Consider the following 72089-nt stretch of genomic DNA (forward strand, 5'->3'; position numbering starts at 1 on the left):
AGATTTTCGATACCACACACGCAAATAGGAATAAATTTAACGGCGAAGTCCAAATATTTATTATTATTATTATTATTATTATTATTTTTCCAGAAATCTTCGAAAATATCAAAATCCTCTTCAGGACGACGTTTAGAATGATTTCAAACACTGGTACATACCTTTGGTGATGAAGAAATGAGAGGAGTTTTAACCTGACATTGTTGACGAAGAAAATACAGTCACCGCTGGCATCCAGACCTCGTTGTGAAGTATCCAGACGAAACAATAAAACCAAAACAAAATCAGAAGGAATGGCAGGAGGTCTCCAATTAGTTCATCTGGGGCAAATCCCCGTTATCGGGGAGATTACGGTGGTTTCCAGCTACTCCACGACTCCATGACGCCGGACACAAAACCACACGAGCACGCTATCATGGCTGACTCCAGCGAACTGCCTCTCGCGTCGGCAAGCAAGCGAGGAGGAGGCCAGTTTTGCCTGGTAGTTAGGCCTGCGCATGCGCGGCCAAACAGAGCTAGGAGATACTGCGCGCGGCCTACATTAGTTTAAAACGGTATGTCGAGCAGTCCATTGACACAGATATTCTAGGGCTCACAGGCCAGTTCAAAATGTTTATAAGGGGGAGGCTCACATAATTTAATATTGTCTCAAGTATGACTCCAGTGTATGGGACCCTCACCAGGACTACTTGAAACAAGAACAGGAAGACATTGAAAGTAAAGCAGCAAGATTTGTTCTGGGTGATTTCCAATAAAAGAGCAGTGTTACTAAAATGTTGCCAACATTGGGCTGGGAAAACTTGGGTGTATGGAGATGAGATGCTTGACTATGAGGTATGTATTTGAAATAGTATAAAATTTATTTTTCATCCACATATTCAAAACAATCAATCGTAAAATCAAGGTTTAATCCTCATCAAAATATAAATGGTACGGTACATGTTTCGCCCCTTTTAAATGGCATCATCAGCCACCTCTGGAACTTATATTAATTCCTTTAAAATAAGAAATAACACAAGAACGTAATATATGATTAAATATTACACCAAAAACTGCATTGCGTTGAAATGTATTTCCTCATTATAAGTCATAAAATATTTTAACTTGGAGCATTACTCATCACTGTCATTTAGTACTATTTAGTTTAATTATGTCATATCTTACATTTGACTATGGCCTTGGCCTTCAATATGTTAATTCTTCTCCCAGGGGTGGTTTCTCCATAAGGTTGCAGGTTTGCGCTACCCCCATTAATTTTTTATGTTTATTTTAGGTAAAGTTTTATAATTTGGATTACTCAACTACTGTATTTTCATTCAACAAGACTAACCTTTCAAGAGCTTGAAAGAGCAAATACTGACTACAGGAGACTACAAGATGTTCACTGCAGAAGCCGCAAAGTTTGCAGCAGAGAGTCAACCTGAGGTAGGATGAAACCTGGGCTGCCAGAGGGGTGTGCGGGGCTGATCAAGGGGTGCACGGGTAATGAGACAAAGTCTCTCAGTGCATTGGCACTGCCGGTGGCTCCAGTTAGCCTACGCAGTGGCCTCCACGGTATGCACTAGCCAGCGTATTGGTAGGTGTGGTAGGTACCAACTAATGAGCCCACCCTAGCACACGAGGGCGAAACGCTGGCAACCAAGAATGAGTTAGCTGGAAAATTTATAATGTCCAATAACGGACCATTTATATTAGAGGAAAAGGTAGGCATGGCTTCTTATATATTGCTTAAATGGAGGTTTATCAACCTGGCTCCTCCAACCACGGCCGACTTGATGCGTCGCTCTAGCTAGCTCCTTGCAGCGCAGTGAGGGATTCAGTCGGCCGTGCTCCTACGAAACCAACTACCTAGTAGCAAAGTCGCTAGAGACCGTTGGCGCTCAATGTGAGAGTCTGTTATAGAACAGGAATGTCACCTAGCGACATTGGATGGAAGTTCATCTGTTGGATGAATAACTAATGGCTTTAAATTTGAAAATAAAAACTGCCATTTCTTTCAGTATAGTTGTGTAGTTGTCAGCTTTTTTATGTGCGTACAAGCTTATTGATTTCACGGTGTAAACATTCGTGTCAGCTGTGTGTTTTTATTATTGTGTGTTTTTATCAGTTAGTGGTATTTTGCCAGATAATGAATTCAGTGCAGTCTTTAATGTCTGGGTCGTTTCCGCAACGGACTGCCAGAGAAAAATCTGAGGTGAAACGAATGGGTAGGCCACCACGACGTTTAATTTCGAAACCAGATACAATACCGGAATCAGGCTACCTCAAAGTGTTTCATTTCAATAGGTAAAAGAGTCTTTAAATGAAAGAAAGTAATTCCTGAATATAGAAATGTAAAATGTTTGTTTTATTTTTAATAATAAAATGTATTGTTGATGAATCTGGATTTGAAAATTAGCCCGTAATCATATTATATCTATGGTAAAAATTGTGCACCACTGAACTTTTAAACTACCAGCTGCCACTGGTATCTGATCTAGTTCCTTACATAATGCCTACATGGTTCAGTTTCGAGGTGATGACATGGCTGATGATACTGTTTAAAAGGGGTGAAATGTACCATTTCATATTTTGAAGAGGATTAAATCTTGATTTTATGATTGATTGTATAGAATAGCTGGAAGAAAAATAAATTTTATACTATTTTATATAAATTACTTTCAATATGGATTTCACAATTACCGGTATTCTTATAACTTGTAATATGAGGTATGTCTCGAGATGTCAGTGGTGAGTTGGTGTGGAATTACATAACTAGAATACCGTAATAAGTTTGAGTGAAGCTTTTAATTTTAGGAAAGATCATAATATGAAGGTAAAGTTGGAATTCAAGGGCACAGATTAAGGCAAACATTCATTTATAGGACAGGGAGTAAGAGATTGGAATGAATTACAGTATCAAGGAAGATGATTGATAAATTTCCAATCTCTTTGAATATACTTAAGAAAAATAATTATAAATAAGTTTAAAAAATGTGAGGTAAAATATTGAAAGGAAATTAACCTAAATGCTGGTCATTCATTCATTCATTCATTCATTCATTGGATTTAGACACTGAGAAGATGATGTGATATCAATATTCCAATAGCCCATACTGGACTATCAGAGGAGGCAATCTTATCATAAACAGACTAGTCCAATTGCATAATTATTGAGGGAATGTAGCAGACCACTGTGAAAAGTTGATATCCGCATGCTGTACCGTTACTAATTATTTAGTTGCTTATTTGGTTACTTATGGGGACGAAATTAATTACAGCTAAAACTATACAATACCCACCTTAGTGCCAAGAACATTATATCAAAAGTTCATCCATGAGCAACTAGTGTAGTTTGTTTCTGCTTTGATTTGCACTGAATTGATGCTTTTGATACTCATATATACGGTATATGGACTGGCTGTTTCCTGTTAACATCTTAAGTGTTTAGTATGGAGATTATATTCGTATGATGAAAGAGTGCTATAATGGTTGTAAATGTTCAAGAAAGATTCGGTTTCGAAGTGGAAGGTTTGCAGTTTGATACTGATATATAATACTTTGGTTATTGAGACGTATCTCCAAACTTTGTGCAGTTTTATTCCGATTATTACATTCTTTCTATTAGCTTTATTAAGGTATTGTAGTTTCTTGAATTCTTCAATGTGAACTTAATCCATGATCAAAACTGCCTCTCGATTAATTTGGAGATATTTTCAGCTCCCATATTAAATTTTCTATGTTTCAAGAAGGAGTTCAGTATCGTACCACATCAGAAATAGAGCTGTGAACATATTCTTGTACTGGAAATCAACATTGGATATTTTATAAATGTTACTCAAAAACTAAGAAGCTGAAGCTGCCATTATTTGTGTAGGCCTACATACAAAATAAGTAGCCGAAGCCATATATTCGACTTTTAACAGTTGCATTAATTTTACCCACAAGATAGTGGAAAACAAGAACATTTAAACTAATCTAGTCTATTGAAAGAATTATCGTTGACATATTAGGTACATAAGAAATAATCATTTTTAAAAATTGCCGTGTGCATCGAAAGGTGTTTCAGTAAACATTATTCCAATTGCCTCTCTTCAAGCCAGTCGGCTTTCAAGCATTCGTTGATGGAATCCCTTGGACTAACGAACTACCAGTATTTGAAAAGTTACTTCATAGTTGCAGTCACAAATATAGTTAGGAATTCACATTTTATTTTAATTGAAAACTATTATTCCTATGATGGTATGGTAATTCTAGCAGTGTATATCTGGGGAAATTTAACTAATATATATGTGTAGTATTGGGCGAATGTATGTAAGTTAATGTAGCCTAACTTAAGAAATTAACAATGTAAGAATGTGTGGTGTTCCAATAGGTGAAATTATTAGTAGACTTATTCTTACGGAACGAGTTGGCCGTGCGCTTAGTTTCGCGGAGCTGTGAGCTTTTATTCGAGAGATAACAATCAACCAACCAGTCATCAATTATCTGCATATAGGCTTGGCACTCAGGTGGCAGATTTCCAATCAGTTGTTTACGTAGTTTTTCTTAGATGTTTTTAAAAAACTTTGAAATTTGTTGACATTTCCCTTGATAATTTATTCCTATCCCTTATTCCTCATCTTATAAAGGAATATTTACCTCAATTTGTCCTCTTGAATTTCAGCTTGGTCTTCATATTATATTCTTTCCTACTTTTAATAGGTCCACTCAAGCTCATTCTTCTACTTATGTAATTCCAGACCACCTCTCCACTGACTGCTCAAAATATACTGCATAGTTGAGCATCTTGTTACCTTACTCCCAGCCCAAAGTTTGCAACAATTTTGTAACACTACTTCTTTGTTAGAAATTACCCTGAATAAATTGTGCTGCCTTCCTTTGGATCTTTTCCAGTTCTTGTATCAGGCTGTCTTGGTGTGGGTTGCATACACTGGAACCATGCTCTAACTGGTGTCATAGGTCAGACTTATATGCCTTCTCCTTTACATTCTTACTACAACCCCTAAATACTCTCATAACTAGGGCTTGGATTCGAGCATATTAGAATGTTTTTACCTGAATAGTACGCATTGAAAGAAGTCTTTCGGTGGTATATTCATCCCTCTGGGACCAACAGAATTTAAATTTGTCCAGCATATAAATGCATAAAACTGCGGTTTTCAGAATAGAAGCATATAAATGCATATTCTTGTGGTTTTCTTCTAAATAGTTATTTTGTTTTTTTCTTGGAATTTCCCCTCCCTCGAATTCAGACCCTGAACATCGTTAAGGTTCGAAGAGAGAAATATATATTGAAAAGCCTATCTGGTGCAAATAATAGAACCGCAGCTTTTTAACCTTTAGTGAGGTCATTCACACACCCTAATTGGCCTCTACTGGATTAGAGTCTGAGTTGTCAGATAAGATTTGGAAGCCCCAATGTGAGGTACTTGGTGGTGTGCCCTTTTTTGGAACCAGTATTGTTTAGGTGGCTTTTCCCATGAAGTGGTGGAAGATCCTACCCGGTCAAGTGAATTTTCTGCATTCTACTCTCAGTTCTCAGTTCGTAATTGTATCCATACATACATATCGAGTTCCTGTGATTTCTAAGTACATGATGCCTAAAGTTAAGGAATCTCTGAGTGTTTTACTCCGACGATTTGCAGAGGAAGACCCTGACTCGTTTTCTACTGACGGACAATTCTTTTCTGCAAAATGTGCGAAAAAGTGGTAAGTTCTTATTGACATTTTCACATCTACATTCTTAAAGATATTACTGGTCAAACAGTTGAAAATTTCAAGTAAGCCGTATGTGCAGCATATGATGCCTACCTACTAGGTAAGTAGAGAGAAATCTAAGAATTTGGATTGTAGACCTGTTAGATCCTCAGATTTTACATTTCCAAGGTGGAAATTGACATTTGAATTTGCTGGTTTTTCATTGGATCATTGAGAGAGTGCTCGTATTTCTACTGCAATATTTGAAAATAATTTCATAGTCCACAATGCTTTATTTTTGTTCATTCATTTTCTCACTTATGCGTATCTACCTATCTATTTTCAGATCAAGATTTTGAAGGGTTTTCAATTTTCCCAACATAAAGCCACAAGTGGGCACTCAGCAAAAGTCAGAGAATTTAAAAAAGAAAATCAAAGAAACAAGCGCTGATACGACCTTCGTTCAATCATCAACAGCACTTGGACGAGTTCTCTTCCAGTGTTTGTAGGGCGTTCTTAAGCGCCAATATACCCGTCTACAAGGTCGAACATGCTGAGATTAGAGCTGTTTTCAAGGACTTTGCAGGAAGAGAGTTGCCTCGTGAGTCGATGCTATGTAAAAATTACATTTCCTCAGAGAATGAAAAGGTACGAATTTATGCATGATTGCCGTATTCCGCATTCTTGTTTAAACAATTTAAAAGTAATTTTAACATGGATCTGGCTCTGTCGTAATGAAGGTAATCTCTGTATAATACCTTCATTCCGTGAAGAATATTCATTCTGGTACTTTGTTCACCAGGTTTTACTCACAATCAGAGATGACATCGGGAGCCACCCAATTTGGTTATCTATCGACGAGACCACAGACAGTTGTGGAAGATACATGGCCAGCGTTATTGTTGGAAAACTCACTCCCAGTGAACCGGGGAAGGGCCACCTAATTCTGCGCAGGGAGCTAGATGTGACAAACCATGGTACCATTGTGCGAACAGTGCAAGCAGCTCTATATAAGTATATTTTTGTTAATTTTATTTTCAAGCATTTTGCCAAAGAAGAATAGGTGCAGTCTGGCTATAATTTCAATGCATTCTACATATGCTCAGTGAAGACTCTGGTAGTTCTGATAGTTAAATATCTCTTACAGTCGTATGACATGTCAGAATCCCACTTACTGAATGTTTCACACTTTCTTTTATGCATTCCTGTTTCAGGCTTGCTGTGGCCAACATTTTCAGATGAGGAGGTAAACAAAGTACTTGCATTGGTGACTGACGCTGCTCCCTACATAATTAAGACTGGGAAGAGCCTCAAGCTTCTCTACCTGAAGATGTTACATGTTACTTGTCTTGCCCATGCATTGCACAGAGTTGCTGAGGAGCTGCGCAAAAATCGTCCAGCATCGTCAGTGTCATTCCTTCGGTGTAGAAAGTTTTCATCAAGGCTCCTTCTCACGTCCTTGCCTTCAAGACGATGCATCCAGAGCTCCTCTTACCTCCCGAGCCCATACTGACGCGATAAGGAACTTGGATCTTGGCTGCCTTTCATTACGCCGAAAAACATAGGGCGATTGAAGAGGTAAGACTATTTGAAATGTTTAAAATCTTCTCATTTTCAATGTTTTCTCTATCATTCTTTTCACACCTTGTATGTTTACTCTATCATACGGCACATAATTTTGTAATTTTCTCAGTTATTCTCCTCGGCTAATGTTTTTCAATTATATTTTTTCCAGGTGATCAATACGTGTGGTGAGGTGGACAGCAAGTACATCGCAAAAGCTAAGGCTGCTTTAAAATGAAGGGCTTGATGCCATCCTTGACTTTCATAAAAGCCTACATGAGCGTCATTCCTGAGGCCATACTAAAGTTGAAATCGTGAGGGATGGTGTTGGTTGAAGTGGTGACTACAATACAAGGAATCATTCAAGAAGCTGACTCATGGCCTGGAGAGACTGGGAACCCTATGAAACAAAAGTTGGAGTCCGTGCTGGTTCGATATCCCCGTTGGAGTGCAGCATTGGATTTGGAGATGATGCTGCACGGCGAGTGTGCACCATCAGACGATTTTCCAAACTACTCAGCACAAGAAGCAGCATCATTCAAGTATTTATCTCTCGTGTCAGTTGACGTCGAAGGATCATTCTCATCATTGAAACTTTTGTTGATTGATTTAAGAAAATCATTCGAAACTGAAAACATACAAAAATTCTTGTGTAGACCAATGCAGATCTACTTCATTGACCCGCCTAATTCTGAACATTTTGTAAGTGAACTTTTAAACTGTAATTTTTATAAGAAAACTTCTCATATATATACTTAAAACTTGAATCCAAGTATATCGCAGTGTATCATACATACAATTAGAAAATAAAGCTCGTATATAAAGATATGTCATTGGTTTCTTGTTTCACTTTCCTTTCTATAGTTTTTAATGGTCTTCTCTGAGCATATTCTGCATATTTAAATGCATATAATGGTTTTTTTGAGCATATCTATGGAGCATATAACACATGGTTTTCAAGCATACCTGGAGATTTTATCGAGCATATCAATCCGAGCCCTACTCATAGCCATGTGAAGAGATTTGTAACCTTTCTTAACAACTTTGTTATTGTGATTAACCCAACAAAGATCATTCCTGATATTAATACCAGGTTCTTAGATTGTTCCCCATGAATTTCTATCACTCCATCAATGCAATAATTAAAACTGAGAGGACTTTTCATCTTGGTGAAACTTGCAACTTGACTTTTCATACCATTGTCTGCTGTCCATCTCACTACATTGTTTAAGTTCCCCTGCTGCTGCTCACAATCCTGCAAAAACTAATAGCATTAACAACTATAATAGTACTATAATAATATTTATTTTTCTTTCAGTGGAAAGTCAGTGGAAGTAAATCACTACTCCAGCTCATATAAATACCTCATTGCTGTGTGAAATGGAGGAGAAAGTAGAGATCAAGGAGGAACCAGTCTGGCTTGAAGGACCATCGAGTACATCATTTGTAAATATCATTCTGGATTATTTAGTAGTAATTGGAATGTAATTCTTGATTGACAGCTCTATTTTAAAGAAATTGTATAACATAAACCCTCCCACATTTTAAAAGGTACCTCTGGAATTCTTTCATCTGTGTGGTAGTCTGGTTAGGCCCCTCCTTTTTGTAGCATATTGCTGTCAGTGATCATGAGATCAGCTGGGATGTGATTCATTTATATTTGAAATGATGGGTAGTTCTTGACATTGGAATATTGAGTGCAATTTTTGCCTTGCACTCTCCATTCACGGTACTCTTCTTCACCCATTGCATTGATATCTAGTGGCCCGAGCAAACTTGCTTCCCACTCTCCTCCCTCGTCGTCACATAAAGACCTGTCTGTGTTGATGTGATGCGTAAAGCAACTTGTAAAATAATGAGATCTGGCTGACAATGGCTGACAATGTGGGGGATGTGGACGAATTCTACAACACCCCCAGAGGAACTCTAGGGTCCTAATGACCCCTGGGGGCTAGTGTTAATGACAGGGAGAGGTTGAAGTGTGGGTACCTCCATGTCAATGTACTGCCACACAGCCCCATAATGTAATGACTGCTGGAAGACACACCTGTCAACACTGATCATCAGCTCAGGTTTGAATCCTGGCAATTTGAGGGTTTTTTTACCTGAAACTGAGGGGTGGTTTGACATCTATTCAGTACTATGGACTTTATCTTCTTCATTTGGTAAAAATGACAAGGAAATTGCTGATTATTGAAATTTTTTGTCAACTGATTGACTAGGTTTGATGATCAATGTTGATAGGTGTGTCTTCCAGCAGTCATTACATTATGGGGTTGGGTGGTGGTACATGGACATTTTCAGTGAGATTTTTGCAAGTTTTAGTGTTTTTTGCATTTCTCTGCTTTTTCTCTTTTTAGTTTTGTCTTTTCTATTGATATTAATAACCAATTTTTTTACTTATTGACAGTGAAATTTTTTACTTATATGTGAAAGATGTACAGCCAGCTCCAAAGGGTGGGATACATTCACCTTATTCTGCACCATTTTGTTAAGTTTCTGTGACTTGAAGATCCTGGAAAACGTACCCAGAACATCCAGAAATTGTGGGAATTGCCAAAAATCAATGTTAGGTAGAGAGCAATGGGGGGGGATAATGGTTAATTATACTCATCTACCAGAGCAAACTATGGCTTGCAGCACTTGTCATGAGCCCTAACTGTATTCCTGAATGGAGGAGTTGGAGTATCGTGCAATGTCAGTGTTCTTACAACAATAATTCCTGGTGGTGCTAATTACAGGATGTCTTTAATAAATACCCCCAGTCAGCAATGCCTGGTGACCTAAGAGGTTATGTAAACACCTCTAGTCATCCTCATTACTGCATCCAATCCAGTGGTCTGAGATTTACTCTTCCAGGTGGTAACATAAGAACATGAAATTACCAGAATTAACTTTTATTGTGGACATCAATACATCAAGTTATTGTATTTGTGTCAAGGTACTCTAAAGATGCATACACCTTTGCTTTAGAGCCTGAACAAATACTTCATTCCAGTGGATTTCCATTTTTATTCCCTGTTAAGAATGAGGAATTTACATGACATATATCTGGAAAGTGTGACCATTCAGTGTCCCATTGAAATAAAAAAGCTACGTTATATTTGAAAACCAGATAATGGCATAATCATTCACCTGTACTGCTTCCAACATTACATAACTACAGTAGTATCACCTGACCTGATTTTCCATCTGTAAATACTGAACAGCTGTATTGGTATTCTGTAGCAACAGAAGAGATCCTGCAATTACCATTTTGTACGTTATTGAACTCATCACATGATCTGCAGGACTTAATGTGTTAGTTGAGGAGATGATTCTGTAGTTTAATGGTGTTATGGAATGCCATGATGTTGGTATGATAAACAGATGTAAGGAACAGTTGTTAGGTAGAGAAGAAATGGCTAGGACAGGGTAAGATGATATGGAAAGCTGCATGGACTGATGTGCAGAGCACATTAGTAATGATAATACTGGAAAATAACCTTGTAGCTTTGTTTTTGTGATTTGTCCTAGTAAACATTGGTTTTCTTAGTGCCTGGAAACTATTATCATGGTACAGTCCTTAAACTGTAACTGTTAGCATTCATCTGTGGGACAGTTGCATACTTCGAGCATAGACCAGTATCTCTCTTTCACATATATTTTATTGCTCCTTTTGGTGCTGTAAAGTGCAGGACTGAGATGATCATTGGTAGGGTCGTAATATCAAAGCACCACCTCACTGACAAATGACATAAGATATCTTATATTGGGCCTTTTCATATTCATTGTTGCATGTAAGTTGTTGATTATTAACATTTGTATAAACTGAACATAAAAAACATATTAGCAATTTTGATAAATAACAGATTATTTCTTTTGCTATTTGTTTTACGTCACACCGACACAGATAGGTCTTATGGCGACGAATAATAATAACATTATTGAACTACTTTGGAGCCTTGCGTTTGTGCTATATGGTTACTTCAAAGGATGCTACAGTTTTATTCAAATTCTTGCTCTGAAGTGCAGATTATATAATTACACTAGCCAAGTTCAATAATGAACAAAACTTCTACAATGTTCAGCTCTTTAACCCTTAATTGACATTATAAATACACATGGGACACCTGCAAACCTCTAGCAGAAATCTGCGGTTTGCTGATATCCTACTGGCTTTCTCCACAGGTGCATTATGATGCAAATTATGTGTTTGGGAGCTGAACATTGTAGTTATTTATTTGATCATTGAACTCAGGTTGTTTAAGTAAAGGATCTTGACATCAGAGCAAGAATTTGTGTTAAGTTATTTTACAAAAGGGGAATGCCTAGGACTGAGCAAGTGGCTGCATGTAGCAGTCAGTTTGCATTCAGGAGATAGTGGATTCAAACTCCACTGTTGGCAGCCGTGAAGAAATTTTTCTGTTTTTCCCATTTTTACACCAGGCAAATTGTAATAACTGCCTGGGTTATAAGGAGATGCTGACACTCTGGCTGTCTGTTAAGCAATAACTGACTGCCAGCAATTAAGAGTCTAAGTAAATATATCTCTTTCCTGTCTTTCACTGCCACTATTTGGGTTCAGTTTTCCAAATTCATCCTCCCTTGAATTTCACACAGTTCACTCATTTTGGATATTCATCATATACGTAGACACTTTACTTAATTCTTATTTTATCCTTGTTTAGGACTAATTTCGCCTTATTTTTCTTTCTTCATCTTGATCCCGATGCTTTGCTTTCTATATTTTTCTTTATTTTATTTTTATTTTATTTCTCATGATTTCTCTCTGATTAGTACAATGTCCTTGTTTTTCAGCAAAGAGATTGAAAAACCATGAAGCAAAAGCTCTGACACGAATATCTTCTGGCAATACAACTGATTTTTTTTTATGTTTACACCTGTCTTGTTATTGATACATATACTTCTTTTTCTGACCTGACAATAGCTCTTCTCTCTGTAGTTATCATTGGCTTCATGTGAATAAAATTGTACTCCTAACCAAATAGTATCACTGCAACAATATTTAATCAAATGGGCTATTTGTTCACTGCAGTCATTCGATGATTATTAGATCATACTAAATCAGAGACTCATGGCACAGCCTGATGATGTCAGCATGACCTATGTCATAGTACTCTACATTTCCGCTAAGCAGATTTGAGAAGGTGACACTCACTTACCAAACGTAACTGGTTGAGTTGTAAGATGTCTCCTGAAAACACAAAAGCACAAGATTGAAACCTAAATTACATGTAGGCATTACAGTAGTACAATGCTGAGCCAAACTGTATAGAACTAGTTATCTACAGTGCGTCTCTACCTTGAAATATTGTATAGACTTAATGTAGAATTTGCTTCTCACTTTCATCTTATGTCCTGCAATTAGCTTCGTCCTGTTCTACCCCCATGATGTTGCCCATTTCCCGATAATTCAAATTCTAATCTAATAAAATTATTGCAGGGTTTTATAGAAAATTAACTATATGTCCTTTTTTCATACAGGATAATGTGTTATCTTAACATATTAGAAAAAGCACCTTTCTTTTCTTAACTAGCTTGTGATAAATGCTTGTGCCATATTTCAGCTCTGTGCCTTTGTGGGGAGTTCCTAAATTTTTGTTTCAGGTAGTGGCCCCAAATTTACCCCATTGTCACAATACATTGGAACAAAACAACTCTACTTTTCCTAATTAGCTTTTAAGGAAGACCTGTGCCTAATGAGGAGTGTGAGAATTAATGTTATTGTAATTAGGAGAGTAATCCATATTTCACAACGTTAATCACAACATATTGGAATAGAACACCTTCACTTTTCATGGAAAAGTATGGCCCTAGATCTAAGGTAAGCTACTGGGGTCAGTCTTATCTGCCTTGACAGTTTCATTTGCACTCTGCAGATGGCATCCAAGAACACATTTCTGATGCAGATAGCTATCGCTGAAACCTATGACAAAAACAAAGAAAAATTGACCACCTTAGCACTGGTTTGAAAAAAAAAATGCACAAATATTGGTGATGCATGTTTTTTTGAATTTTGATATTTATACTGAAATGACCCCCACTTATTGCTAACTCTACGAAAGAATCTTGGTAGTGATCCTTGAAATGAATTAGAGTATATAGTACCGGTACATAATATTTACTAAAATTTTGACTTTTAGATGTGACCTTCCAACAGTTACAAATGTATAACTTCTATAATACTTGGCATAACTTAATGAAATCAGGCAACATATATCATAATAGATGCAAGAGCTGAGAAGAAAATCAGAGGTCTAGTAGCACAATTTTAAATTCTGAGTGACATTTCATGAATTTTTATGTAGTCTTAAGCTTTTGACTGGTACTGTAGTGGATTAACCCTATTTGACCCTCTTAATCAGAAAATGTCTAAGTGAAGGATCCTTTCTTTCCTTAAATAGCTTATAGGAAACAAATGTGCCATGTATCAGCCTTTTACCATTTGTGGAAAATGTGATTTAGATATTATGTTTTAGGTACTTCAGTGATACCAGTCTCAGCATGTTTATCACAAAACATTTGAATTTTAACATATCTACTCTTCTTGATAAACTTTCAGGGTATGCCTGTGCAAAATTATATCACTAGCATTGCGAGAAGTGTCCTGTTTAGTGATAATGTATTTGGGGTAGTTACTGCAGTTTCACCACTTTCAATGTAAAACACCAGAAGAAAATACTAATTAATTTATAAGAAACACTTGTGGAAAATTTCAGCTCTCTGCTAATGTGGGAGCTGTACAATTTTGTGAGATTGTGTTTAGAGCAGTTGTGCCTATTTTACTCCATTTGTCACAAAATGTTGGAATAAGACATCTTTGGTATATGATTCAGAAGGCTAAGGAGGCTGGTATGTAACTGCACTGTCTGACTAGGAGTGGAAAGCAACTGAAAACTCCCTCAATCCTCATTTCCTTTATACACCTCCTTAGCGACCCCTCACCCTCCGTGGTTGCTGATGGTAGATCTGTTGAGGATCATCCCTGCCTTCTGGCTGGGGACTTCACATACAACAGGGGATGTGGAAGAGATGTACTTCATGCTGAAGTGTACTTGCCGGTACTCTACATAAAAAATCACACAAATATATTTTGAAGTTCTGAAATTTTCAGAATTTTTTGTTTAGGATGAATAGGCCAATTATTTTTGATGTTTCAGGGTATTTTAGGTGGTTTAATTTTTGATATAATTGCTCCACAATACAAAAATATCCCTGAGCATTAGAAGAGACACTTTTTTCCTCGTGAAGAAGTCTGTGCTAACATGATTTAAAGGATCCCCATTTGCAGAAATTTTCTGAAAAGCATGAATGATTCTTTGAAACTGAATTTTGTATATTGATATTAATTTTGTTGGTGACTAGAATGCCAGATGTATCTAAGTAGTGTGCCTAATATATTGACTTTTCCATAGGACAATTGTCAACATGCATCAGAAATTATTCATATGAAAGAAGAAACCAAATCCGAGGTTGCTGAGCCAGAACCAGCAAAGGTGGACACATTTAAGGTAATCTAATAATTTTATAACGTGTTTGTGATAGTGATTGTGAGCAAACTTCTGAGCAGATTTCAATGAGCAAACCCTCATTTTAAAGCACATAACTTGAAGGATCTTGCTATGATGTGGACAGTTTTTTAAACCTAATTTTGCATATTTTCTTCAAGTTGTTAGTGGGAGGTGCTGCAAGGCATTTGACTACTGCTTTCTTCACTTTTAAAGATTGTTCAAAATGTGTCCCGTATATTCCGGTCTCCTCATTTTAATTGTTGTTTGTTTTACCATACTCCTTTGTACAAATTGTACTAATTACATATGATGTAACTGTTTAATATTGGCATGCATTAATATGATGATGCCATTCTTTACAGCACTGTTGACATTGCAGCTAACCATATTGAAAATTTCTTAATATCATAAGTGGAATAATCCTGAATTGAGAACAGACACTCAAACATTAAGTCCACTTCAAACACTCCTTTTCCCAGATAAGATTCAGTAACCTCACAGTGAAATACCACTTTTTAAAATAAAATAATTTCTGTCATGTTAATTTCAATATTATAATGAATTGAGTTGATTTGCTGAGTTTTTAAAATATGAATACTTGGAGGTTAAAGCTCCATGCAGACCATGTGTTGCCTTGGGCTAGTCAAGAACACTCATAGTCAATACTCGGGCAACTAGATCTATGTTGCACTTAAACTAGGCAGAGCGATCCTCCAAATCAGTCACAGTCAATATATATGTCGTGCAGGCTCGTGTTGCAATAATCACTGCTAACTAGCGTGGATTGATCTGCATATTTTTCAAACTACAGTATAGCTCACTATTCTGGATCATTTAATAATTTCTGATAAAACCATATCTTCATTTCAGTGCTGTACTTCTTGTGACAAAGTGTTTCTTATAAGGAATGTTTGGCTTTAGATTGTATTAAAATACTCTCAGATGTTATATTGAAGTATGAAATAATGATGGGAAAGGATATTACACACATACATATATATTGTAGGAACTCAAAAACTTCATTTAATTATGATCAAACTAAAACATTTGTATGCAGCTTGGCTATAATGGTTACTAAGACACTTGGATGAAAATTATTAAACCCACTTTGCTTGTTTCAGACACATGCTTATGTGTTAATAAACATCTTGATAGTCTCCATGGATAATATGCTTGTACCTGGATGAGCACAGGTCGACAGCTCTTTTTCTGGATTACTTCGTCATTTTTAACCCCTTAGCACCGACCTCTATACGTGGTATAGACACATACATGGTTTTGCATTTACGGCTAGAACGCAAGGAGTTTTCGTGTTATGGATATGCAGATTCTTTTGTTTCCAAGAAGACATTTTTCGGGTTTACCAGTGTTGTAAATACGAACTGACAGTCGTTAAAATGAATTTGTTTTTGCAGGCATAAATATTTGTTAAGTAAGTCTGAGCACTAATCTCTGTTTTTTTAAGTCTGTTTGCTTCATTCTTTCCCACAGAATAAAATAAGGGAATGATATTCTGAGATGTTTTCGCGTGATGTTCCTTGCTCTAATTTTACATTAAGAGTGCGGTTTATTTATTATATTCGTCTTTATTTCTCAACTTATAATATTTTCGTAACTCTCCACAAACGCACTGTGTAGGCATGAGTTAGTGCTGTTTTGTGTCATGCGATATGAGAACCAGTTGTTCATGATATATAATTCATTTGAAAGACGATGTCTTGACCTTTTCTCTGAAATATATATCGAGTTGGTTTGTTTTGTCATAAATGTCATTCCCTTAATTTAGTTTTGTCTTGCTGCTTTCGGTCTCGCTGCAGCTTCATCGGTCCGTGTGGCGTGCCGCTCTCAGCCGTGGTTTGACTGACAGTAACGTGCTTGAAATATTGTATAATTCAGATGAAACTTTAGTCGAAAGTAGTAGTGACAGTATTAGCAGCAGTGATAACAAAATAGATGATGTGGCTGTAGCGGATGCAGTGGTGAATCCTGAGAGTGGCGACGAGGAGGAACCAGTACTTGGAAATTTCGTGTGGGAGGCTATGGATAATTATACAGGTCAAAGGGAAGTTTTCAACAGTGAATTCTGATTCCTGAATTCTCTAATAATATTCAGACAAGTCACAGGGACAATCATTGAGCAGTTATCTTATCAGGTTCAGCTGATGGAAGGTTTGTTTACAAAATAGGCTCGCTCAGGTGGGGAACGAAATATTCAAGGCCGACGCGCATCAGATGATATAGTTCCAAGGTTGCAGGAAAGAAGTTTTATCAGGAAATTAGCACCCAATTGTGAGAAATCCAAACCTCAGAGGCGTTGTATCGTATATTCAAAACACGGCGAAAAGAAGACGTCAGTGTACTGCTGCCAGGAGTGCGACTTGGGTCTCTGTCTCGAAGAGTGCTTCGAACTCTATCACATGAAACTAAATTACTAAGGAAATGAGAAACAATTATGTAATATAATTATCTGCATGTACATAGTTCTATCATAAGGAATTCCAAATTTCATGACTATCGGGCTACCCTTATACATGTAGTAACGCTCGAAGTGATTCAGTGTATTTCAGTCGTGCTTAGTTGAAATCTCGTCCGGCCGCGGGATAGGAAGCTCTTGAAATGGCTGCAACGCTGAGGGGTTAACAGGGTCCATCCACAAGATATTTCAACATTTGCCTGTATATCCTCATCTTCAACACTGGAATTCCTTTTTATGTGGCTACTGCAACATCTAGGCCTCTACACCACTTAGTAGTATTTAGAGGACATAACACTTCTTTATTCTCTTTTTGAGCTTCAGGCTTTGATCACTACAGCACAGGAGTTGCCGCATGCTCATGAAGGTGGACCTATGTTTCCCTATCATTTCGAGGAATGGTCCCATGTTACACCTGGGATATGCTACATCTTTTACCCTCTTAAGCTGCTGCTTGTTCAGGTGGTTGTTATCACCATGTACACTCAACTGCACAAAAATTGGCTGGCAAAAAAATATTTAATTTCATATATTCTCGAAATTCTGGGTGTTTGTGAACTGTGGCCAGAGATGACACTTAAAATACTCCCTCATGGGCAGTATGTTCATCTTATACCATACAAGAGGATTTGGAAAGAAAGTCATCTTCTCTGATGATCAAGTTTTGTGTGGATGTGTAGAAATTCTTCTGGTGTGAATGTCAAAGTTGTAATTGTTTCATAGTTCAAAAACTCTTGTGACTAATTCCTGAAATGCCTATATGCAGTCTACTATGAGCACTTTTATCACGTACCGGATATTATTCTTAAGTTGGACATTGAACTCTGAACCTTCTTGGAGCCCCCCTGCTTTTGTGAGCATGTGCTCTGAGTGTATATTGAAGAGGAGTGGGGATGCCATTCATCACTGTCTCACTTCTAGTATTTCTACGGGCATTGACATTTGACCATCCACTCAATTGTCAGCCTTCTGGCCCCAGTAAAGATTGGCTGTCTTTCTCATGTATTGCAATTTTGTAGAGCGCTTTATATATTTTAGCATGAGCACAAAGATGCAAAGCTTTTTTTTAGTTCACAAAGCAAGCATACTCCTTGTGACTGAAGTCTCTGAAATGTTAGAAAGCATTCGGATTGCTAATGGTGCCTGACACTTTCCAAGACCATTGCAGAAAGAATAAAATTGTGTTCTGCTGATGTTCTCACATTTCTTATGGTTTCCACAATGGATAATTTTGAGGAGTATCTTCAGTACATGGCCCATGGGGCTGACAATCCTGGTCTTCACATTCCTTGGCTGTACCACTTTCTGGGTGAGGTATTGTCAGTCTTTAGGCATTATGCCTTTATTGTAGATCTTATAATGCAGTACATGACATATTCTGATGGGATCTGCATCCATAATTTTTATTATTTTTGCTGATTTTTCATAAGGACCAGAGGTTTCACTCTTTCTTATTAGCTTAATTACATGTTTCAGCTCTACTGCGATCTTTGGTCGATCAGCTGCTTCTATTTCTGGTTCTATGGGGCAGTGGCTGTATTTTATTGGTTAAATGGCCTGTGTCTCCCATACCTTCAGTTTGCCTACGGTTTCTGGGGCTAATTCACCTTCATTGTTGATCATGTCTTGAAACATTTGGTAGTATTTTCTAATTATGAATTTCTCTAATATTTTGTTTGTACATTGAGGAAGTTATCACTCTATCCAGCTTCCTTTACTTCTCTTACTTTCCTTCTGATCTGTTTATGTATATATGTCAGGAGATCCACTTGTTTCATATATGAATGTGTTATCATGCAGTTATGATTGTAGTGAAGTTACCTTAGGGAGTTGCTTGAAGTTTTGCTGTTGGGAACTAATTGTGTTTTCTTTCTTGTGTAAGAATGAACACAAAAGCAATGTAATGCTACATCTGCTGTTACAGCTGCTCGTAAAGGGACTATTTGCAGAGGAATTGAACTTTGACAGTTTTAAACACAGTTTTACCATTGTACCTTGGAACCTTGCTTTCTTATTTCAGCATTTGCTATACTAGCCATTGGTATTTTCATGGTTTTTGCGTTATATTAGCGTCAAAGTGTACTACAACTTCTATTAGTAAGGTTTAGATTGATGAATTCAATTGACGATTGTTTTATTGATAAAATGCTTGATGTAAGTTATCTGAATTCAATCCTGTATTAGAACTTGCCCAAAACCACATTAAAATCGATATGAAACAGCAATTGGTTTGTTAAAAAAAATTGCAAATGTTTTCCAAATGCAGGCTTATTCATTAGAATAGTAATTTCTAATTCCAATAGTCTAAACATGCATATTCAGTTTCAATCCCAAAGTTGTAATAGCATCACTTCATAGGCTTGTGGCAAACGTTTCCATTTTCTTACTTCAGATGGCACTACCTGACCTACGTTTACCGTACATGTATTATGGAAACATATTTCAAGCTCCCTGTAGACTAATGATAACCCTTTCACAATGAATTTACATGTGAACAGCCTTTCTGGAATTTAACCAAGTGTGAAAGTACATAAGCTAACCTCTGAAACTCGTTATCCACAGTGCTGTACCTGGAGAAGGAGAAGTATCACATTCATATCTTATTTCAACACTTAGTATTAAAATTATGCAATCATTTACTTCTGTCTTTATTTCTAAGGAGTTAACAACTGCTGTCAGTGCAGTTATTGCAAATATATGTTCTGCCAACATTTGTTTACACCACTCATGCAGCATTATTACTGGATAATACCAATATAAATGGTCCGTTATTGGACATTATAAATTTTCCAGCTAACTCAATCCTGGTTGGCAGCGTTTCGCCCTTGTGTGTAGGCTGGGCTCATCAGTTGGTACCTAGCACACCTACCAAGACGCTGGCTAGTGCATACCATGGAGGCCACTGCGTAGGCTAATTGTAGCCACTAGCAGTGCCAATGCACTACGAGAGACTTTGTCTCGTTATCAAAAATTGATGCCTGCTTGGCCATCAGATGATATAGATGTTGATTCCCATAGGGAATATGAAATTTATCTGTTTCCAAATGAGTAAATTTATAATACCAAGGTGTGCTAGGTACCAACTGATGAGCTCAGCCTAGCACACGAGGGCGAAACGCTGGCAACCAGGAATGAGTGAGCTGGAAAATTTATGATGTCCAATAACGGACCATTCATATTGGTATTATAAATTTACTCATTCGGAAAAAGATAAATTTCATATTCGCTATGGGAATCAACATCGATATCATTATTACTGGATGTCGACAGCACCTTTAAATGTTGGGGAAAGCTCTCTTGTGCATGTAGAAAGGAATCAGTATGGAAGATGATCATTTGCAATTGGTAAAAATGCTGCAGTTGAGTGTATGAATTTGGATAATGGAAAACTAACATGCCGGAATTTGCCCGTAATATTGGCTGAATTAGTAAAAGGGTTCTCACTGCAACCAAAGGATATTGCACACATTAATAGAGGAAATTTCGAAGGGCATATTAATATTGTCATTGCAACAATGTTCTCTTCTACTCTACTACAGTGGCTGCAGTCAGATGTGTATCTGAGTCTCACTTTAGACCTAAGTGCCTGCGCTCTAAATTCCTCTTCTGCCTTCAACAATCCTTAGCAAGTTTATGACGTCTTTTTCATAGGTTTCTTAATGTCCTGTAACAATACTAAACAGAAATAAATACTTGAGAATGTTAAAATTTCCTTTGTTCTAAAGTGGAATATGCTAAATCGAATATAAAACTACATTGTTTTATGGAATAATTTGTGGGGCCTGAAATTTCTTCTGTTAAATGTGGTTTTATGCTAAATCGAGGCCATGCAAAATCAGGGTTATACTGTGTATTACTATCTCTCCTCTTATATATTTGACATTTATCACCATTGAACATATCATAAGTTAAAATTTATTGTAGTCATGTCATACATTTGTCCATTTATGACTATCATTTGTGTTTTAACTTCTTTCTGATATAAAAGTTCTTACCATGAAAATTTCATTGAATTTACATATCGGAACCAAAATGCCCTTTGTTTATAATCATTAATATCCCATAAGTGTGGGATAAATTATTCCTTAATACATCGTAGCATGTTTATTATATTGAGTGTCAATCCCCCTCATTTATTTACCATATAATCCCGATTACCACCAAATCAAACCCCATGGCACTTCAGCCCTTGAAGGGCCTTGGCCTACCAAGCGGCCGCTGCTCAGCCTGAAATCCTGCAGATTACGAGGTGTCGTGTGGTTAGCACAACAAATCCACTCGGCCATTACTCGTGGATTTCTAGACCGGGGCTGCCATCTCACCGTCAGATAGCTTCTCAATTCTAAACACATAGGCTGAGTTGACCTCAAATCAGCCCTCAGGTCTAGGTAAAAATCCCTGACCTGGCCAGGAATCAAACTCGGGGCCTCCGGGTAAGAGGCAGACACGCTACCCCTACACCGCGGGGCCGTCTAATCCTGATTACAACCAAACTTATTTTAGAAAATGTTGCTTGTAAAAATTGGGCATGGGTCTTATTCAAGCCTTTCATTTTGCGGTGCGATACTTCTTGCATCCTAGGGAATCTTACCTTTTTTTGTGTATTTTAGTTTTAAGGGTTGGCACTGGATTGTTCTCTCTTATGTATTTGTTGTGGTAATGGAGGTTTGTTCTGTAATATAAATATGTTTTAAACTTTCCTAGTTTTATATAATGTAAATGTAAGGGTAGTTGATAAGTGTGTACATTGTTAGTGTGTGTGCAAGTGTCTGTGTGAGATAGAAAAAGGACTAAATTAATGAGCGAATTAGCTAATAAGCTTCATATTGTGTGGGCGTGTAACTTAAGCTTAATTTAGGAAATAGTATAATTAGTATAATTAATAATAGGCAACCTTAATATTATTTGTTGTAATGTGGTTAAGTGTAAGAGAGGGCCGTGTGCCCTATCTTCGCCTCATGAAAGAAGCCATAATAAATAAATAGATAAATTTAAAAAAGGTGGCTGTAGTTTATAAGTAAAATTATTTCTAAGTACAGAGCAACACTGAAATCAAACATTGGCACTCTAGTAGTCTCCGTGACTTGGCAACGGAGCTTCTCAGTGCACGCTATCCTAACCCCAGCCACATATTCACTTTTCTTTTACCTCAAGTGCTTGACGGCCTGCAGTCTCATGTTCTTAATGTGCAACTTATCAATCAATCACAACTGATCTGCAGTTAGGGCAGTCGCCCAGGTGGCAGATTCCCTATCTGTTGTTTTCCTAGCTTTTTCTTAAATGAATGCAAAGAAATTGGAAATTTATTGAACATCTTTCTTGGTAAGTTAATCCAATCCCTTACTCCTCTTCCTATAAACGAATATTTGCCCCAGTTTGTCCTCTTGAATTCCAACTTTATCTTCATACTGTGATCTTTCCTACTTTTAAAGACGCCATCCAAACTTATTCGTCTACTGATGTCCTCCCATGCCATCTCTCCATTGACAGCTCGGAACATACCACTTACATGTTACAATCTCATGTTATGGTCTGTATTGAAATGTACTTAAAGTCAAATAATAATACTAGATTATAAATTCCACCTGTTCGATACATAAGAGTTTTCTTTTTTTAATTTAAGAAATATTTCTTAACATATTACATAAAGGGACATGTTTCACCCATAATGAGGGCATCATCAGCCTAAAAATATCATACCTGAAAGGAAGATAGATCAGGATCCTGATTGTTCTTATACCTAAATAAGAGGATACTGTACTCTTATGATAAAGTCTTATAGTCAGTCCTTATTGTAGATATTAGATTAAAATTGGTACCAAGATGTTTGAAACACATCCAAAGAAAGAACTAATCAGCTTCATATTTAATAAAAACCCAAATCAAAACGAATGAAATATGGCTTAAAAATGAAATAAAAAGTTTCTACAGAAAAAATTCAATCTTAAACTTACAACTTTACAAAACACACTTAACTGTGTCCCAATATGTAAACCCTGTAGAATGGAGACAAAGATCTACAATAAGGATTGACTATATGTAATATGTTAAGAACTATTTCTTAAATTTAAATGAAAAACTCTTATGTATTGAACAAGTGGAATTTATAATCTAGTATTATTACTTGAATTTACATTCCACATAATCGAGCAGCTCGTCTCCTTTGTCCCTAGTCCTTCCCAGCCCAAACTTTGCAACATTTTTGTAATGCTACTCCTTTGTTGGAAATCGCCCAGAACAAATCGAGCTGCTTTTCTATGGATTTTTTCCAGTTCCTGAATCAAGTAATCCTGGTGAGCGTCCCATACACTGGAACCATACTCTAGTAGGGCTCTCACTGGAGACAAATATGCTCTCTCCTTTACATCCTTACTACAACCCCTAAATACTCTCATAACCATGTGCAGAGATCTGTACCCTTTATTTACAATCATATTTATGTGATCACCCCAATGAAGATCTTTCCTTATATTAATACTTAGGTATTTACAATGATCCCCAAAGGGAACTTTCACCCCATCAACGCAGTAATTAAAACTGAGAGGACTTTTCCTATTTATGAAACTCACAACCTGACTTTTATCCCCGTTAATCATCATACCATTGCCTACTGTCCATCTCACAACATTATCGAGGTCATTTTGTAGTTGCTCACAATCCTGTAACTTACTTATTACTCTGTACAGAATAACATCATCTGCAAAAAGCCTTATCTCTGATTCCACTTCTTTACACATATCATTGATATTTATAAGAAAATATAAAGGTCCAGTAATACTGCCTTGAGATAATTCCCCTCTTAATTATTACAGGGACAGATAAAGCTTCACCTACTCTAATTCTCTGAGTTCTATTTTCTAGAAATAAAGCCACCCATTCAGTCACTCTTTTGTCAAGTCCAATTGCACTCATTTTTGCCAGTAGTCTGCCATGATCTACCCTATCAAATGCTTTAGACAGATCAATCGCGATACAGTCCAAATGACCTCCTGAATCCAGGATATCTGCTATATCTTGCTGGAATCCTACAAGTTGTGCTTCAGTGGAATAACCTTTCCTAAACCCAAACTACCTTCTGTCAAACCAGGTATTAATTTTGCAAACATGTCTTATATAATCAGAAAGAATGCTTTCCTGAAGCTTACATACAATGCATGTCAAACTGACTGTCCTGTAATTTTCAGCTTTATGTCTATCACCCTTTCCTTTATATACAGGGGCTAGTATAGACACTCTCCATTCATTTGGTAAAGTTCCTTCATGCAAACAATAATCAAACAAATACTTCAGATATGGTACTATATCCCAACCCATTGTCGTTAGTATATCCCTCGAAACCTGATCAATTCCAGCTGCTTTTCTAGTTTTCAACTTTTGTATCTTACTGTAAATGTCATTGCTGTCATAGGTAAATTTTAATACTTCTTTAGTATTAGTCTCCTCCTCTATCTCAACATTATCCTTGTAACCAACAATCTTTACATACTGCTGGCTGAATACTTCTGCCTTTTGAAGATCCTCGCATACACACTCCCCTTGTTCATTAATGATTCCTGGAATGTCCTTCTTGGAACCTGTTTCTGCCTTAAAGTACCTATACATACTCTTTTATTTTTCACTAAAATTAGCGTACCGAGCTCGATAGCTGCAGTCGCTTAAGTGCGGCCAGTATCCAGTATTCGGGAGATAGTAGGTTCGAACCCCACTGTCTGCAGCCCTGAAAATGGTTTGCCGTGGTTTCCCATTTTCACACGAGGCAAATGCTGGGGCTGTACCTTAATTAAGGCCATGGCCGCTTCCTTCCCACTCCTAGCCCTTTCCTGTCCCATCGTCGCCATAAGACCTATCTGTCTCGGTGCGACGTAAAGCAACTAGGAAAAAAAAAATTAGCGTGGCCACCAATGATGTTTGCCATCATGTTATCTTAAGCTGACTTCTTTGCTAGATTCAATTCCTAGTAAGTTCCTTCAATTTCTCCTTACTTCCACAGCCATTTCTAACTCTATTTCTTTCCAACTTGCACCTCCTTCTTAGTCTCTTTACTTCTCTGTTATAATATAGTGGATCTTTACCATTCCTTACCACCTTTAAAGATACAAACCTATTTTCACATTCCTCAACAATTGCTTTAAACCCATCCCAGAGTCTGTTTACATTTTTGTTTACCATGTTCCACTAATCATATTTACTTATTAAAAACTCCCTCATGCCTATTTTATCAGCCATATGATACTGCTTAACAGTCCTAATTTTAATCTCTTCCTTTCTTTCACATTTATTTTTTAATTACTACAAAAACAGCTTCTTGATCACTAATACCATCTATTAGTTTGGTTTCTCTATAGAGCTCATCTGGTTTTACCAGCATCACATACAGAATATTCTTCCCTCTAGTTGGTTCCATAACTTTCTGAATCAGGTGCCCTTTCCATATTAACTTATTTGCCATCTGTTGTTCTGCTTCCTGTCGTTTGCATTACCTTCCCAATTGACATTCGGTAAATTGAGATCACGTTCCGTTCCTTATCATTTCCTGCATAGCTGATTATCTTATCAAAATAATTCTGAATCAGCATCTGCGCTACCCTTTCCTGGTCTGTACATTCCAAAGACATCACGTTGCCTATTATCTGCAGAAATGAGCCGTACCCCTAGAATTTCTTGCTTGTCATCTTTAACTTTTTCATAGCTTACAAATTCTTCTTTCACCAGAATGAATACTCCCCCTCCTACCATTCCTATCCTATCTCTACGATACATACTCCAGTTTCGTGAGAAAATTTCTGCATACTTTATATCATTTCTCAGCCATGATTCAACTCCTATTACAATATCTGGTAAGTATATATCTATTAAATTATTTAATTCATTTCCTTTTTTTTTACAATACTTCTACAGTTGAGCACTAACAGTTTTATGTCATCCCTACTTGATTTCCAGTTCCCTGTTCCCTTAACACCACTCCCTAGGCCACCTTGTATCCCTGAATGTACCTCCCTATAACCCCTCTAAACAAATTTCCTAACTTATATGTACCACTGCGGTTTAAGTGAAGGCCATCTAAGTGCAGATCCCTATCTCCTACCCACCCATTAGGATCTAGAAATTTCAATCCCAGTTTCCCACATACCTACTACATAGTCTCATTTAAATCCTCAATCACCTTCCAGTCAGTATCTCTCCTACACAGTATTCCACTAATAACACTCTCCGCTTCCTTAAACTTCACCCGTGCTGCATTTACCAGATCCCACACATCCCCAACATGTAGGGTTGTGGCACTATATATCAAACACTTAAGGTTATCTCTATGAATTATTGATCAGTATTTTCTTGCAGTGAAGTACAGACCTTTGAAATAGTTATAAAGCCTTAACGGAACATACCCTGATTGCAACTAGCTTGTTCAGACTTTTAAATGTACAATTTGTAGGCTTCAGGTGCCCTTAATTGCAACAGTTGTATTCCTTTATATATCGAACTGTCTGCGTTATATATATCGATAAGTGAGTTCTTATTTATCGAATGTGATATTCATATATCGAACGGTAGGTTTTAATTAGCGAACAGAAATATTTATTATACAGCACTTTACTTTAGACATTATATGATTATAACTACATGAGCAAAATAGAATGATTCTAAAATATAAATCACAAATCCTGAGAAACACCAAAAACAGTTTGTTATCTCTACCCTTCCACAGAGAGCAGAACATGCCTTTAGTCCTCCTTGTTTCTTTTCTTTCTCTTCAATTCTTCCCAGTACTCCTTTGAAGATATCGCATATGTTTTCCTTAATCTAAACTGATGAGGTCTTTCTGGTACTTGAGGAACTTTGTGAAAATCTTTGAAAGAATCCTCGCTACTACTTGAGGTGGGTGAGCAAGCAAGTTCCAAAACAATTTCATGCTCATTCAATATTTTCAGCTTGTGAACTTTTACTCCACTCTTCAAAATGATGGCACCAGGAAGATCTTTCTTGGGAGAAGGTACATACACATCTAAACGTTCATCATTCCACGTGAAATCATCTTTTCCCTGATCACCATTATCTTCTCATGAACTGTCTGTCATCGTTTCATTCTGATTAGTCGATATTGTTTCACTTGTTGCATTGTACTGAGTTGTAACACTTTTCCAATAAGAATACAAATCTGGTTCACCATCATTCTGTTTTTCTACATCATGTCTTAGTTTGTCTTTGAACTTATCAAGAATGTGAGGAGGCAAGAATTCCTCCAGGTCATCAAGCACAAACTTTAACTTCTCATTGGAAGTGGAAAGGGATGATGGGCTGCCTTCGTCACTCTCTTGCTGTTTTGCCTTTCCACTGGGGATTTCAAAATATCTGCAACACATTTTGTGTAATCCACAGCGTTGGGATCTAGTGGATAGAGACCACACTTACGAAAGGCACTTTTCACATTATCTGGCCTAACAGCATTATCCCAAACTTTCTTTTACATGGGTGCAAAATTTACCTTGGTTACTGATGCATCGAGAGTTCGTATTTTCTTGTCTTGAAGAGCTTTTCCCCATGCTCTCTTTAGAGGTGCAAATACCCCCACATCTGCTGGTTGCAGAAGATGGGTGGCGTTAGGGAAAAGGCAGTACAAAATTATTCCATCATCATGACAATAATCACTAACTTGAAGGGATAAGTGACTCCTGTGTCCATCAAGAATTAAAATAACAGGAAGTGTAATTTTCTCTACCTCTAGCCATGACCTAAAGTGTTGAAGGTAGTTCAGAAATGTTCGGTTCTTCATCCAGCCACTTTCAGTTTTCCCGTAGACCCAAGGCTCAGGTTTGATAAGTTGCTGAAGTTGTATGTTGCTGTAGACGATCATTGTTGGGGCACAACGCCCGTCAGCACAGAAATTTCCGAACACTGTTATGCCCTCTTTCTCTTTAGAGGTTGCCATAATTTGAAGCTGTTCCCCTGTGACTCCAAGGTACTTTCATGAAACCTTGTGGAACAGAAAATTTGTCTCATCTGTGTTGAAGATCCTGCTCGGGTCATCCATAATTGATCTTACATCCTCAGATTCCAGGTAGCAGGACAGTCCAGCAAACCAACCACGTAATCTCTCTTCCGAGACAGCAGCCCTGCCCTTGCTAACCTTGCTAATGGTTTCAGCCTTCTTCTGAGACAGGGAAGGATGCCGTCCCATAAAACATTTGAACCAGGTTTTACCAGGTCTTCCATACTTAAACGGTGTGCTCCTTCCTGATGACTGCACAATTTGCTGAACAGTGTCAAGTAAATTCTTTTTCTACAACAGAAATCCTCTCTTAGCCATGCTGATTGCCCATTCACTAATGCCCTCCTCTTCTCGTGGACTCAGGAATGGCTCCCGCCCAAGGGCAGTCTGAATCTTCTGTCATCCAGATAGTTTGTTGTTTAACATTGTTAAAGGGACCTGGTATGTTTTAGATGCCTGCCTTTGCAACATCATACTGGACTTAGCCTGTTAAACAGCTTCAGTCAAGGCAGATAATGAATAATGACACCGTTTCATTTTTCAACAGGTTTAACTTTGGCCTTTGGGACAATTTCCCCATTGGGTGTCTTTATGTTGACCATAGTCAAGCTCTGAGCACTAGTTAAGGAAATAAGCAAGCACTGCAAAAACAATTATTTCCTGTTTTCTAGTTTTAAATGACTAAAATGTAATCAATTTTTTTTTTTTTTCCAAAGAGTGCGGGATAAATGCCCCCGCACCTCCCTCTTATCGACGCCACATTATTTGCCAACGACGAGAAATCTTGGATAGTGGCAGGATTGTTAAATAAAGTGATTAGAACAGCGTACGGCATCAGACAGACACAAGATATCATAAAGGAATTCTAACTATACCTGATGAGGTTTAAATTCATGCCCTCTCTGGTTACAGATAGACGCCTCAGCAGCCATACATACATACATACATTATCATTATAGACTGTTATGCCTTTCAGCGTTCAGTCTGCAAGCCTCTGAGAATTTACTAAACGTCGCGACAATCCTCGATTTGCAACTAGTGTTGTAGCCTCATTTAGTTCTATACCTCTTATCTTTAAATCGTTAGAAACCGAGTCTAACCATCGTCGTCTTGGTCTCCCTCTACTTCTCCTACCGTCCATAATAGAGTCCATTATTCTCCTAGGTAACCTATCCTCCTCCATTCGCCTCACATGACCCCACCACCGAAGCCGGTTTATGCGAACAGCTTCATCCATCAAGTTCATTCCTAAATTAGCCTTTATCTCCTCATTCGAAGTACCCTCCTGCCATTGTTCCCACCTGTTTGTACCAGCAATCATTCTCGCTACTTTCATGTCTGTTACTTCTAACTTATGAATAAGATATCCTGAGTCCACCCAGCTTTCGCTCCTGTAAAGCAAAGTTGGTCTGAAAACAGACCGGTGTAAGGATAGTTTTGTCTGGGAGCTGACTTCCTTCTTACAGAATACTGCTGATCGCAACTGCGAGCTCACTGCATTAGCTTTACTACACATTGATTCAATCTCACTTACTATATTACCATCCTGGGAGAACACACAACCTAAATACTTGAAATTATCGACCTGTTCTAGCTTTGTATCACCAATCTGACATTCGATTCTGTTGAATTTCTTACCTACCGATATCAATTTAGTCTTCAAGAGGCTAATTTTCATACCATACTCATTGCACCTATTTTCAAGTTCCAAGATATTAGACTGCAGCCTTTCAGCACAATCTGCCATTAAGACCAAGTCATCAGCATAGGCCAAACTGCTAACTATATTTCCACCTAACTAAATCCCTCCCTGCCATTTTATACCTTTCAGCAGATGATCCATGTAAACTACGAACAGCAAAGGTGAAAGATTACAGCCTTGTCTAACTCCTGTAAGTACCCTGAACCAAGAACTCATTCTACCATCAATTCTCACTGAAGCCCAATTGTCAACATAAATGCCTTTGATTGATTTTAATAATCTACCTTTAATTCCATAGTCCCCCAGTATGGCGAACATCTTTTCCCTCGGTACCCTGTCATATGCTTTCTCTAGATCTACGAAACATATTCCTATCATAGCATTTTTAAATTACCTGCCGCATACTGAAAATCTGATCCTGACAGCCTCTCTGTGATCTGAAACCACACTGGTTTTCATCCAACTTCCTCTCAACGACTGATCGCACCCTCCCTTCCAAGATGCCAGTGAATACTTTGCCTGGTATACTAATCAATGAGATACCTCGATAGTTGTTGCAATCCTTCCTGTTCCCCTTCTTATTGATAGGTGCATCCCACTATCGGCAGCCCTGAAGATGGTTTTCCGTGGTTTCCCATTTTCACACCAGGCAAATGCTGGGGCTGTACCTTAATTAAGGCCACGGCCGCTTCCTTCCAACTCCTAGGCCTGTCCTATCCCATCGTCGCCATAAGACCTATCTGTGTCGGTGCGACGTAAAGCCACTAGCAAAAAAAATATTGATAGGTGCAATTACTGCTTTTGTCCAATTTGAAGGTACGTTACCAACACTCCACGCTAATTTTACTACTCTTTGAAGCCATTTCATCCCTGCCTTCCCACTGTACTTCACCATTTCAGGTCTAATTTCATCTATTCCTGCTGCCTTATGACAATGGAGTTTATTTACTATCCTTTCCACTTCCTCAAGCATAATTTCACCAACGTCATTTTCCTACTCCCCATGAGCTTGGCTGTTTGCAACACCACCATGATGATTTCCTTTTACATTGAGAAGATATTCAAAATATTCCCTCCACCTCTCCAGTGATTCCCTGGGACCTATTATGAGTTCACCTGAATTACTCAAAACACTGTTCATTTCCTTTTTCCGTCCCTTCCTAAGATTCTTTATTACTGTCCAGAAAGGTTTCCCTGCTGCTTGACCAAGCCTTTCCAGGTTATTACCAAAATCTTCCCATGACTTCTTTTTGGATTCAACAACTATTTGTTTCGCTCTGTTTCTTTCATCTACGCACCAATCCCTGTCTGCCTTGGCCCTTGTTTGGAGCCATTTCTGATAAGCCTTCTTTTTACGTTTACAAGCTGCTCTCACTTCATCATTCCACCAAGATGTTCGCCTTTTCCCATCTTTACACACAGTTGTTCCTAGGCATTCCCTTGCTGTTTCTACTACAGCATCCCTGTATGCCACCCATTCACTTTCTATATCCTGAACCTGCTTACTGTCTACTGTTCAAGAAACTTCTCACTAATCATATCCACGTACTTCTGTCTAATTTCCTCATCCTGGAGATTTTCTACGGTTATTCGTTTGCAGACAGATTTCACTTTCTCTACCCTAGGCCTAGAGATACTTAGTTCACTACGGATCAGATAGTGGCCTGTATCATCGAAAAATCCGCGAAAAACTCGTACATTCCTAACAGATTCCTGAATTCAAAGTCTGTTAAGATATAGTCTATTATGGATCTGGTACCCCTAGCCTCCCATGTGTAGCGGTGAATAGCCTTATGCTTGAAGAATGTATTTGTAACAGCTAAACCCATACTAGCACAGAAGTCTAGCAAACGCTTCCCATTCCCATTAGCTTCCATATCTTCCCCACATTTACCAATCACCCTTTCGTATCCTTCAGTTCTATTCCCAACTCTCGCATTGAAATCGCCCATTAGCACGATTCTCTCCTTGCTGTTGACCCTGACCACGATGTCACTCAATGCTTCATAAAACTTGTCAACTTCATCCTGATCTGCACCCTCACATGGTGAATACACGGACACAGTCCTAATTCCTCCCACTGACACATCTACCCACATCATTCGCTCATTTACATGCCTAACAGAAACTATGTTGTGTGCAATGGTATTCCTGATAAAGAGCCCTACCCCACACTCTGCCCTTCTCTTTCTAACACCCATCAAGTACACTTTGTAATCTCCTATCTCTTCCTCATTATCTCCCCTTACCCGAATATCACTTACTCCTAGCACATCCAGATGCATCCTCTTTGCTGACTCAGCCAGTTCTACCTTCTTTCTTCCATAAGCCCCATTAATATTGATAGCTCCCCATCGAATTCCATTTCGTTCGCCAAGTTGTTTCCAAGGAGTCCCTCGCCTGTCAAATGGGAGTGGGACTCCATTACTCCCATAGGTCCGAGGTTTGCTTAAAGTGTTCTGAGCTCGGTAAATTCATGAAGCTCGATGCTGCCCTACTTGCACATAGTCCAAGTGAGGATCTCTCCTGTAACGGGTTATGGACCACCGGTGAATTGTATAGTCCTAGCCACCTGAGCACAAGGAGGGCCACGACTCAGAATATGTCCGAGATGCCCACTCCTGTTCCTTAGCAACTGGTATCCCGACTCTCAGGACCACTTACACGGCCACTCAGCCGTTGCCCATGGTTCACAAACTAGGATGTGACTACAGTAACCCACAAACATGAACCATCAGCCAAGACCACAGAAATCCGGACTTCGGTGCCAAATAAAACAATACTACAATTTAAAATCATAAACAGCCCATTAATTTTCAGTGGTGTTCGATATTAAGGGTTGTTCTTGTATTATATGACCCTCATTTATCGAACGTCCTTTCGATATTATAAAATGGGAGTCAAATATCGACCAGTATTTTATTTTAGAAATAAATATGAAGATACAATACAAGAAATTAATAAATATGTATGTATATGAACACAACCAATTATTTAAAGGATACCTTCTTAAGACACTATTTTACCGGCAAAAACAGATAATCACAGGGACACTGCACCTTAGTAACAATACAACAATCTCATTAAAATCCCGCCAACTCCAAAGTTGTGAGACTTTCCCGCGCTCGCCAACACGGTAACGATTTTGACCTATCGATTGACATAATTTTAAGTTTCGAAGGGTGGATTTAGAAATCTTAGATGTTACGTAAACATCCTTATTTTGCAATGGGATGTGTAAACTTTTCAATATTTAAAGGGTGTTTGATATACAGTGCCATTACCATGAATTCAGCAATGCATTTGCAGTCTTTTATGAAAAGTGAAAATCTAAAAGTTATAAAAGAAGCTGAAATTATCAGAATTTGTGCTTCTGATAGGATGTACAATATAGATGAACCTTGTATTTCAGGTTGGAGAAAGAAGAAAGATTTTATTTTAAACAGTAATGGTGATTATAGTGCTATCCATGGACAGAGTGCACAGTTTCCTGGAATTAAAAGGATTCTGTACAAATATGTAACATAAAGGCAGTGATTGGTATATGGTGTATCTGTTGAAATGTGCCCATTAAAAGCATTGGAAATAGCAAAAGAACTTTCTACAAAAGAGTTTAAAGGAAGCCAAGGGAGGATCAGAAATTTCCATAAGAGAAATGGACTGAACATTAGAAGGTGTATTCCTACTTCCTATGAAGAAAGATTGTTTTTCTTCCAGTGCCATATAATTCAGTTGCAAAAGACTGCTCTCCCAAATGGGAAATGAAGGTCAGACACCCGTCTATTGGACACTACTGTGAGCGTTAAGTGGTAATGAGAAACAGAAGTGCACAGTTGTGTTATGTATACTTGCTGATGGAACTGTACGTTGTCTTGAGGAGAAAGTCTACCTGCTGTTATTATTGTCAGAACTCAGGACTCCTGTTGGATGGACATTCTACTAGTGGAAAACTGGCTGAAATGGGTTTGGCAATGTCGCCCTGGTTCATTGCTTGGATGAAAAAGTTTGCTTGTTACGGACAGCTACTCTACCAAGGATGCAAAACCAATCTAGTCTGTGTTAACCGTCCTTCAAAGCAGCCTTGAAACAGTTTCATACCAAGTGGGTGGCAGCTGACAATCTTGCACTGATGCCAGCTGTTCATGTTAAACCCCCGGAAGTTTAACTGCTTTATTCATGAGTAAAGATGGCATGGGGTTGTATCTCTAGTGACCTCGTCCAGAAAAGTTTCCAGGAGTGTAGTTTTTCCAATGCTATGAATGGCAGTGAAGACCATGTTGTGTGCGAAAGTGATGGTCAAAGTGATAGTGAAAGATTTGAATTTGGTACTTCTGATGACGAATGAAGTGTTGATTATTGTTCTGTGATTGAAAAGTTTTTGTGTGTGTGTTTTAAATAATCTATTGTGTATTATTTCAAGGTCACTTAAAAACTGACAAACTACTTTAACTTGAAACACACATAGTGAAATTATATTCTTTTCTGTAACAAATATTGGAAATAAATTTGAGTGAAACTTTTTAAAATTTTGTCCTTTAAAATATACAGTGCCTGTCTTATTCAGGAGTGCATGGTACTGGGGATTATACGATGTTCATATAATGTATGAAGACACCATTCACATTCCATAACCATCATATCTCATCGTATGGAATCATATTGAAGACACACATATAATACATCGTGACATTCCGTAACCTTCAAATGATTCCTCTTTAACAATTTTACTATGGTCATTTATCGTCCTAAATGTAAATAAATTCATGTTCTCACCACTTATAAGAATAGAAATGCAATGGTTCTTATTGCAGATAAAGACATTAACATCCTGTCAAATCTCGCCTTCATAGTTAAATTATATTAACACTGATATTCCATAACAGCATAATTCACAGAATTTAACTGGGCAATGACATATTTCTATAAACTACTCAACTAAAATAGTAACCAACCTGATTAAGCCAAACCTCCACATGGCAATGATTTAAACTACTGATCCTTTTTAATATAAATATTCATAAATCTCTTGCTCAAGCTGAATTTTACTTTGTCTTAGCCCATTTAAAGTACCACAAAGAAACTACATTCTAATAACTAGAGCCCGGATTTTTATGCAGTAACAGGTTAGATTGCAAACTAATTTGGTTAGTAGGAAGTGTCGGCCACCCGCTCTTCCATAGTGTAGCAAGAGTAACATAAATTATAGGAGCTCTGATGGGCTGTACCCCTATTATTTATGCAAACCCCACAGCATAATCGTTGTGAAGGTAGACTATACTTGCTACTCGCTTCAGTAAGTTTGCATTCTAACCTATTAATGCATAAAAATTCGGGCTCTAGTAATAACTGATTTTGATAGGCAAAGAAATGTAATGGAGTTTCCACTCATCTGACATAAGTTGAATTTGTTTCACGACATCAGATGAAGATTTCACAACATTTCTGGCATCCTCATAACTGCTTCTGTTTTACTTGGCCGTGGTGTCCTCTGTATGACTTGGTTGAATATTAACATCCATTAGTAATTATAATAGAATCTGTTTCCTGAAACTCAAAAACCTACATTAATAATTTGGTCACTCACAGAAGTATCACTCAGTATTATATGTAAGATCCTTTCAAGCCATTCAAATCAATATTCAGGTCTATATACTCCGTTTTCTTAAAATATAACCTAATATTAGTCAGTATTAATCTCTATATTTGTATTCCTTAGCTCAACAATCGCAATTCGACGACACCAACTTATTTTATATGTGCTTATAGCAATTTTTAAAATGATATTGGAACACAGGTACCTGTTTTTCTCAATAACTGCATGTTGACAGTAGTAACTCCATTTTTATGCAGGTTACTATTTTTGTAGTATCGTGTTTTCTGTCATCTTGGATTAATAAATCATTAATTTACATTTTCATTCTCTCTGAAATGGCAGCTAACTTGTTGGACCTGACTTACAACAAAATGAAAAGTTTTAACATAAACATGTAAAGAAACTCATAATAGGATAAAAATAATGAGATGAATACACTGAAGGAGTGAGTAATGTATAGGATAGATCTGAAAGGAATAGGAAAGGGAAAAAAATTTCAATAGTCAATAGTGATCGAGGCTTCAGATTGTCTAGAGTCAAAGAAAAGTACAGCAGTTGAACTTGGACATGGTAGGTAAGTCATCAACCTTCTTCAGGATGAGCTCCAGTGTTCAGAATCATCTCTTGGAAGACGAGAAATAAACAAGTGACAAGTCATTTTAGAACACATAATAGGATGAGCACAATGACAAGATGTGGAAGGAGAAGACAAGAGTTGTGGAGATTGTCCATGTTCTTTCAAGTCTTTCTTCTTCTATTGCTCCCTCGTCCATTGCTCTCCACTTTATGCTATTATGGGGTCTTTTTCTCATTCCTGTCTCTTCGTATAATTATAACATGATACTTGTTTTGTTCTTTTCCTATTTTCCATATTTTTACATTGGGAGGGTAAATTACAGTGAAACCTCGTTAAGACGTTTGTGCAGGGGACAAGGAAAATGAGGAAAGTATTAAAAGGTGTGAAAAACATGAAAGAACATATATGAACTTATTTTCTGCTGAAAATTATAAAATAACAAATACATTGAAAGGTGTAAAAAACACCAGACAGAAGACAACAAATATGATAACATGTGCAGAGAGGTGAACACAGATATCGATGTTTTATTGCAGATCGCATTCTTTCTAAAACAAATGTTTGTGGAAGCCTTTCATTGCAGAACAGTGGGTTATTAAAAATTATTTCCTGGTCACACTCTTCGACAATGAATTGGAGGTTACACTCGACCATCAACTGCCAGAAAGCCACCATTTAGAACCAAAAAACTTCAAACAGCTTGAGTGATTGAGTCAAAACTCGAAGGTGCAAGTTTTAACATTCCCAACCTCTATTCGCTTGCGCCAGTTCACTTTCTGACAGATTTTAATTTTGACTTCATTTCACAACATTATTTGTATCCTTAACTAGGCAATCACAAGAGAAATATTCACCATGCTACTCAATTTAACATGATTATATTTCTGATCCAGATATAGGCTACCGTATCATGTGACAAGTATTCACTACACTTCACTGTACCACTCAACACAAAATAAATTCCTACCTTCTTAATGGATTGTGAAATACAACCACAAACGAGATCACTCCACTATCCAGCAATCTCGCTGCATACCAGCAAGCAAAACTGAACATTCCTGAGGCTAACGGTTTGCTCCCCGAAAGTGCTACGTATCCTGTGAATTTCAGGAAGGCCGTTTCCTGTAATCACGCAGCTGTGGCGATGTGTCTTACCCGAGTTCGAAGTCATGTTTTAATCACAATGGATGCCAAATACAGTAACATTTTCAGGGCTAGGAAAAATGTGATCGTACTAAGCGATAATAGCAAAAATTTGTGACGTGATAAGTGAGGTCATTTTATACAGATTATGATGAGAATCGGGACTTCAAATTTATGACGTGCTAAGCAGGAATACATGTCAATGAGGTTTCACTGTATTATAGTTTGATTGTGATAGTGTCAATTTTTGTCTTGTTTACTTTTAATTTTTTTAAGTTTTGTTACTTCTTCACTCTAATTTTATTAATTTGCTTTCCATATTTCTTACAGCCTTTAGCAGATGTTAAGGATGAAATATTTGTAGAAGACGACACAGTAGATCAACTGATTCCATGCTTCAAAGAAGAAGACAAGTGAGTACAGTTTAGCTTAATTAGATTTTATATCCCTAACTCTGCTCATAATGGAATTTGTAGGTATTTAACTGTTCACTAGATCACTGTATGGACAAGCATCTGCCTCCATATCTCAACATGATGGAGTTATACTCAGTACAGGTAGACAGATTATCGCGTGTTCCATTTGACGAACCTGATTGCATGATGTTAAAGATCTCTGGTGGACACACTTGTTGTGTACGTGACAAAATTCATTAAAACTCAGCTGTTAACTACCACGAGAGGGTCAGCTTATTCTGGAATGTTGTATGTTATAGAAAAATAGAACATCGAAAGAGACAAGCAGGCAGCCAATATACCTGCACATGATATCCGAGGCCATAGCTTAGTTTCTCCACGCGAGCTAAATTTAGACACTACAATACAGTGATTGAAACAGAATGTGTGTACGCTAGTGAATGCCTCCAAATGACAGGGAAAGCGGCACTGAGAGAAGCTGAGGAATTCGAAAGAAAGATCCTTTGCAAAGATTGTGGACGGATAGTATAAGTTGTGAGGAGGGAACTGAGTCCATGAGAAAATGGGGACTCAAATTCTATGGGCATTTATTTAGAATGGATGAGAAGAGACTAAGCAAAAAGATTTTCACAGTACTAAACAGCAGACCTAAAGTGTTGGACAAGGAGGGAGGAAGGATCTCAAACAGGTGGGACTAAATTCAGAAGATATCTCAAACTGAACAAAGTTTAGTTCAGTGATTGACAAATTCCAGGGATTTCATGATGAACCAAGACTTAACCGTGGGTGGACGGAAGAAAGAAGAGTTGCTAATGTTTTGGATTGTGAAGAATGCTTCCAGAAACATGTAACTGTTACCTAACTTGGTCTCTAATGGCCATTAACAAATATATATATATATATATTATTGTTTTTATTATTATTATTATTATTATTATTATTATTATTATTATTATTATTATTATTATTATTATTATTATTATTATTATTAATAATACTACTGTACCGGGCGGTACACCTCCGCTCCGCTAATTCAAACATTGCACCAGTTGAAACTCCTCTACTGGAGGAAGCCTGAACTTTAACTACAGTGCTAATTCTCAAGTTTTTCAGAAGATGTCACTACTTGTAAATTTTGAAGTGTTCTGAACTGTGTCATTTTCGATGTATTTTTGTTTTGCCTGTAGTAAGAAGTGTGGACATTCTCTTCTAGATGGCACTACTGAAGGACTACAATTATGCACCCTAGTGTGAAGTGAACGAACTGTGTTTTTGGAGAAATTTAGACATTCAGAAGAAGGAAGCTAGCGTCGTTCTTGAAAGTCTTTCTGAATTGTCCAGTAAGGTTACCCAATTGTTAACTGGGGAAGTTCCTCCCAAAACCGACCAACCTGCTACGATTAACGTAGTTCAAGAGGAAGAGTCTTCCAAAGGAGAAGGAAATAGGAAAGCTGTTGGAGCGCAACAAATCTCTGCCCCATTAGATAACAAACCCGAGCGTCATACCCCGTTGAATAATGCACGTTCTGATCTAGCTTCGTCACCACTTAAATCTTTACCTAATATGTCACCAGGGTTCGGTAGTTTGCCGCATCCATTAGCAATGTTGCTTAGAGGTATCTCTAAGTTTTCGGTTAACTCTACCAGTGACATAATTGCATTTTTACGGTTTTTAGTTGAGTTTCAGGACCATGCTCTTGTTTTTTCTCTTTCTCCGTGTCAAATTTTGCAGATAATTTATCCCTATGCAATTGGTGTTCTCTCGGACAAAATTGTTAGAGCAATAGCAGAAAAATCATCTATTGAAGATTTTCATGCACACCTTCTTGCAAATATCATTCCTGCTCGTGCTAGGTCATCTCTGATTCAGAAGTACTATTATCGAGTACAGAGACTGGATGAAAATCTTGCTGATTTCATACAAGACATTAAATTCTATACCAGGGTGTTTGCTCTTCACTTCCCTGAAGATCAGATTGTATAGGCTATTGTAGAAGGTATTTCACCACCTTACCGATCATATTTGTGTTTTGCGTCGCGTCCACAAACTTTCGCTGAGCTAGAAGCTATGGCTGTATCGGCCGAAGGAGTTAGATACGCCGATTCCTTGCGTGTCGCGAAAGAACCCCCTCCTTCTTTTAGTAATCCTCGGCCTCCACCTCGCCGATCAGTCACACCCCGTAAATGTTATGCTTGCGGATCGCCTGACCATCTTTGCAATAAATGTCCATTGATCAAATCAAGTAGGACAAATGGTGGAGCAGGTTCATCACAAGGCTGTTTTAAATGCGGCGCATTTTCCGATATCGCCAAGAATTGCCCAAATTCAAATAGCACCCGCTCCTGCTCGACTTCTGGTGCAACTTCCACCAATGCCAATAATAATAAGTGACTAGTGGCTTCGGCTGAGTCGGCGAACCCACCTTCCCGAGGCTCAGCCCCAAGTAAACATGTTGAAGGATTGGGGAAATGTCAGTCTTCTAATCTATCATTTGAAGGCCCTAAGGAATGTCTTATGATTGCGGCGGACTCCCCCGCACCCGTACCTTTTCTCAAAATTGAGTTAAATAATGAGCCTATAACAGCTCTATTAGATTCAGGCAGTGTTTGTTCTATTATTTCGGCTGAATGGTATTCAAAATTGAAATCTGTTTGTAAGCTTCCTGACTATTGTTCGTCTTCGATTCAATATGTTTCGGCTAATTCATCTCCATTAGAAATTTTAGGCTCTTTAAATGACAAAATTCGTATTTCAAAATTTACTTGGAAAGTTAAATTGTTTGTGGCTAAGCATTTGTCTTGCCCCATTATATTGGGGGCCGACTTCATGTCCCATACTGGTCTAGTGCTCGATGTTCAGAGTAGGTCGTGCACATTCAAATTTGCGTCTAATAGTAAAATTCCTTTGTTAAAGTGTAGTTCTGTATCATGTTCATCTATTTCGCCTACCCAGGATGAGATGTTGTTAGATCTTAGACATCTTCCTGAGGAGCAGGCTGACAGTATTCGTAAGTTGTGTCAGTCGTTTCCAGAGGTGTTCTCTGATACTCTTGGTGTTACTGACCTGATCGAATACAAAATTCAGGTCACGGATTCGATTCCTGTCCGTTTTCCACCTTATAGGCTATCTCCACCCAAAATGAAGGCATTGAAGGATATCATCGATCAAATGTTAAAGGATGGTATTATTAGGCCCTCTAAGTCGGCGTATTCTTCGCCTATTTTTCTAGTCCTGAAACCACAAGGTGGCTTCAAGCCTGTCATTGATTATAGGGCTCTCAATCGGAAGGTGGTGTTGCAATCTGTGCCCCTTCCTGACCTTCATTCTTGTTTTTCATGGTTTCGTAAAGCTAAATTCTTTACCATCTTGGACCTGAATCAGGCCTATAATCAAATTCCCCTAGCTGAAGAGTCTAAACATCTTACAGCGTTTGCCACAGATCGGAATTTGTATGAATACAACCGCGTGCCTTTCGGGCTCCCCACGGGAGCAGCTGTACTCACTAGACTGCTAGATAGGGTCTTCTCCGACATCAAATTCGAGTACTTGTACCACTATCTTGATGATGTCGTCGTATTTTCGGAGACTTTTGAAGAACATCTAGATCATCTAAAGGAAGTTCTCAATCGCCTTCGTAAGGCTGGGCTAACTGTGAAGTTGTCCAAGGTAGCTTTCGCTAAGCCTTCCATGTCTTTCCTAGGGCATATTGTCACGCCCGATGGTGTTGCTGTCGATCACTCTAGAACACAGGCCATCCGTGATTTTAAACCTCCCAAGGACATCAAAGGTATTGCTAGGTTCATTGGTATGGTGAATTTCTTCAGGAAGTTTATCCCTAACTTCGCTAATAGAGCGGCGCCCTTGTACCTTCTTCGTAGGAAAGGCATCAAATTCGAGTGGGGGCCTTCGCAACAAGCCGCTTTTGAAGACCTGAAATTAGCTCTCTGTAATGCCCCTGTCCTTGCTATGCCAGATTTCTCGAAGAAATTCATCGTCCAAACCGACGCGTCGTCGTCGGCGGTAGCTGCAGTCCTTCTTCAAGAGACTGAACTAGGGAGGCGACCCATCGCCTATGCATCTAGGACTCTATCGGCTCAAGAAGCCAAGTATTCCATCTATGAGCTCGAAAGTTTGGCAGTCTTATTTGCTTTAGAAAAGTTCCGTCTCTATCTGGAACATGTCAAATTCGACCTGGGGACTGATAATCAAGCCTTAAGCTGGGTCTTATGTAGGCCGCGTCGTACTGGTCGTATAGCCCGTTGGGCCATCCGAATTTCTGCCTTCCAATTTGACGTTAGGCATATCAGAGGTACTGAAAATGTTGTCACAGACGGACTCAGCCGTATGTTTTCCAATGACATTGCGACCCATGAATCGGTCGATAGTTCATCACCTCCCGAGTCCATGCTAGCTGAGGTTAATGCCATCTTAACAGATGCTCCCATGCTCTTTAGGGATCTTGATAAATATCAACGTGAAGATCCGACGCTGGCTCCGATCATGGAAACCCTTTCTTCTGGGGAACATGTTGTCCCTTATGTATTGAGGAATGGTGTTTTATGTTGCCCGTCGAGGCATGATCAAAAAATGAAAGTTGTAGTTCCAGCTGTACTTGTGCCAATGGTCTTCAAGTACTATCATGAGACCCCACTGGGGGGGCATTTAGGTATCTTTAAAACCCGGGAAATGATCCGTGAAATGTTTATCTGGAAGGGTAGTGACGGTGAAATTCGTGAACTAGTCAAGGCTTGTAAATCTTGCTTGCTTAGTAAACCCACCATGTCTACCAAGGTAGGCCTTTTGTCTTCTCATCAAGCGTCGCGCCCCATGGAACGTCTCTACATCGATTACGTAGGACCCTTCCCCCAGTCAAAGGAGAATGCCAACAAGTTCATCCTTGTATGTGTAGATGGTTTTACAAGATTTTCTTAGTTATTCCTGACTAAGCTGGCTACCGCTCAGGCCACCATTACTTGTTTAAATTCAATCTTTGCTTCTTTTGGTCCTTGTCAATATATTGTGTCTGACAATGCTAAGGCTTTCACATCTAATCTATTTCGTAAATTCTGTTTTGACCTGTCCATCTCTCATGTGACAACTTCTGCTTATTATCCTCAACCATCTCTGGCTGAACGGGTTAACCGTAATCTGAGGTCCGCGTTGATTGCCTATCATCATGAAGATCATTCTAGGTGGGACACGTCCCTGCATTGGTTAGCTTTTGCTTTGAATTCGGTGGTTCATGAATCTCATAAGTTTACTCCAGCTTCGTTGATGTTCAAGTTTGTTCCCAACACGCCGCTCTCTAACCTCTGGTCTCTGAGTGACATTCTACCCGAGACAATAGATCCAGAAGGCTAAAGCCAATCTTAAAGTGTCTCATGAAAAATTAGGGAAAGATATGATCGTGGACGGAGACCTACCAATTTGAAGGTAGGTGACCAGGTGATGGTCAAAAATTTTGTTCCCGCGGGCAAGCTTGCCCCCAGATTTCATGGGCCGTGTACTATTCTCGATTTCCTTACACCCGTCACCTTATTGCTAAGTAATCCAGCCACCGAGAGGATATTTAGGGTTCACGTGTCGCAGGTGAAACCTGTGTAGCATCCGCGCTAACGTAGCGGATTTTATATTTGCTTTAACATTTTTGAAAGAATTCGGAAGGTTATATTTTTTTTTGGTTGCATTTTGAGGCCTTCTGCCCTTGGAGTCAGGTCCTTTGTGTGTAAGCATTTATTGTAAACCTTCCCCGACCAGTTAAACTGCCATCCTGTCCTTACCATGGCCATTACCACGCTCCCGTCTCCTGCTCATCAACACACAGTGGCTATTTAAATGAAATAAAGATCTCAACGCCGCTGGCCCCTCAACCTCACCACTAAGCCTGTGCCCTAAAAGAATTATGGTCCAACAAATTCTGCCGCCGAGATCTTAATGTTTCAGTGCCCCCGTAGCAGCGCGGCGCCGTACCGCCACTGAGGTGCGGTATGGGCCCGCCCCTCTCCAGTGAGGCCAACCAGTGTACGGCAAGCCGGAGCCCTCCTCCCAGCCAAGGCTGATGTGCGGCGCACAACCTGCTACTTGCCCGCGGCCTGTATACGTTCGCCGCGGGTGCGGCGTGCTTCAACACTACTACTCCTCCCATAGTGCGGACGAGCGGTATCTCAGGGTACTCGAGGGGTCCGAGCGGCCTCCTCTGGACACAAGCAACAGCGGCCGGTCTGGCCGTCCAACTTAATCAACCTTGAATATATTTAATCAGCTACATGGACATTTCGTATCAATAATTACTACTATTTTTGAATTCAACTGCTATATTTGGTGGACTTAGAAAATTTTTCTTCCGTTTCAAGAATTAAAAGTTTTCCTTCTGAATTCAACTTCTACAAACATAAAGACATTACATCAGAAGTAACTATAAAGAATTTTGAAACTGGATCCAATCATTTAAGAAAATTTGGTTGTAAATACTTCTGCAATTAACTTCTATATCAACATCATAACTTGGAACTTATTTTAAAACAAAAGTTTATGTTCTTCTGGGTTACCCCTTGTAGGGACTTTTGGGGGGGGGAGGTCTGTACCGGGTGGTACACCTCCGCTCCGCTAATTCAAACATTGCACCAGTTGAAACTCCTCTAATGGAGGAAGCCTGAACTTTAACTACAGTGCTAATTCTCAAGTTTTTCAGAAGATGTCACTACTTGTAAATTTTGAAGTGTTCTGAACTGTGTCATTTTCGATGTATTTTTGTTTTGCCTGTAGTAAGAAGTGTGGACATTCTCTTCTAGATGGCACTACTGAAGGACTACAATTATGCACCCTAGTGCGAAGTGAACGAACTGTGTTTTTGGAGAAATGTTGGGTTCATAAGTTTGTTCTTTGTTAAATTTCTTTCAGTCATTGTTTAAGTTGGCAATATTAACCCTTTCTTTCCACCAGTTTTGAATTTGACCAATAAGGAATTTCTGTAATTAATTTTCCACCAATAAGGGGTTTCTTCTTCGTCTAGTGTAGTAGTTTTTGCCATTATCCAATAAAAGGCTTGTGGGCGGGTGTTCTCATTCATGAAAGGTCTCGAATGTTCCGCGAGGGTATATAAACTGCTGATTTTCGGGTCTCTGCGCCACTTCAGTAACATCTATCAGTGTGTAAATTACGTAGCAGGGGGTGGGAAGCGCCTCTTTCTTTGGGCAGCAGTTCAACCAACAGGTAATGACCGTTTTATAACTTATTTTCTTGCCAGCTCAGCAGTTTAACCCTCGGGGCGGGTTCGAAACCTTTTACCATGTAACTTTCCTCTAAAATGTAATAAACTCTTGGTATAAATTCTATCTCCTTAAACTACAAATTGGGATAGAGAGTGCCTAACCCTCTCGAGCTCCCTTTCATATTGTTTTTGAGGTGACTACTTTTTCTCAACCATTTTTCTTCGTTTCGTAATGTAATAAGTTTTCCTATCGTGTCACCTCTTTAGTATGGGATTAGCCCTTGCATAAGCGGCCTAGTGCCAAATAGGTTTTTAAAGAAATGTATTAGGAGTGCAGTTTCGCCTCCTCTCAATTTGGTATTTTGGAGGCCATGTAATTGACCTGTTTCTTTACTTAATAGGCCTCAGTAGGTTGGGTATTTTTACCTCTGTTTTCATGTACTTGGAGGACAGCTTGAAAGTAGAGTTTGGTGTGGCCTTTGATAGGCTTGAACTTTAAGAGCGGGTTGCTCTTTCTTAAAATTTTGATTTCTGCGTGCCTCGAGGAGACTTTACTGTGTAATTGGGAGCAAGAGCTCCTGGGCGTGATTGGGGGTCTTCTGCCCCTTTGTTGAAGCTCGTATATGTGTCAAGTTGGGCTTATAGCTCAAGAAGTGTGTGTCTGGCTCTCGGAGCCCAAATCCTGTAATCACTGTAATTGTACATTCTCGATTTGTTGCTAGGCTACTAAGTACCTGTTATATTTGTTATTTCTTGATCTTAAAAAGAAAATATAACCTTGTTAAATTTTAAATTAACTTTAATTTCGTAGATTGAGACCTGTTCATCCCAGCACCTTCTTTCACCTCTGCTAATCCACCAAACCACGGTAACAACTACTATTACCTATTCACTGCCATAAACCACTGTTGGGTGTTTGATAGCTGAGAAAAGGTTATATTAAAACTCCTAGTTTCTTAGAAAACTAGGTCTGAATTCATTGAAATTTGTGGGAACTTCAAAAACAGGACACATCTCTTTCCGGGTATGGTTGACTAGTTTCTGTACCCATTGTTTCTGCATTTAGCATATGCATGATTACATTTTTGTGAACTCCTTAAGTAATTGTTGAGATTCTGAGGCAATTAGGTTACACGTGACTATCAGTGGGTTCTCGCAGTTTCAAGAATTTTGCGTTATTCTTGCTCTTGATTTCTTGTCTTCTTTGCACTATAATGGCAAAGTATCGTGTCAGTATTGAATAGTATGGTGTTGACATTCAAAAAATGTATATTTATCAGACATTTGGCGTTAAATATAATGTATTGGTGTTATAAACCGTCATACTGGCAGATGTTCCTTCTGTGGTCGGCCTTTGTTCCATTCTGTTACGCTTGTTTCCGCGGTTCAAAGAGAGAAAGAAATATGAGAGATGAATGGCTGGACAAGTATAACTAACAAATGGAGAAAACTATATTTTATCTTAATACGTAGACTTTCATGAACACTAAATGACATAATAATAGTTCGGAGATATTAGGTCACATAATGTAATAATCTGCTGATGCATTTCGATCCTGCAACCAGGATAATCTGCAGAGCGAAAACAAATAATGTATTGGCAACTGTCACTCCCCAGTAACCACACTCAAGATAGAGAGACTCTCTTAGAAATATAGTTCATTCCAAGGCCTCCAGAGTCAAGGAGAAGGATGTTCTCGTATAGAGTATAGCCATGATATACTCAGTATATAGCTGTCAGCTTTATTAAAATTATTTGGGTGTTTAGCAATTTCTTTTGCCTCACGAATTATTCTAGATATAAAATGTTTCTCTTTATAAATGACAGAAGTTGATGGTCATTATGTATGGCATGTTCTGCCACAGTAGACTTCTCTGGCTGGCAAGGTCATTAGTGCCTGTGATGTTCTTTAACCCTCATTGCTACCTTCCTACATGTTTAGCCAACATAAACGGATCCACAAGAGCAAGGAATGATATATATTCCAGCACAGTTTAAACCAATAGGATCTTTGACAGATCACAACCAATAGCCTGTGATGGTGTTAGGCTTAAAAATGGTTTTGATATTGTGCCTTGTGAGAATATTTCCAATCCTATCTTTGAAAAATTGTATGTATGGCAAGAAGCCCAGGCTCAGAGGACTAAAATCATGTGAGAGTCTGTCTTTTGGCTTAGGATGTAGCACTTCATCAGTCTGTTTCCTGGAGTAGCCATTGCTCAGTACTCTGTAATTTATCCTCCTCACAAACCTCCCTTGCTTAGCTGATAAGAGTGTTAGGCACAGTATGCTTTTGGCGAGGGTAGTGATGACAGGACTCGTGAAGCTGTCTATTAGTATGGGCGAGTTAACTGTAAACAGAATGACCTAAAGTACTATCCGATTTCTTACAAACCAAAACATCCAAGAATGGCAAACATCCTGCAAGTTCAGTCTCCACGGTAAATTTAATGTTTCTATGTATAGTGTTTAAGTGGACCTAAAATATGTATAATTCGAGTTCACCATGGGGCCAGATAACAAATGTGTCATTGACATATCACAACCAGATGTGAGGCTTGAGCGTGCAAGATTGAAAACAACGCTCTTCAAAATGCTGCATATAGAAATTAGAGATGACTGGTGCCAATGGCGACCCCGTGGCAGAACCATCCATTTGTTCATATATTGTACCATGAAAACTGAAACAAGGTGAAACACACTAACAGTGTCACCAGGAAATATTTTATCCAATAGAGATACAGATTCTGGAAGTTATTTACTATTTTTTTCCTATGCACTAGACCCAAATTTTTTCCATTCTCCCATAATCTATACCAATCAAAAAGACTTTGATGATCAGTAGTGATACAGTCCATTTGACCTCGTAAACTAAAGTATCTGCTATATTTTGCTGGAATCCTACAAGTTGAGTTTCACTGGAGTACATTTTTCCAAAACGTGAACTGCCTTCTATCAAATCAGTTCACAAACTTGCCTAATGTAATCAGAAAGAATGCTCTCCTGGAGTTTACATGTCAAGATGACTGGCCTGAAATTATCTGCTTTATGTTTATTAACCTTTCCCTTGTGCACTATGTCTACTCTTCAAACTCTCCATTAATTTTTTTAGTTCCTTCATCCAAACAGTAATCAAATTAATATTTCAGTTAGTGCACTATATCCTAACAATCTTCTTTTTGTATATTCTTAGAAATCTTAACAATCCTTTTGTACCTTTCAACTTTTGTATGCTTTTGTAAATGATGTTATCAGAGGAAAATTTCAGTACTTCATCTGTGTTTGCAACCTCCTCAACTTGGATATTTTCCTTATATCCAACTGTCTTTATATACTGCTGACTGAATACTTCTGTAAGTCCTCACATATTCACTCCCCTGAGATGTCCTTTCTGGAACCTGTTCCTGCCTTAAAGTACCTTTCCATTTTTTTTCCTAAAACTCATGTGCCTGCCAGTTGTGTTTGCCATCATATTATTCTGAGCTGACATGTCTTCACTAAATTGAATATCCTAGTAACCTCCTTAAATTTCTCCTTATATCCATAGCCATTCCTAAACCTTTTTCTTTCTGACTGCATCTCCTTCTCAGTCTCTTTACTTCTCTGTTATAAATTAGTGGGTCTTTACCATCCCTTATTACCTTTAAAGGTACACCTACTTTCACATTCCCCAACAATTGTTTCAATCTGTCCCAAAGGCTCTTTAAATGTTTACCATATCGCTGTGCTATGTTCTTTAACGCGAGTGCATATTATTCTCAAAGTATGCTTGTTGTAAACCTTGCCACAACTACAAGGATCTCTGTTGATACCTGGTTGTTGCAATTTAGGCAAACTGTCCTTAGTTGGTCGCAGGAGTTGCCTGATCTTAATTGATGGTGTGGCCATGGGAAGTCCTCTCGCTCCTGTTGTAACTAATTTCTTCATAGAACTTCGAAGAGAAAGCTATTTCGTTGGCACCTTGCAAACCGAAGATCTGATGGCAGTATGTGGATGATGCATTCACTGTTTGGGTGAAAGGTGAGGACAGTCTTGGTCATTTCCTGGATCACCTTAATCACCAGCACCCTTCCATTTGTTTCATGATGAAAATGAAATCTGATGGCAAAATACCATTTTTAGATGTTCTCATCACCAAAATAGAGAATGGATCGTAAGCCAACACCCACCAATAGATATCTCCAAGCAGATTCTCACCATCACCCTGCCCAGAAACATGGTATCCTTACGACTCTAATTACCAGGTTTAAGAGGATGTGTGATGTGTCTGCTCTATAAAAGTACACTATCACCTTGAGAACCACCTCTGAGAGCAACATTTATACCAAAGCTTTGATTTCTATGATTGTGAAATTGACAAATATTTGGATTTCTATTGAGAAGAAAGATGTAAGAGGAACTGCTTATCTACCTTACATACAGAACACATTGCTAAAATCGTACATAGGTACAATATACAAACTGTATTTTGAACTTCAATTAACATTAAGCAACTGCTGTGACCAGCTAAGGACAGTTTGCCTAAATTGCAACAACCGGGTATATCCAGAGTTCTCTGTACTTTTGGCAAAGTTTATATTGGGCAGACTTCGAGAATGATATGTACTCACAGCAAGGAACGTAATAGGTGTATCAGACTCGACCAGCTGTTGCTGAAAATGCCTTAACACCTGATCATGATGTCATATTCCAAAGAGTGGATGTTCTTGCCTATATAAAACAGTATCACCCCAGAATCATCAGGGAGGCAGTTGAAATACGTAAGCACCCGGATAATTTCGACCACGATACAGGCTACAACCTCAGTGAATTGTCTGTCTGTTAGGTCATCAGCCCAGAGGCTGGTTGGATCCTCAATTAGCACCACCAAAGGTTATGCAGTTATAAGGAAACTGCAAAAACCAATGACAGCACCAAAATGAGGCGTACTAGGCAAGTCGAGGAGTGAGGTATTTTGCCATTGCTATCCTCACTGGGTCAGAAAGTGCTATTGCAGCACGACTGACCCTATGAGCAACACCTTTCATAACACTCAGATGCACTAGACGTGCTCTGAATGCCATTACTCAGCACCACCCATACCCCAGCAGCTTCCATATTGTCACAGCCATGGATGAGACTGGGACTTCGGTGAAAGCTACACTTGACTCTGGCCTGTGCCATGAGATGGATACAAAAGTACTGTATTCATCAAGAAATGGCAGCAGGCAACATAGCTGATTATCTTATCAAATAATTCTGAATCAGCATCAGTACAACCCTTTCCCGGTCTGTACACTCCAAAGACATCAAGTTGCCTATTATCTTTAGAAATGAGCCTTACACCTAGAATTTCATTTTTGTTATCTTTAACTTTTTCGTAGCTTACAAATTCTTCTTTCACCAGAATGAATACTTCCCCTCCCACCATTCCTATCCTATGAACCCACTCCAGTTCCGTGAGAAAATTTCTGCATCCACTATATCGTTTCTCAGCCATGATTCAACTCCTATTACAATATCTGGTAAGTATATATCTGTGAAATTACTTAATTCTATTCCTTTCTTTACAATACTTCTACAGTTCAACACTAACATTTTTATGTCATCCCTACTTGACTTCCAGATCCCTATACCTTATCACCGCTCACAAGACCACCCTGTTTCCCTGAATGTACCTCCCTATAACCCTTCCAAACAAATGCTTACGTGAGATTCGAACCTCCTACCTCCTAACCCTCGAGCCCTGTCCACTATCAAATATCCCACCGCGATCTTGCCATGTGAGCTATTGTGCGGCTTGACATGCAGCATGCAGTTCCCAGCCTATACAACACCTGCTCCTGGTCTGTGTGTGGACCTTTCGTTTGTGTGTGTGTGTGTGTGGGGGGGGGATATTTAATCCCACCAGTGGGCTTAAACTTCCAAGATTGTAACAGGCACATAAATAAAACTGGATGTTTTTCTACATAAAACTATAGAGGAAATGCTGTTATTAACTTATGACTAAGTAACGGGTACAGAAAAATAAAACTCTCAGATATACAAGCAAAAATATTTTCCAAAATAATAATGAAGTAACAGATATTTCAAACAGAACAGAATGAGCAAGGACTATATGGAATTAAATGGGAGGTATTTGGCTCTCAACAAACCCATCCACTCATAAAATTACACACATTGTAGTAGAATGAAAGATTAAACAACTCTGAGAATACAAACACATGTAGGCCATAAAATTCTAAACAAATATTAGGGCTAATTAAGGTACAACTACAATCTAGATAAAACGACCCTGTATTGTTCACAATACTCTCAACACACTGGGTATGTTTCTATGGCTTCCTATTATCAGAACCATCAGAATGTGATGCTTTACTGCTGGCATTCATTGTCCCTAGCATGGAGCTAAAATGGCATCCCTGCTACATCTTAGTGTGCAATTATAAGTTCTTTGTTGCTTTCTCTCAGCAACCATTGATCCGTTGTATTACCATTTTCTGTTTTCTTTCTTCTTCAGGAGACGGTACAAACTTCGCCGAGTTCTTTATTGGCAGCGTGGAAGGTAGTTGCATTGTCAGAATAGACAGTTTGAGGGATACGTCTGACTGACAAATCTCTGGAATGCAGGGAGAAATTTATCCACAGTTATATTAGCATAAGCTTGAGATGATCTACACAAGTAGTTTCAAAAATAAACAATAATATGAGTACCTTGTAAAAAGAATGCCCTTGATTTGGGTACAGTGGGCCAGCAAAATCTAAGCTAGTAATGGAAAATGGAAGTGAATGTTGAACGTATTCTGGGGTAGTGGTGCTTCTGCAGCCTGTACATGAGTGTTTCTAGTGAGCTTGCAGGGTAGACATAAACAGATAACTTTCTTGATAGATGGACTTGCCTGAATAATTAAAAACTCTGTCCAACGTTCCGAAAGCATAATCCGTAGTCACAAGTGATATAACTTGATGTGGTTCTCAGGCAAATGCTGGGGCTGTACCTTAATTAAGGCCATGGCCGCTTCCTTCCCATTCCTAGGCCTTTCCTATCCCATCGTCGCCATAAGGCATATCTGTGTCGGTGCGACGTAAAGCAAATAGCGATGTAGTTCTGAAGGATTAGTAAATGTCTGAAGTGATGATTGCCACCAAGTATAAATGGGTGTCTTTCATTGAAGGATGTGTCCTGAACTGAAGTCACCGAGCTCGATAGCTGCAGTCGCTTAAGTGCGGCCAGTATCCAGTATTCGGGAGATAGTAGGTTCGAACCCCACTATCGGCAGCCCTGAAAATGGGTTTCCGTGGTTTCCCATTTTCACACCAGGCAAATGCTGGGGCTGAACCTTAATTAAGGCCATGGCCGCTTCCTTCCCACTCCCAGCCCTTCCCTGTCCCATCTTCGCCATAAGACCTATCTGGTTGGTGCAACGTAAAGCAACTAGCAAAAAAAAAAAAAAAAAAAAAAAAAGAACTGAAGTCAGCTTCGTAAATCATTAAGGTTTTAATTAGGTTTTGAAGGTGTTAATCTTTTGGTTAAGGCCTCATACTCTTCTTAGAAGCTTTCTTGCTCTGAAATGGACATAAGTGTAATGAAACTAGTTTTCATTTTAATTGCCTTTCATTCTCCATAGCTTTGGTTTCCTTATGAAGATTATTCAATAACAAAGAATCCAGTCCATTGTATGGAGAAGTGTGATATAGGAGTTGATATTGGAGATCTGTAACACTGGGTTTTCTGTGGTGACTACAGGTACTTGATGAATGAGCTTTTTAGCTTCTCGTATGAGCAGGTAATCACATGCAACATTGCGAGGCCAGCATTCTTGTCTATCTTGAAGCCAAGTGTGTCTGTGCTACCATATTTTAGTCAAACTCAGGTCCTGAACATGTCCTCTAGACAAATGACCTGCAGGATTACCTGTTCCTGGTCAGTGGCTCCACTATGATAATGAAATGTAGGTATCGATCTCTGTTACACAGTTACATCTTCCATCGATTTGATTCACTATGATTCCAACCAAGAATAATGGTGGAGTAAGTCCACAGTATTGCAGTTGTAATGTCATAGTTCGTAGCTTGGCAAAAGTAATGCAGGAGGTGTGATCCTATGAGAGCTGAATGTAATTTCATGTGTGGCAGTGTGACACTTTTCACTGGTATTAGTCTGGCTGTACTGAACTGATGTAGAGTTCCTCAATTCAGACTCTTTTCTTTATTTTAAATTTGCTGTACGTCACACTGACACAGATTAGTCTAATGGTGATGATGGGATAGATAAGGCGTAGGAGTGTGAAGAAAGCAGCCCTGGCCTTGATTAAGGTACAGCCCTAGCATTTGCCTGGTAAGAAAATGGGAAACCATGGAAAACCATCTTCCGTGCTGCAGACAGTGGTGTTCAAACCCACTACTTCCCGGATACCAGCTCAGAGCTGCATGCTCCTAATCGCACAACCAACTTGCCTGGTGATTCTGGAACTAGGTATATATGCTTGCTCTGATGCATCACAGGAGACTTGCTAGTAGGAGCCTTCGAGGTGTGAGTTAAGTACTGTTATATGCAGTGGTGTGTGAATTGCGAATAGGTGCTGAACATTAGAGCACCTCAATAACCACTGTGCACCTGTACCATGGGGGAAAAGAGAGCAGATACCTTGTAAAAGCAATTTTCCTAGTATTGTGATATGTGAGTATAGACCTAGTGGTTCATAAAATTTGGGGATGACCTGAAATAATTGACAGTCAGTGTGGTACGGTGTAGATCTGCCAAAATTGTGCTAGAAGATCAGGAGATTACATTAGACTCTGCATCCCAATCCAAGTACACTACATTGACTTGGAATTGGTGGACTAGTGTGAAAGAGGAAGTTGGATAATAGCCATCGATGCTGTAAGCTCTTCGTAAATTGTGCAGAATTCACTTTGATCCGAAACTGAAAAATAAAGTCATCCATATAAGTACGTTTTTCGACAAGGGGAGCTGCTGATGGGAATAAATGGTGTTTCATTATAGCGAATTCTTGGATAGTTGCAAATTAAAGGAGTGGTCTAGAAAGAAGACCGAGATGTAGACTGGTAAGTTGATAGCTAATAATATCCTCAGTGGTGTGGTATGTGCCATTTTTATCCTGCGACACAATATAAAAAAATCTGTTGAGATCTCTGTCGCCAGGATCCAAAGATGGCTGTAGAAATGCTTGGTTGACATCACATAGTAAGGCATACTGAAGTAATCTGAATTGAAGTAACACAGCCAATGTTTCTGGAAGGAGATTAGGTCCATGTGGATGGGGTCATTAGAGAGAATTGGCGCATAACACTGCAGGAAATTCTGAACATATTGTATGGCAGTGTGTTCAACAGCATGTTGGATTTCGTAAACTGTATCAAAGATGGGTCCCACGTCTGCTCACCGATGTTCACAAGGGACAACATTTCCGATCGTCACTGCCACTTTTGCAATGATATTCTGTGGAGGGCAATGAGTTTCTGCAGTGAATCATCACAGATGAATGAAACGTGGGTCCACGTCTTCACCCCCGAAACAAAGAGAACATCAATGGAATGGGTGCACACCACATCACCACCACGAAAGAAGGCCAAGGTCCAACTTTGATCAGGAAAGGTAATGGCAATAGTGTTCTTTGACATAGAGAGTCTGTTTTACGTGGAATTTATGCTGAAAGGCATGGCAAAGAACTCAGCTTCATATTGTCACACATTGAAGTAGTTGCAAAAGGGAATTAAAGAAAAGCAGCTGGGAAAATTTGAGCATCAGTGTGAGTCTTTTACACAATAATGCAACACCTTACATGGCATGCCAAACGTCCAAACTGCTGCATCAATTCAAGTGGGAGGTATGGCAACAGCCTCCTAACAGGCCAGACTTAGCGCCATGCAATTACCATGTGTTCAGTAAGCTGAAAAACGGTCTTGGGGGATAATTCTGAAATGATAAGGAGGTGAATGCAGTTGTCTCCAGATGTTTACATACCACTGGAGATGATTTCTATGCATCCGGAATCGAAAAGTTGGTTGACCATTCTGAGAAATATTTACAGTTTCTTGGGACCTGTGTGGAAAAGTGAACTTACATTGTATGTTGTCATAGCCATGTTGCCTATGTATAGGTGGTTTCATAAATAGCCATAACTTGGAAGTGTAACTTACTTTTTTGGTTCACCCTCATACATTGACTACTTCTACTTGTACCCTCTATGGGTGAGAACACAGACGAAGAACACACCCAAGGTATCCCGTGCCTGTTGTAAGAGGTGACTAAAAGGACCCGAGGGGCTCTCAACCTGGGAGCAAGGATTGACAATCACAGGGTCCTTACCTGAGCCGTGGCATTGCTTCCACTGACTTGTGGCAGGATCCTCACTTTCATCTATCCTGTCCGACCTCCCTTGGTCAACTCTTGTTCTTTTCCAACCCTGACGATATTAGAGCCTTCAAGGCCTATGGAGGCTTTCATTTTCACGTCCTTTGTGGCCTTTTTCTTTCTTTGTCCGGTACTTCATTTCTCAAAATGTTGGATACCTTCTTTTTTCTCTCCCTATCCACTGTGGGTGGGACACACAGACAAAGGCTACACCCATGGTATCCACTGCCTGTTGTAAGAGGCAACTAAAATGGGCAACCAAGGTATGTTTGAATTAGAACCATGAGACTACTTGTGATTAATACCAACATGCGAGGAAAACCATGGGTCTTCTTTACTTGTGAGTAGTACCACAATGTTAGGTACACAATAGGTTTGTGATTAATACCAACATGCGAGGAAAACCATGGGTCTTCTTTACTTGTGAGTAGTACCACAATGTTAGGTACACAATAGGTTTGCGATTAATAGCAACATGTGAGGAAAACCATGGGTCTTCTTTACTTGTGCGTAGTACCACAATGTTAGGTACACAATAGGTTTGTGATTAATAGCAACATGTGAGGAAAACCATGGGTCTTCTTTACTTGTGAATAGTACCACAATGTTAGGTACACAATAGGTTTGTGATTGATACCAACAGTGGGAGGTTCACTATGGGTTTACAGTACCTGTGATTAGTATCACTACATGTGGAATACCACAGGCATACGTTACCTGTCATTAGAACCACTTTATGAGCGACGCTGTAGGTCTATGTTGCCTGCGATTAGTACCCACTCTGTGAGGAACACCGCAGGATAGTACGAGTCGCTGTGATTAGTACACATATATGAGGAACACCATGGGCTTGTATTGCCTATGGGTGGCACCATTACGTGAGAAACACGGTAGGTCTGCATTACCTGTCCGACGTATATTACTTGTGATTAGTACCACTACATGAGAAATACCATAGTTCTACTCTGCTAGCGATAAGTACCATTACGAGAGCTCGATTTTGGATCCCTTTAGACAACGAGCATCATCGATTCAGGATTGTGCTTTCGAAGCAGCCCATTGGTTAGTATATACTATTGTTTTGTGTCTGGGAAGGTGGGGCATTGAGAGTTGGATCCGCTGACTATTCATAATCATGGTTCAGTGTTGTCTTTCTGAATTCTGGTCAGTGGAGTGATTTAGAGATTATTTTTAACTGTCAGTATTGTGAATCGGATCCACTGATTATTTCAAATTCATATTCATTCATTCATTCATTCTTCATCTTCTCATTTTGAATTCTGGTCGGTGGATGAGTGTGGGAATTTAAACTTCTAATTACATTTCATAGCATCAGGGGCTGATGACCTAGATGTTAGGCTCCTTTAAACAACAAAGATCATCATAATCATCATCACCATCATCTACTTGTTCTTGTGCTGCATTTAGTAAGTGTTCCTAGGCTCAGACCGTTGAGGCACTGTTCATCTGACCCCAGCTTGGCTCAGTCCAGTAGTGTTTAAATATGCTCAGATATGCCAGCCACATGTTGGCAGATTTACTAGTGTGTAAAAGAACTCCCGCACAAGAAAATTTTGGTACCTCGATATCTCCGAAAACTGTCGAAAAGTAGTTAGCGGGACGTAAGAACCATTCTTCTTCTTGTTTCGTTTCGGCCAACCAGGGACCACGTCATTTCAACTGTTTCCCTTTAGCTACTCCTTCATTCGTATACAGTGTTGCTCCTTTCGCTCTTCCGTCCGTGCCTTTCCAGTTTTCATCTTCGGCTTCGGTTGGAAACTCTGATGTTCTTGGAGTTTTTTCTTAAGTGGGACACGCTCCTGGATATCTTCAGATGATATCCCAATCTCCTGCAGATCTTTCTGTACCTCACTGAACCATGCCCCCTTTGCCTTTTTCTCTTGGAGGAAAGTGAAAATGCGGTTGGTTAACCATGTTGAATTCATTCGGGCCATGTGTCCATAAAAAGTAATCCTCCTTTTTCGCATCACATCGATTATTTTCTCCACATGCGAGTACAACTCCTGGTTGTGCCGTCCCCTAAATTCGCCATTGTCTTTGACTGGACTTAAGATTTTTCTCAAAATCTTTCTTTCCTTGGCCTCCAATTTCTCTATCGTGGCTTTTTTGTTCATGGCGAGACATTCCGCTGCATATAGAGCCTCTGGCCGGATGACAGTGCAATAGTGTTTGATTTTTTCATTCAGAGATATAGATCTTTTGCTATAGATATTTTTAGTCAGGTGGTAAGCCATTTCCATTTTATTCATGCGTGAAGCTAAGGCTCCTTTTTTGGACATGTTAGGTTCTATCCATTCACCAAGATACTTAAATTTTTCAACTCGCTTGAGTTTTCCGTGAGTCCCTTCTAGCTCACTTGGCGCCAGTTTGATGTTTGTAATGAATTTCGTTTTCTCAAAGGAGATTTCGAGGCCCGCCTTTGCAGCTTGTGTTTGAAGCTGGTTGATCTGCTTCGTGGCCACATCCAAGGAATCATCGAAAACCGCGAGATCGTCTGCAAATGCTAGTCAATCAATTGAAAGGTTCTTGTTCCTGTGGCCTAGTCTGACTCCGCTTTCGACTACTTCATAACACATTTCTCTGTGCCATTCACGGATCACTTTCTCAAGAACGCAGTTGAACAACAGAGGTGAGAGACCACCTCCTTGTGTAACTCCTGTCCGTATTTCAAAGACATCTGAAGCCTCTCGTCTAAACTTCACTTTTGAGATGGTGTTGGTGAGAGTCTGTTGGATGATCACTCTTGTTTTACCATCCAAGCCAAATTCCTTTAAGATCTGAAGTAGGGTAGTTGTATCAATTGAATCATAGACCTTCTTAAAGTCGATGAACGTTACTACAAAAGGCTTGCTCCTTAGTTTAAGATATGAAAGGACAGATTTCAGAATCATAATCTGTCCCACACATGACCGCCCTTCCCTGAAACCTCCTTGGTAATCACCCAGCTCTGGATCTAGCTGTTCTACTGCCCTGATTTGAAGAGCTTTCGAGAGAATTTTGTAGGTTATAAGTAGGAGGGAGATGCCGCGATAGTTGTTAACATCCGACTTGTCGACTTTCTTATGAAGTGGGTGGATTAGGGCAGATGTCCAGACACTTGGAAGTCTTTCACTATTCCAGATTTCATGTATGATGTCCGTTAATTTCTCCACTGCATTGTCACTAGCAAACTCCACAATTCAGCTGTTATCGAATCTTCACCCGGCACTTTATTATTCTTCAAGTATTGGATAATCTGTCTGACTTCCTCTTTTGTAGGTGGAGCTAAATCTCGGTGGACTTGTGTTTTATCTTCAAATGTGAATCTGGACATTGGGGCCTCGCAGTTAAGAAGGGATTCGAAGTATTTTGCAAGGATCCGGCAGTTTTCCATTGGAATCTCTGAACTGTAGGCTTGGTGGCTAAATGGTTAGTGTGCTGGCCTTCGGTCACAGGGGTCCAAGGTTCAATTCCCGGCATGGTGGGGATTTTAACAATCATTGGTTAATTTCATTGGCACTGCTTCATCATCTCATCCTCATCATGGCGCACAAGTCGACAACGGGTGTCAAATCAAATGACCTGCACCTCGCGAGCCGCACATGTCCTCAGACACTCCCAGCACTAAAAGTCATGCACTATTTCATTTATTTTTATACTAGGGAGTGGATTCTTATGTAATTACCTATTTTCTTGCATAAGTTTTAACGCAAGTTTCAAAGTTCACTATTCCTGTTGTGCATCCTCAAGTGTTAAAAATCTTATTTCACATAAAAACACGTATTTTGACATTTTTAACATGTAAAAACATATTTTAAGAAAATCTATAATAAGCACATAAATGGGCAATATTTGTCAATCAATAACTTTTAAAATGTTTCTGGGTTATAAAATAATGCTCATATTTTCATTTTACGATTACGATATTGTTTTTAACAGTGTATTTAACATCATGTATCTGAATGTTTCGGCTATTTATAGACTTCCTTCCAGAAGTTCTAAAACTTGCTGGTCACTGGCTGCGTCGTTAAAATTAGACAGCGATTTGATTTGCTGCACAATATGTTTCCTTGCATGATGCCATTCCAACTCGCTTTTATGAGTCAGCCCACTCAGATTTCGTTTATAAAATATCAGCGAAAGGCAATCACGGAGAAATAAGGTGACGGGTAATACCGCTACGATATGGGAGACTGGGAAGAATATTGCCCCACGATTAGGTAGTGGGATTTCATCACTCCTAAGAGTAAGTTTAGCTGTTCGGATCATATATCATTCCCGTGGTCGTGTGATTTTGTATGCATTTCTAAGAAATATTTCCTTTAGTGTCCGTTGCTATTCTTTTTATTGAAGCAGTAATTCACCATAAATGCGTGTGTCATAACCTGCAAAGTAATGCCAAAAGAGAAGTCGAGTACAAGGTCGCGTCTTCAGCAATATACAGTGGAATTTAAAAGCATTTTCGCTACCGATGGAAAAGTATATTTTTCCAACCGTGTGGTAAAACAGTATGTGCAGATCGACGTTCTCAAGTAACTCAGCATTTGTCAGGAAATATGCATACTGCGGCTGCTTCGCTTGTGCGTTCGTGACAGTTACTAATAGCTGAACCAGCTACTTCAAATGCAAAGCCCATCTAAATGTTCCCAGTATTATTTAGATGTGTGCAGAGCATTTGTTTGCGCCAACATTCCTCTTGGCAAAATAAATAATCTGGGACTGAGAAATTTCCTAACAAAGTACATTAATTTTGAGCCTCCAGACGAATCCACATTACGAAAAAAATATCTCCCAAAATGTTATGAAGAATCTTTACAGAGAATTCGGGCATTATGTGACAGCAAAAAACTGGGTGAGCATTCACGGAACCACCGATTCAAGTGGCACAAAAGTAGGAAAATGTTGTAGTTGGTGTGTTGAAGAATGACAGAACTGCTTGTGAACATTCATATTTGCTAGCATGTAAAGACATGCTTGCTGCAAGCCATGTCACTGTAGCTAGGTTATTCAATGAAGCCATACACTTACTTTGGCGAAAAGGTATAAAATTCGACCATGTATTGGTTTTCCGTACTGATAGCGAAGCTTACATGAAAAAGGCAACTGAAGGCCTTTCTGCGAGCTTTCTGAAAATGATACACGTAACTTGTGTGGTTATGTGAAACTGTGTGGGCTCAATATCCTCAAGTGGATACATTAGTGTCTAATGGCAAAAAAATCTTCGTAAAAGCACCCTCAAGAATCAATCTGTTTAAAGAGAAAAACCCGGATCTTGCGCTTCCTCCTCTGCCTATTGTTACGCAGTGGGATACCTGGCTTAGCGCTGTGGTATACTACGCAGACATTATCGAATGTTTTGCAGCCGTTGTGAATGCACTAGATAAAAACGACGCATCGTCAAATGAAATTCTTCAAGAGATACTGAAAGACAGCTCTTTGAAAAATGATTTGGCGTTTATATCTGCCAATGTAAGCTTCTTGTGTAAAACTAGACATACTTGAAAAATCCATTAACCTGTTGTCCGAAATGGTGAAGGAAGTGCGCGCTGTTGAAAATAAATTAGATTCACTCCCGGCTTCGCAGGTACAGGGACTGTGAAAGGTTAAATATCAAAATTCTAAAAAGGAAAATCGGAGGATTTCAAACAATGCGCCAAATTTCTAATGTATTAGCGGGTGGTCATGTTGGCGAAATTGATGGCGTTATTGTTGGTGACATTCCTCTCTTTAACTATGCTCGTCTGACTTCCTGTGATGTGGAGCGATCGTTTTCACAGTGTAAGGCGTTCTTTGGAGATAATCGGCATGGATTTGTGATGGACAATTTGGAGATGACCTTTGTTGTTCACTGCAATTCTGAGACTACTTCTAGCAACCAATATTCCAGCGTGGGATGGGTGAGTACGAACTGGTACCATCTTTTCGAAGATAATAGGTTGCTTTTGCCATATTTAAACAAAACATTACCTTAAAAAATAACCACTCATAATATCAGCTGTGGCATACCAAAAATTAATATACCATACTGCACATTTCCATACACAGACACCAATTTGCCTTAATGAGAACGTTTGGTAGCACCATATTCTAATACAAAACGTTATATTTATTTACTTCTTGAGCGCGAGTAGTTATGTGATATTTAAAGGAAAATACTTTTAATTTCTTATCACATATTTTAAATTTTTTCAGCACATTAAATATTTTTCACATTTTTAGCATATAAAAATCCGCTCCCTATTTATTATTATCATTATTATTATTATTATTATTATTATTATTATATGTGTTCATGCAATTACCATTTAGGAGTAGGTGTCCTGTGTTAGGTACAGAGACTATTCTTCTCTCGTCTTGTATGTGGAAGGAATCATGGAAATTGAGAAAAATCACCGAATTCGTAATGCTTAGAGACTGTGATCGTGATTCAATGTCTTTGATACCCATGCACTCCTGATCCAAAAACTGGCAGACTTGATTACCAGGAATGGGAGTGTCACCTAACAGTTGCACCTTATGAACTCATATGTGGTTGATAACTCCAAATCGGCTATCGCTAAGGATCCATCTCTAAATAGAAGGATGTAGGACAAGAGTTGAAGAGAGACGGATGGAGAGCATCTTTTCAAGTATTGTCCAAGAATTAATACCCCTATAGGCTAGTCTGTTGAGTTATCTCGAGGTACTTGACGAGTGTCATGGGGTTGTGTTTTTACTCACAAGCGCAGTCCGCAATACCACTGTCTTTTTATAGAGTTCTTGAAGTTGGAAGCTCACCTGTCCATTTTTCTGAAGTGTAGGCCATCTTGATTCAAATGTAGGAAAAGTAACATTGTTCAGCAACAATACTAAGTTTGAGTCCCGCCACTATGCGACTAGAGATGAAGGTAAACTGGCTGTCTGCAGGTCCTATTACTCGAGCATGGGCTGTCTGCAGGTCCTATTACTCGAGCATGGGCTGTCTGCAGGTCCTATTACTCGAGCATGGGCTGTCTGCAGGTCCTATTACTCGAGCATGGGCTGTCTGCAGGTCCTATTACTCGAGCATGGGCTGTCTGCAGGTCCTATTACTCGAGCATGGGCTGTCTGCAGGTCCTATTACTCGAGCATGGGCTGTCTGCAAGTCCTATTACTCGAGCATGGGCTGTCTGCAAGTCCTATTACTCGAGCATGGGCTGTCTGCAGGTCCTATTACTCGAGCATGGGCTGTCTGCAGGTCCTATTACTCGAGCATGGGCTGTCTGCAAGTCCTATTACTCGAGCATGGGCTGTCTGCAGGTCCTATTACTCGAGCATGGGCTGTCTGCAGGTCCTATTACTCGAGCATGGGCTGTCTGCAGGTCCTATTACTCGAGCATGGGCTGTCTGCAGGTCCTATTACTCGAGCATGGGCTGTCTGCAGGTCCTATTACTCGAGCATGGGCTGTCTGCAGGTCCTATTACTCGAGCATGGGCTGTCTGCAGGTCCTATTACTCGAGCATGGGCTGTCTGCAGGTCCTATTACTCGAGCATGGGCTGTCTGCAGGTCCTATTACTCGAGCATGGGCTGTCTGCAGGTCCTATTACTCGAGCATGGGCTGTCTGCAAGTCCTATTACTCGAGCATGGGCTGTCTGCAGGTCCTATTACTCGAGCATGGGCTGTCTGCAGGTCCTATTACTCGAGCATGGGCTGTCTGCAGGTCCTATTACTCGAGCATGGGCTGTCTGCAGGTCCTATTACTCGAGCATGGGCTGTCTGCAGGTCCTATTACTCGAGCATGGGCTGTCTGCAAGTCCTATTACTCGAGCATGGGCTGTCTGCAGGTCCTATTACTCGAGCATGGGCTGTCTGCAGGTCCTATTACTCGAGCATGGGCTGTCTGCAGGTCCTATTACTCGAGCATGGGCTGTCTGCAAGTGAGTGAGAACCTGCTTGAGTGCTGTTGATACTGCTTCAGCATTGCAGATGGAATAATGATGCAATCTCTTGCATTTCGAACTTCGGACTTTTCCACGTTAGTTACATGTCGTAGCTGAACGACCACATCATGTAGACTGTTTATGCTTCTCAATGCGTGTCTTCATGTTGGTAAATATGGCGCAGCCTCGTGCCCAATATTTTCATTTCTCACAGAATGCACAGAATGACTCTAGCATTACATTTGTCTCCCTACGTTTTGGATGTTTTTGTGTTAATTTGGATTGGGGTTTTGTGAGCTTGCATCCGGGAGATAGTGGGTTCGAATCCCACCGTCGGCAGCCCTGAAGATGGTTTTCCGTGGTCTCCCATTTTCACACCAGGCACCTTAGGCCTTTCTTATCCCATCCTCGCCATAAGATAACTGTCGGTGCGACGTAAAGCCACTAGCAAAAAAAATGGACTCGGGTTTCTGTCGGAGAATTTCACCTAATGGAGATGAGTCCCATGGAATCTTCTTTGTCGTATTAGCTCCTTCAAAAATCCCATCAGCTTAGTGATATTGCCTTCCGCAGTATGTTCTCTCTTTGCGAAGATGTCTTCAGAGAATGTCCGCACAATTTTGGGTGTAAGGATATGACCATAGCTGTCAATATCTTAACCTAGGGCTCGAGGAGCTTGTAATTGACCGTTATATTCCACTTAGATATCTTTTTAGGATTCTGCATTTACAAACTGAAAAGCCTGGAGATTTTCATGAAAGTCTAAATGTGCCTGAATGATGTGGTTTTGTCTCCATATTTAGAGTGAAGGATGATTTCTGTTTCGTTACAATTGTGTGCGGTGATGGTGATCGCATCAATTAATCATTTGAGTTACCTTTGAAGCAATACCTCAAAATTTCATGCTTATTAATGACTCTTACTACAGAATTCAGATCAACAGATGATTGGAACTGTTCCCAAAATCACGACCATATTTCATTATCACCGGAAAAGGTATCCAGTTTTATAGTAGATAATTCAGTACAATATGTGTTCACTGTTGGTACTATGGCAGGCGGCTCGATATGAACACCTGATACTGGAGATGCTAGTCTTTTGTCTGTTTGTAATGTGGTGTGGTGTATGGAATATTTAGCAATGTCATTGTACTCCTCGCATGTTACCATATCTATGTTGTACTCATCCTGCAATAAAAGGTTGTCAATGGTTTGTTCAGGCTTTGCTGGATTCTTCCCTCATAATACTGATAATCACTTACCTGAGTCATGTTATCAAAAGCTTCAATTGCCGTAGTAGATCGTGACATTTGCTATATCTGTGGTGCGCTTGTTTTTGTGATTATCAAGTAGTAGGTTTACATCCGTCATGGTTTGTTTAAACGTTATGAGCTTCTTCTAATAGTATAGAGTAACTGAGGATGGGAAAAATAAGCTGGACATAAAATGCAGACTAGCGCAAGCAAGGAAGGCGTGTGTTAAGAACAGAAATTTGTTCACTTCGAACATTGATATAGGAATAGAAAGAGTTTTGTCTGAAGTGGCACATTGTATGGAATTGAAAATGGATGATAACGAGCTCAGGAAGATAGAGAATAGAAGCTTTTGAAATGTGGTGTTACTGAAGAATGCTGAAGGTGAGATGGGTACATTGAATGATGAATGAATACTGAGTAGAGTTGCTGAGAGGAGAATGATTTGGCAAGATTTGACCAGAAGCAGAATTGGAACGAAAGGACACATCGTAAGACACCTAGGCCCTGTTCATTTAATTGTTGAAGGAATTGTAGGTTGTAAAAAGGCCAGTGGTGGACCAACGTATGAATATAACGAACAGATTAGAGTGGATATGTTAGTTACGTAGAAATGAAGAGGTTAGCACAGGATAGTGTGGCATGAAAAGCTGCGTCAAACCCGTGTATGGACTGATGCCCCAAATAACAAGAACGACAATGTAATTCACTAGCCATTCAACACAAACACAGTGATTCCGATATTGTCAAGTTAAGCCGTAAACTAATTTACTTATGCTTAAATATTACATTATTTTTTCACACATCCATTATTTACTATGTCTGCGTAAAAGACTTTCACAAAATGTACATAGGTGTTGTGTTATACACTGTTATAGTAACAAAGCGATCAGTGAACCAAATTTGGTAATGTAAATAATCCTCATGTCTTCCGGAACTTTAAATGTAACATTTCACAGCACTATATGTGTTAATGAATAACCAAGTATTTTGGCACCAGATGTGACGGCCTAGTCATATGTGAAATAATTCAGTAGTTTTAAACATGGGCAGCAACAAATGTGACCATTTATACTTTCAAAGAAAGTTTATAAGCGAGAGAGCTTACTCAGGCTTCATCGTAGTATATCCCTCACTGGCGTTGTGGAAACTTTGGTACGTAACTGGCATTGTGGGGTCGAAAATGATACCATATAATGGATGACCTCAAACACGCTTTGTTTGTTTCAAAAATAAATACAAGTCAGTTATATTTCCTTATACCTTTTGCATTGCCTACAATGTGATTATACATTAATGCACAATATTGTGATTGATTTTAAAAGAAAATCGCACTCCCATGAATTAAACTTAAGTGTGTTGAGATTTCAATGAATATATTATCATAATTAACACCCTTTGTATCCCATTCTTCTTCATTATCGCTCATAGCTTCATGTGGGGGAAAATACAATCCTCAGAATGTGATTATGGGGCTGAAACCCAATCTGTTGGCACATAGTGATTGAGTGCACTAAGAGAGCCTATGTTGGATATTTCCTTGACTTCCTGAATGCTACACCAGAAGCTCTACGTTACATAAACCATAAGGACTTATCCTTGTAGTACTCAGATCTTTATTTTGTATTATGTTGTTATAATTTACATATACTGATGTGTATGTGCCATACAAAAATAAAAAAAATAATAGCTTCCAAAGTTTCAGGAACACAGGACATAATAATAATGCTATTGGCTTTACGTCCCACTAACTACTTTTTCGGTTTTCGGAGACGCCGAGGTGCCGGAATTTTGTCCCGCAGGAGTTCTTTTACGTGCCCGTAAATCTACCGACACGAGGCTGACATATTTGAGCACCTTCAAATACCACCGGACTGAGCCAGGATCGAACCTGCCATGTTGGGGTAGGAAGGCCAGCACCTCAACCGTCTGAGCCACTCAGCCCGGCGAAATACAGGACATAGTTGCCTTCTACAACTCTACTGTGGCATGTTTCATTGTAGCACATTACGTGACCTAACTGATTATACCAATCTGTATCAGACTGTAGTCACCTGGAAAGTGGAAAGGATGGTTCGATGGAAATTGTCCTCAAGGATTTGGGAATTATCGGTGTTGGGCTGTTCCATGTGATTATCTGGTGGCATGTTCAGAAATTTCAGTGGGATGAAATTCTGATGGTCAACTTCTAAAATTCTATATCAAATTGAAGATTATTAAAAATGTTTGTATTCCGAAGAGAATGATGTGTTTCATTTGTAGATAGTGTCATCTTCATTATCTCAAATTCATCAGATCAGAAGAAGCCCATACATCTTCATTAAAAGCTCTTTCTACATTCAGTCTTCAAGCCTCTCTCCACAGTTTTGTATATGCAACTAACATTGTGGTTATCTTTATTTGCACTCCTCTTAACATTGAGGCTTCCAAGACTGATTCTCTTCATTGTCACACAGGTCTCTTACCCCTCATGACCATGTGTATAATCCTCCTAGTTAAGTGATAATCCTCTATTAGCCCAATTGGACTGCTCCACTGAAGCTGGTTTATTTCTCATTTCAAACAACCTCCTGCAATTGGTCTGAAATTTTTGTAACACCAGTGATTCTTGATAATTTCTGATTTTTTACTTCTAATATGAATAACGCATACTGAGTCAACCCATTTTCACTCCCGTAATGGGAATGCAGTCTAGAAATAGACCAGTGTAAAGACAGCCTTTGCCAATATCTTATAGGTAAAGGGATTCGGTGTCTATGAAGATTGCATGGGCTCCCTTACTTTGACAGCAGTCAACAGCTGGTTGCATATAAACCAACTTCGCCTCGTGGATACATCATTGGAGTTTGAAGCCCTTGATGTCCAAGCAGATGAAGTAGATGCAACCAATTATTGCATCAGCTAGGCACTGTTGATTTTTCAATTAAGGTACAATCTTGAATTAAAGGCATTCATTTTCTAAATGATAGTTACGAAATTTTGTAGACTTCCTTTATTTGATTTGGACTTACAATAAACTTTATGAACTTGCCTACAGTAAAATTGCTTATATGTTCAGTTTTCATGTTTAGAAATCATGCTTTTCCTTCATGTGATTGATTTTACCCAGATTGGGTATATATAATATTTGTAAATACAGTATTTCTCTTAGTAGTTACTCCTTACCACCACAGAAACCTGCAGGTGCTAAAGATTATTTGTCCTGAAATGCTGAATGTCAGAGATGATCATAGGAGTCTCAACAGGAACCACAACCTAGAGGGCCACCGTGACTATGGATTCAAAGAGTGAAAACAGTGGAACTCCATGTGTGTTGACCACACTCTATTGTTTGATAGTTTGGGTTATTCTACAATCAATCAATCAATCAATCAATCAATCAATCAATCAATCAATACTGATCTGCATTTAGGGCAGTCGCCCAGGTGGCAGATTCCCTACCTGTTGCTTTCCTAGCCTTTTCCTAAATGATTTCAAAGAAATTGGACATTTATTGAACGTCTCCTTTGGTAAGTTATTCCAATCCCTAACTCCCCTTCCTATAAATGAATATTTGCCCCAGTTCGTCCTCTTGAATTCCAACTTTATCTTCATATTGTGATCTTTCCTACTTTTATAAACACCATTAAAACTTATTCGTCTACTAATGTCATTCCACGCCATCTCTCCGCTGACAGCTCGGAATATACCACTTAGTCGAGCAGCTCTTCTTTCTCTCAATTCTTCCCATCCCAAACTTTGCAACATTTTCGTAACGATACTCTTGTCGGAAATCACCCAGAACAAATCGAGCTGCTTTTCTTTGGAGTTTTTCCAGTTCTTGAATCAGGTAATCCTTGTGAGGGTCCCATACACTGGAACCATACTCTAGTTGGGGTCTTACCAGAGACTTATATGCCCTCTCCTTTACATCATTACTACAACCCCTAAACACCCTCATAACCATGTGCAGAGATCTGTACCCTTTATTTACAATCCCATTTATGTGATTTCCCCAATGAAGATCTTTCCTTATATTAACACCTAGATACTTACAATGACCCCCAAGAGGAACTTTCACCCTATCAACGCAGTAATTAAATCTGAGAGGACTTTTCCTATTTGTGAAACTCACAACCTGACTTTTAACCCCGTTTATCAACATACCATTGCCTGCTGTCCACCTCACAACATTTTCGAGGTCACGTTGCAGTTGCTCACAATCACATCATCTGCAAAAACCTTACGTCCGATTCCACTCCTTTACTCATATCATTTATATATATAAAAAAACATAAAGGTCCGATAATACTGCCTTGAGGAATTCCCCCCTTAGTTATTACAGGGTCAGATAAAGCTTCACCTACTCTAATTCCCTGAGATCTATTTTCTAGAAATATAGCAACCCATTCAGTCACTCTTTTGTCTAGTCCAATTGCACTCATGTTTGCCAGTAGTCTCCCATGATCCCCCTATCAAATGCTTTAGACAGGTCAATAGCGATACAGTCCATTTGACCTGCAGAATCCAAGGTATCTGCTATATCTTGCTGGAATCCTACAAGTTGAGCTTCAGTGGAATAACCTTTCCTAAAACCGAACTGCCTTCCATCGAACCAGTTATTAATTTCACAAACATGTCTAATATAATCAGAAAGAATGCCTTCCTTAAGCTTACATACAATGCATGTCAAACTTAGCCTACTGGCCTGTAATTTTCAGCATTATGTCTATCACCCTTTCCTTTATACACAGGGGCTACTATAGCAACTCTCCACTCATCTGGTATAGCTCCTCCGACCAAACAAAAATCAAATAAGTACTTCATATATGGTACTATATCCCAACCCATTGTCTTTAGTATATCCCCAGAAATCTGATCAATTCCAGACGCTTTTCTAATTTTCAACTTTTGTATCTTATTGTAAATGTCATTGTTATCATATGTAAATTTTATTACTTCTTTGGCCTTAGTGTCCTCCTCTATCTCGACATTATACTTGTAACCAACATTCTTTACATACTGCTGACTGAATAAGCCTTTTGAAGTTCCTCGCATACATACAACCGGGCTGAGTGGCTCAGACGGTTAAGGCGCTGGCCTTCTAACCCCAACGTGGCAGTTCGATCCTGGCTCAGTCCGGTGGTATTTGTAGGTGCTCAAATACGACAGCCCCGTGTCGGTAGATTTACTAGCACGTAAAAGAACTCCTGCGGGACTAAATTCCGGCACCTCGGCGTGTCCGAAGATCTTAAAAATGTAGTTATTGGGACGTATCCTACTGATAAGCCAGTGGTGACAAGTATGCAAGATTGTTAAAATGATTAAAGATAATCCTGAAAGCAGCAATGGACTTCAGATGCAGGTTGTTACTGGTACAGTCAGGTTTTTAAGCGAGTTCATGGTATTAAGAAAGTTACTTCTGTCCGGAAATCGAAGGCATGTCCTTTATTCAAAAACGGAAGGATGCATAAAATGCTACTTACGTTTTGAATATACCGTCATCTACAGACTTGAATATGAGGAGAGTGCAGTTGGATGGGTGCCGGATAGAAATGGAAATTGAGTCAGGAACTGGACACTTGACAATGTTTTTACGCTTATGGAAGGTCAACGGAAAACTTCGAGATCGTAGGTGTTTGTGATGTTCTGGTTAGTTTCAAGGAGAAATGCGAAGTTACCAATACTAATCATGGGAAAAATTGGGGCGAGCCTGCTGTGTAATAATTGGTTTGACTCTTTAAATATTTCAGTTTTCGAAAATAATTTGATTCAGTGCAGTGATGTCCGAACTCAAATGAAGTTATCAGAAAATATTATCTCAAGACAAGTAGGAGTGTTCAAGGGAAAACCTGTACACATTGAAATTGCGGAGAACATCAAACCAGTTCAGACTTTTCAGACAAGTGTCATTTGCTGTTCAATCAGAAGGAGAAACAATCTTACAGAAGATGGTCGAGGAAGAAATATTGGTACCTACAGAACAATCTGACAGTGTCACACCAATTGTTTCAGTCTTGAAGTGTAATGGAGAAATTTATTTTGGCCGTTGGCTGCAATATAATGTTATTAAAAGTAATGGAGAAATAAAAATGTACGGTGATCACAAGTAACTGCTAATGCGGTTATTAAACCGGATATTTACCCCCTAACCGTCCATCACTGAAAGGTTAACTGAATTGCCGGGTGGTCGTTGGTTTACATAGATTGTTCTTGACAAGGCATATCTACACACAACAGCAGGTGAAGATCTTGACCCTGAATACAACGAAGGGTAATGAGATTACCTGTGAGATAATCGAGTTGAAATGCCGAAGAAATACAGAACTGAGGTACTTCAACATCTTCATAAGACTCGTCAAGGAATTTCTGAAACCAAAGCCATCGCACGGAGTTAGGTTTGGTGACCCGAGGCATGCTCGATGAATTCATAGAGCTGCCTATTGACATTTCAGTGTGGTAATTTTTGATGACTGATTGACAGACAGATCTTCTAGCATTCCAAAATGTAAGTTATTCTTTGTAGTGGAAGGGGTAAATGACTAGGGAGAGAACATCAAGGCCTTGGTCCAGATTACTTCTGTAGACCAGCAAAGGGGCATATGCATTTTTATCTTAGTGGATTCTTACCTGAAGTAGCCAGAGGTTCGTGAAACAGGAGGCTTGACGACAGCTTCAACAGTAAGTGATATCCTATAGAATGCATTTTTCAGTGGCGGATTTTCCGGCCTTTTAGTGTCAAATAATGGCACAGAGCTTAAATTACAGGAATGACAAACATTCCTTGAAAGCGTGTAATAAGATATTGTCATACTTCCTCATGTCATCGAGCAAGTGGTGGGAAGAATGGTACAAAAAGTGAAGAGCCAGTTAAACAGTTCAAGGCGTCTAATCAGAAATGGGAATTGGCAAATATAATGTTGGTCCTGCGAACTACGCTCTCTTACCTGTTAAGATGCTGATGGGTCACAACCCAGACTCAGCTGCTTAAGCAGAGAAGCATATCGGCCAGTGAAAAGAGAAAAAAGAGAAATAGAGAACTGAGATGCTTTGAAGTAAAATATTGGGTATATTTCCACCATTATTGGAAACGAAATAAATCCTTACCAGGTACGCTTATTAGAACACATGGTAAGCGTCATTATACGATTCAAATGTTCGAAGGAACTGAAGTTCACTGATATACAGACCATCTCTTGTGCAAAAAAGAAAGAACAAATACTGTGGATTAGAGTGAGTTGGAATAGAATATGCTACTTCAAGAGACTATCCGTATAAAAAAAGATGATCAAAGGTGGCTACAGCTACACAACAGCGAGCAGGAAAACAGTCAAGAAGAGACAAGACTCGGACATTCCAAGTGGCAGGGTTATCGAGCTAAGCAACCTGAAGGAAGGCGGAGGAAATGTCAAGGATGATCATAGAGGCTTTAACAGAAACCACTACCTGGGCGGTCGCGATTATTGATTCGAAGAGGAGTACGAAAACAATATTAATTTGCAAGCATGTAGATCGTACTGAATAGTATATTTTGGGTTACTAAATGTACTGCTATGCTACATTACTGTGTTTATTGTTTTATACAATGTCAGTTTCTTTCAATCCAAAGCAATTCAGAAACAGCACAAATATATTGTTAAGATATGTACCTGTCTTGTAGGTCTTTTATATGAATGAGTAAAGATAAATTGTTAGTTTATTGGTGTAATTTGTACCTCAGAAACGGTTGTGTATTTCTTGT

At 39.1% G+C, this 72089-nt stretch overlaps 1 protein-coding gene across 2 annotated transcripts; it reads left to right on the plus strand.

Annotated features, from left to right (window-relative positions):
* Nucleotides 1-3555: 3555 nt before the first annotated feature.
* LOC136875083 (uncharacterized) lies at nucleotides 3556-51469 on the plus strand. 2 transcript variants are annotated; one of them, XM_067148814.2, is made up of 8 exons: nucleotides 4399-5691; nucleotides 6026-6327; nucleotides 6482-7257; nucleotides 7415-7944; nucleotides 8561-8688; nucleotides 14661-14756; nucleotides 37562-37644; nucleotides 51359-51469. In XM_067148814.2, the coding sequence occupies exons 5-8, from the start codon at nucleotides 8623-8625 to the stop codon at nucleotides 51405-51407; spliced, it is 294 nt and encodes a 97-aa protein (XP_067004915.1). In that variant the 5' UTR covers nucleotides 4399-5691; nucleotides 6026-6327; nucleotides 6482-7257; nucleotides 7415-7944; nucleotides 8561-8622; the 3' UTR covers nucleotides 51408-51469. The 2 variants fall into 2 exon arrangements, with proteins under 2 accessions (XP_067004917.1, XP_067004915.1); XM_067148816.2 differs by lacking the exons at nucleotides 4399-5691; nucleotides 6026-6327; nucleotides 6482-7257; nucleotides 7415-7944 and adding an exon at nucleotides 3556-3617.
* The last annotated feature ends 20620 nt before the right edge of the window (nucleotides 51470-72089 follow it).

The sequence above is a fragment of the Anabrus simplex genome, chromosome 5 (genome assembly GCF_040414725.1).
Source record: "Anabrus simplex isolate iqAnaSimp1 chromosome 5, ASM4041472v1, whole genome shotgun sequence".
In the NCBI taxonomy this organism is placed as follows: domain Eukaryota; kingdom Metazoa; phylum Arthropoda; class Insecta; order Orthoptera; family Tettigoniidae; genus Anabrus; species Anabrus simplex.

Bases quoted from the DNA above. Each gene is read 5' to 3' on its own strand.
- LOC136875083 (XM_067148816.2), top strand. From the start codon at position 8,623: ATGGAGGAGAAAGTAGAGATCAAGGAGGAACCAGTCTGGCTTGAAGGA. The intron at 8,689-14,660 runs GTAAATATCATT...ACTTTTCCATAG, and splicing joins GACCATCGAGTACATCATTT to GACAATTGTCAACATGCATC. The intron at 14,757-37,561 runs GTAATCTAATAA...TATTTCTTACAG, and splicing joins CAAAGGTGGACACATTTAAG to CCTTTAGCAGATGTTAAGGA.